This window comes from Adiantum capillus-veneris, chromosome 8, assembly GCF_014529385.1.
Source record: "Adiantum capillus-veneris isolate H3 chromosome 8, ASM1452938v2, whole genome shotgun sequence".
Taxonomy (NCBI): domain Eukaryota; kingdom Viridiplantae; phylum Streptophyta; class Polypodiopsida; order Polypodiales; family Pteridaceae; genus Adiantum; species Adiantum capillus-veneris.
The window spans coordinates 148,019,028-148,091,116 of record NC_140938.1 but is presented as its reverse complement, the minus strand read 5'-3'; the positions used below and the strand labels follow the sequence as shown (position 1 = coordinate 148,091,116).

Genomic DNA, 72,089 nt, shown 5'->3' with positions numbered 1-72,089 from the left:
GGACTTTTTCCATATCTTCTTAAAAAACCCTCAATTAGCTAGTCATTGGGCTAGTTGAGCCAAAAAAATAAAAAAATAAAAAATATAAGTATATTATGGCCCATGCGTATGTAAATATTTCTTTGTATATAGAGCCTAAATAAAAGATTTTTTCATAATTATTTTGGTATTTATTTAAATATTTCTACCTAGGTGTGTGTTATTTATGCTCTGTACATTGCCTCACCATTACCACAATTTTTCTTACCATTTTTCATATTCTTTATTCCATATAGAAATATTTTCATGTAAGCTTCTCTTATTTTTGGTGTAACTCCATCCCAACAAAAAACCAAAAAAACTAGTTTTATTTATATGTATATTTTTTCACTATTGTGATTTTTCCCTTCCTACATCTATTTTGTTTTTTTTCTAAAAGATTAGAACACCAAAAATATTTATCTTTTTATGGTAGCCTCATAATGAGAGAGATTTCTTTTGACCCCTTTATATTTTTTCCACTTATATTATTTATATTTGACATGTACATATTTTTTAGACCCCTCAATATTTGATTTTCTTAGTTGTACTATTCACTTATATCATGATCTCAACAATATCTTCAATTATATACCTACCAAATAAGGTCAAGGGTAGGTGGCATGCATACATGCACTATGGAGGGCTCACTCTTGGAGGTATTCAAAAGAATCATCCAAAGAAGGACCCCACAAGGACCTTGTGCCGTGGAAAAAAACGGTCGGTTTTGCTGAATTTTTAAAGTTCACTTGCTCTCCGAATTTGAAAGGGTGATACAAACAAAAGTTGTAGCTCGTGGGCTAAACTTTTGCCTTAAATTTTTTCATATTTTTTTGAGCTACGAGCTGTGAGCTATGATTTTATTAGTGTACCCCACTTTTCCCATACTATGCAACCACACTCTCTCTTCCACTTTATCATTTTCCTCTTTCACACACACTTCTCCACTCATCACCCCCACCTCTCTCACCACTCCTCTCTGCACCCTACTCACCTTCTCCTCAACCTTGAAGAATAAGAGAAACCATGGTGAACTCATACCTCCCACACACAATTCCATTCCAAAATTGATCACCTAATCTCATTTTTCCTCCTCCAATTTACCCATATCTATCAAAAAAACCACAAAATTCAGCCTCTTCTCTTAAAAGACAGCATCATGGTGGTTGATTACTCAACTTCAATTACCTTGTCTCTCAAGGAAGGTCAAGAGTGGAGAAAAAATGTACCGTCAAAGCTAGTGGACCGTCAACAAGCGTCAAAATTGGCCCTACTCAAGACACTTGGAGCATCAACCTTGTAAGGAATCCACCTTTTCTTACCTCTTAAGATTTTTTCTTCCTTATCCTACATGGATACTCCCATTGTAAATATCCAATTCCATTTGTAAATTAATACTAACTCTACTAACACTAACCCACTATGAAAAGTCCTATCACCTCCATTTCTCTCCTCTCTCTTTCCCTAGCAACTTCTTGATAATTCCAAGCAAAAGAAATTAGATAAATTGCTGAAAATCTAACCCAACCATGGTTAGAGGAGTAACCCTAGCCTTCAAAATTGCTATAGAAGGAGGGTGTAGCTAGCACAAAGGAGCCATAAGCAAGAGCACTATGCTATAGCTTGAGAAGCCAAGCTCAACCTCTCTAGAAGGATCTCTTGCGTGGAATCTCATTTTCTTATGCATGTGCATGTGTTGTAATAGGGGATTAGCAAGGGAACTCTATGCCATTGTAAGAGAGAGAGTGATCATTCAATTGAGAGTAGGAAATCTATCATTTCTCCTACTAGTGTAAGCCCAACATTTGCTAAATCAAGGAGGGTGGATTTGGACTAAGCTTGGATACTTTGTCTCCCTTCCAACGTGAAGTAATGGACAACAATGATGCGTAAGTGTCTTGGTGTTTTTTGTTAAGTTCTTGATAGCTTGTCTCTGGTGTTGTCATCAATCTAGCCATAAATCCCACATACTGTAAGAGGGCGACAGGGTGGAGAGGACTCCCCTGGCCTTAAGATAGTGATTGAGGTGGCTTTTCTTGTGATGTGTTGTGGTGAAATTTACGCAAGCTATGTTGAACAAATACTAATCTCACTTTGATTTGTCATGACAGATTTGTAAGAAGGTATTAATGCAACAAGCACCCCCCCCCCTTTCTCTCTCTTTCTTAAATATATAGTTGTGTTTGCTTGATCATTGCCGATACGTTTCAAAGCAGCCCGATCACTCTCTCTCTCTCTCTCTCTCTCTTTCTCTCTCTCTCTCTCTCTACGCGTCCTAGTTCGCATCCAAAACTAGGTGGTGCCCCAAATTTGTGTAGGGTTAGGTTGCGGGTTTGTGTGTGTGTTTGTTGTCTTTTCAAACCCCAACCCAATTGAGCAGCATGGGAGCCTAGAAGAGTGCTTGGAGGCCACTCTTCTTGTTGCCCGCCCCAGACAGCCTCACTAAGTAGATAATTGAGTAGATTACCTAATGGAGAGAGATAATCTTCACACACAAGAGATTATAGAGTAGAGAGAGAGAGAGAGTACACATGATATACGTGGTTCACCCAATGTGGGCTACGTCCGTGAGAAAGCAGTCACTCAATGGATTTAGTACTTCAAAACAAGAAGTAGGTTACAAAGGGATTATAGCCTTTTGGAGCTCCCACCTTGCTTCACTCTCACCACCTCGCACCTTACTTGTTGCATCAACTTCACACTATGAAATGTGTGTAGAAATGGGCTCTAGGCCAAAAGGGTTTCTCTCTCTCATGAGAGGCAGCCATGTGTAGCCATCCTTGTGTAGAATAAGTCCAAATCGGACCCTCCAATCCGCCCATGTGTGGCCGCCCTTGAGAAAACAAGTCCGCTTTTGAATTCTGCCATCAGCCACCGGCCATTGACTTTTGACCACCGGCCACCGGCAAACTGGCCAACCGATCAGTCGTTTTTTGACCACTTTTCGGCCGCTGTCCGGCCATAATATTCCGGCAAAATGGAATATTCCGGTGAAGCCAATCTTGAGCTTAGGCTCGAGACTGGCCGTTAAAATTTTGGTTTCCGACGAGTGATTTTATTTTCCAGCGAGTTATTTTTCTTCACGCATGATGTTTCTCCTATAATGGGGGTCTTACAAATGTGCATTTTTAACACAAAAAATTACAAGGGTAAATCAGGCTCCATACTTTACATCTTGCACGAGAGAACCTAACTAACCAGGTTGAAGGGCAAGCATTAAGAGTTAAAAACACAGAAGTTGTATGCAAATTCCTTCTTGATGAGGTGATTTGTTCTTATGGTTGTGTGGGAAAGATCACTGCAGACATAAGTGAGCTAGATGCGGAGGAATCAAGGGAGTTCTTTTCTAGATTAGGAATCAAGATTTTTCTTACTACAACTTACAACCTTGAAGGCAATGGAAAGAGTGAAAGAGGGAATCCTCCTATCATCAAAGATTTGTCCAAGGCTTGCCAAGGAAGAGTTGGTGAGTATCCAGAATTGTTTCCATATGCTTTATGGGCTGATATTACAACACAGAGCTCAAAAACTAGCTATATGTCTATGGAACTGATATATGGTCAAAAGCTAGTGATGCCATTGAAGATACAATTCCCACATGGAATATACTACCTTGGCAAGAGGGGCTTATCAAGGAAGATATCCTTGCATTGCGCATAAGAAAATTAGAGAGAAGACCGGGAGACATTGAGGCTGCAAAAGAATGACTCAAAATGGCAAGGATGAAAAACAAGGACTACTTTGATAAGCAACATTGGTTCAGGAGCAAAGTAATTGACAAAGGTGAGTGGGTTTTAGTGTATGATAGTAGCCTTGATAACCAACACAATCATGCGTAAGTTTTCAAAAAGATGGTATGGATCGTATATTGAAAGCATATGCATGAAATGGCTACGTATAGCTTGTCTGAACTAGATGCTACAAAAGTAAATATTCCCATTGCAGGAAAAGGGATCAAAGTGTTTAAGAGACAATGAGAAAGTGATCCAGAAGATATTGGGGAGGAGGAAGAGAGAAACATAGGTGAAGATCAGAGTGAAGATAAAGCGTTTGAACTATCAATGAAGATAAAATCATGGAATATCTACAAGGGAATTGAAACTGTAGAAAATCATATGTGGTACATACCAGAGGATGTGCAGGATTAGAGGGGGTGGGTGTCGTGCTATGACACCTATATAGTGGGAACAAATGCCAGAAAATCTATCTTGCAACTTTCTAGATACATAAGTATATTTCCTATAATGTACATATGTATATCTAAGTATAATAATATGCATTCTATCTCATACTATTATTTATCTCAAGGGTAACATATTCTTACTTTACTGTCAAAAAGTACTATGGAAAAAGAATCAATAGCTCCGCTTCTATAACTTGGGGCATAAAGCATTGGTTCCTTCTTTCTACTATCTCATTATCATCTCTATGGATTTCAAATTCACGTGATGACATGTTTTTTCCTCTAATCACACTGTTGATTAACAAAATTCTCAATTCACAAGTCTTCACATTCACAAAAATTGGCATGGTTACTAGAAGAAGACGGGAGGCTCGATGAGATTTGCCCGCCCGGATATCTTCTCTGCCCGCCGGGCCCCGGCGGGATACCTCAGATACTCGGAGGACTGCGGCCCTGGCGGTCCCGCTTTGTAGAACGGCAAGCTGCCAGGGTATAAATAGGGGCCCCATTCTCCTCACAATTCTATCCTCTGAGTTTTGATTTGCACAGGTGTCCTCACTACTGTATTTATACACTTATGATGTTCTGGATTAGGTCTGCTAATCTGGAACTGTACTTCCCTCGGATGTTGGTCAATTTACATGAAAAGTCTTAATTCCGTCTTTGTTCTGTCAAAAGGTCAAATAATGTCCAAATTCTCTTCTGAAAGAAGTTTTGGAACATCATTGTTTGTCCTCAGTCAAATTTTCTCTTCACTAAGCCTTTGTAAACATCCTACACGTAGGGATGTCTCCTACTCTATTTTGACGGGTTTTTGCACTATAGACTCTCCTTGGTTTGCTAAGTCCATATTTGTTTTTACTTTTTGATTTGGACGCTCATAAGATGGTCAATGGATCAGAAATCTCTTCCAGCAGCCTGATGTTGGTCTGACCAGTCAAATCAACTCCAATTTGGGCCAAAATTGACTAGGAGGCTTACCTTAGGCTATACAACACCCTGCTATGCCTATAGTCAGTTTTTGGCTTCAATTTCATGCATTAGACATTCTACGCGTTGTCGAGAAATTTGCGGTCTTGCGAGGAAAGCACCAGGCTTATGGCTGTGGGAGTTTGTGAGAGAACTCAACAAAAACTATATGAAGGAGTTAAACCATAGAAGTTATGAAGACTAGGGTTTGGAAATAAGTACAATCAAAGAAGCCCACACATTCTCTCTTGCACTCACACGCACAAAGAAAGAACACAAAAGAGAATGTAAAAATAACACAAAGATGAAACCATCAAGGCTATGGTCATATCGTATCATGGGTAATATGAAAGGGTTAATAGATGAGTTAATAGCATTCAATCTTGGCTAACCAAATAGGCTACGAATTGTTCTTTGGAATTGTAGTTTTGTGCTTACCATAATATATATATTTTGTCTAGTGATTGGGATTAATTGTGTGTACAAATCCTCTTGGTTCATAGCAAAATAACTATGCTTACGTCAAAAGAAAAGTTATAGTCTATGAGAGGTAATATGATGGGATCTGGTGATAGAAGTATTTCATTGAGCCTTTCTGGACCAAAGAGAAACACAACACGTTGTTGAAAGTGTATTTTACGGCTAATCCATACGTTAATTCTAATAGATCGTACATAGTGAAAGCGATAGAAATTATCATCATGTGGGTTATTCATCTAGGATAGTATGTGAGAAATGTAGATATGAGAGAAGTGAAGAGATGAGAAGTTTCCCTCCCAAGCCCTATTCTTGCCCGTAGACAATAAGGATACTGCGGGGAGAGATGTACCTGTAGCAAAGAAAACCTAGAATTTGTAGAGAGGATGAATTACTAAGAATGAGAGAGATAGGTTTGGTTAACGAGACGAGATTAGATACATATATATATATATATATATATATATGTTGGATTAGATATGAAAAAGAAAACAACAAGAAATCAAGAAAACATCAATGTAGAACACATCTTACTTGACAAACCCTTCGGCACCATTATTGATGGAGAGAGAAGAAGAGTGGAGAATTCCACTTTGATTGATATGCCAAGTGCAAGACCTTCTTTGATTAGAGTTGATCTTCCAAGGATAGCGTAAGAATGGCTAGTCTTCCTCTAGGGGAAAGTGTAGGCTTGGGCTTATGTTAATGGCTAAGTGCAATTATCTCATCAATGGCTTGAATGCTTGAGTTCCTTTTCAAGGAAGAAGAGGTCCCCTTTTATAGGTGAAGGGAACCCCCAATGGTTTACACAAGAAGAGAGGAGCCAGTGTGAACAGAAATTGGAAAAGTTGGAAATGAGCTATCCCTGCATGATGTGGGCAGACTGGGGTCCAGTATTTTGATCATATCTCCTCAACCGTGCTTGAGTTCCTTTTCAAGGAAGAAGAGGTCCCCTTTTATAGGTGAAGGGAACCCCCAAGGGTTTACACAAGAAGAGAGGAGCCAGTGTGAACAGAAATTGGAAAAGTTGGAAATGAGCTGTCCCTGCATGATGTGGGCAGACTGGGGTCCAGTATTTTGATCATATCTCCTCAACCATGGCTCCAAATAAAAAAGTAAAAATATGGACAGAAAATTCAGCTCATTATCTACGATTTTAATTTAAAAATCATTTTCCAATTCGGATTGGAACCTTGTGTAAAAAAATCATCAAAATAGGGTCCATTTCTGGCAGCAAAAGTCTTCCCGTGGTCCCCTTAGCCTAAACTTTCATTTGATTCCATAGGACCCCTCATGCCATATGAAAGCATGACATTGCTCCTTGACAAATTTTTGTAATCATGCTTGCAATAATGCATTAAAATAAGCGTATCTTTGAAATCATGCCACCTAGTGTCCCACTAGGATTTGATTCCCTCCTAGTAGCTATTTAAAAAGAAATATAAGAAAAATATGAAAAATACATAGAATATATATATATTGGAGTTTACCCTAGATATAGGATCTAGCTAGGGTGTGAGATGATAATGAGATAGTAGAAATAAAGAATCAATGCTTTTTGACCCAAGTTAAAGAGGCGGAGCTATTGATGCTTTTCCGATAGTATTTTCTGATGGTAAAGTAAGAATAGGTTACCCTTGAGAAAAATAATAGGATGAGATAGAAGGCTTATTATTATACTTAAATATGCATATGTACATTATAGGAAAGATAATTATTTATCTAAAAAATTACAAGATAGATCTTGTAGCATGCGTTCCCACTATGTACATGTCACAGCACCACAGCGTAGCATGTCGAATTGCTCAAAATGGCTTCAAATGCAAATCACAGACTCCCCTTAAGGTGCTGATCACTTTGGTATGCTTAAATCAGGGTTTGGAGTGCCAAATCACACAGAACACATACTACACATAGGATGTCTTTTTGACCTGTTTGACGCCAGACTTGAGCCATAGCTTCCCCTTGATGTCAGCAACCCAGTGCTATGCTTAGATTTTGGTTTGGATTTCAAAAGACCCAAATTTTAGCTATTCTAGCCCTTTTCAGTCAAAGATGTTAAAGTCTGCTTAGAACCCAATTTTCTCACCCAATTGAGATAAAACCCTTCTCAGGCACTCACTAAATCATGCAGATCATGCTCATGCAGCCAGCCTATGGTTTTCGTCTTAAAATAATGCCTTGGCACAATTTGGGTAGGATGTCTGGCAATTTCTGTCTATCTGGCCTTATCCTATCAAGATATTATGGTCAAATTTCCACTTTCCAGGTGAAAATAGGGTAAAACCTACCTTCTGAACACACTGGTCAACTCAAAATCTCAAAATTCCCTCCAGATCAGCCTGTAGACATCCTACGCATAGGATTTTGCGTGGCTTAAAATTTATTTTTTTCGTGACAGAAATGCTCCTGATGCCCTGTAGCTCTCTCAGAAACACTCACAGCAAATTTTGAACTTCACTTCATAGTTTTCAAACACTCTTTTACATCTTTTACAACCTTGTGATGAACCTAACATCAAGTATATCATGCATGAAGTGCTCTAGATCATGAATCATGATGTCCTACATACCCTACTCCTACTCATCATGTGAAATGGTGATATTGGTGTTTTGGTTGCTCCTTGGTCTCTCCTGACTCTCAAGCTCTCCTTTCACTGCTTCTACTACTCCAACTCCTACTCATCAACTCAACTAAGGACTAAAAACTATCTAAGTCTACCTAAGTCAAAGGATCTAGGCCGGACACACGCTCCCTAGACTCCCTCTAAGACCTAGAGAGTCCTCCACCCTCTGATCCTATCTAAATGTAAAATGAGACTCTAGCAAGCCATAGAATCCCTATCCTCAAGGACTAGTCTCGGTCACCTACCTAGGGTTTTCGTCCCCGGCAGCGGCGCCAATGTTGGCGGATACGTTGCGACGGACGTCAGCACAACGAGAACTCACCTAACAAGATTTTTCAGCTAATGACAAATCTCGACCCGCAGGCGCGTGGAAGCAAGCATAGGGTGTCAATCTACACTCGACCGACTCTCGACTAATTCCTACATAGGTCTCTACCCAATGTGTAAGCTACAGCCTTCAGGAGTGCATAAGAGGAGGTTTCCTATAACTCTTCCAAGAGCCAAATACCCATCAAACGTTCTCGAGACACCAGAGAGCTTGAAGGAGACCCTACTAACACCAATAAGTCACCCTACTAGTATGTGAGAAATGTAGATATGAGAGAAGTGAAGAGATGAGAAGTTTCCCTCCCAAGCCCTATTCTTGCCCGTAGACAATAAGGATACTGCGGGGAGAGATGTACCTGTAGCAAAGAAAACCTAGAATTTGTAGAGAGGATGAATTACTAAGAATGAGAGAGATAGGTTTGGTTAACGAGACGAGATTAGATACATATATATATATATATATATATGTTGGATTAGATATGAAAAAGAAAACAACAAGAAATCAAGAAAACATCAATGTAGAACACATCTTACTTGACAAACCCTTCGGCACCATTATTGATGGAGAGAGAAGAAGAGTGGAGAATTCCACTTTGATTGATATGCCAAGTGCAAGACCTTCTTTGATTAGAGTTGATCTTCCAAGGATAGCGTAAGAATGGCTAGTCTTCCTCTAGGGGAAAGTGTAGGCTTGGGCTTATGTTAATGGCTAAGTGCAATTATCTCATCAATGGCTTGAATGCTTGAGTTCCTTTTCAAGGAAGAAGAGGTCCCCTTTTATAGGTGAAGGGAACCCCCAATGGTTTACACAAGAAGAGAGGAGCCAGTGTGAACAGAAATTGGAAAAGTTGGAAATGAGCTATCCCTGCATGATGTGGGCAGACTGGGGTCCAGTATTTTGATCATATCTCCTCAACCGTGCTTGAGTTCCTTTTCAAGGAAGAAGAGGTCCCCTTTTATAGGTGAAGGGAACCCCCAAGGGTTTACACAAGAAGAGAGGAGCCAGTGTGAACAGAAATTGGAAAAGTTGGAAATGAGCTGTCCCTGCATGATGTGGGCAGACTGGGGTCCAGTATTTTGATCATATCTCCTCAACCGTGGCTCCAAATAAAAAAGTAAAAATATGGACAGAAAATTCAGCTCATTATCTACGATTTTAATTTAAATATCATTTTCCAGTTCGGATTGGAACCTTGTGTAAAAAAATCATCAAAATAGGGTCCATTTCTGGCAACAAAAGTCTTCCTATGGTCCCCTTAGCCTAGACTTTCATTTGATTCCAAAGGACACCTCATGCCATATGAAAGCATGACATTTCTCCTTGCAAAATTTTTGTAATCATGCTTGCAATAATGCATTAAAATAAGTGTATCTTTGAAATCATGCCACCTAGTGTCCCACTAGGATTTGATTCCCTCCTAGTAGCTATTTAAAAAGAAATATAAGAAAAATATGAAAAATACATAGAATATATATATATTGGAGTTTACCCTAGATATAGGATCTAGCTAGGGTGTGAGATGATAATGAGATAGTAGAAATAAAGAATCAATGCTTTTTGCCCCAAGTTAAAGAGGCGGAGCTATTGATGCTTTTCCGATAGTATTTTCTGATGGTAAAGTAAGAATAGGTTACCCTTGAGAAAAATAATAGGATGAGATAGAAGGCTTATTATTATACTTAAATATGCATATGTACATTATAGGAAAGATAATTATTTATCTAAAAAATTACAAGATAGATCTTGTAGCATGCGTTCCCACTATGTACATGTCACAGCACCACAACGTAGCATGTCGAATTGCTCAAAATGGCTTCAAATGCAAATCACAGACTCCCCTTAAGGTGCTGATCACTTTGGTATGCTTAAATCAGGGTTTGGAGTGCCAAATCACACAGAACACATACTACACATAGGATGTCTTTTTGACCTGTTTGACGCCAGACTTGAGCCATAGCTTCCCCTTGATGTCAGCAACCCAGTGCTATGCTTAGATTTTGGTTTGGATTTCAAAAGACCCAAATTTTAGCTATTCTAGCCCTTTTCAGTCAAAGATGTTAAAGTCTGCTTAGAACCCAATTTTCTCACCCAATTGAGATAAAACCCTTCTCAGGCACTCACTAAATCATGCAGATCATGCTCATGCAGCCAGCCTATGGTTTTCGTCTTAAAATAATGCCTTGGCACAATTTGGGTAGGATGTCTGGCAATTTCTGTCTATCTGGCCTTATCCTATCAAGATATTATGGTCAAATTTCCACTTTCCAGGTGAAAATAGGGTAAAACCTACCTTCTGAACACACTGGTCAACTCAAAATCTCAAAATTCCCTCCAGATCAGCCTGTAGACATCCTACGCATAGGATTTCGCGTGGCTTAAAATTTATTTTTTTCGTGACAGAAATGCTCCTGATGCCCTGTAGCTCTCTCAGAAACACTCACAACAAATTTTGAACTTCACTTCATAGTTTTCAAACACTCTTTTACATCTTTTACAACCTTGTGATGAACCTAACATCAAGTATATCATGCATGAAGTGCTCTAGATCATGAATCATGATGTCCTACATACCCTACTCCTACTCATCATGTGAAATGGTGATATTGGTGTTTTGGTTGCTTCTTGGCCTCTCCTGACTCTCAAGCTCTCCTTTCACTGCTTCTACTACTCCAACTCCTACTCATCAACTCAACTAAGGACTAAAAACTATCTAAGTCTACCTAAGTCAAAGGATCTAGGCCGGACACACGCTCCCTAGACTCCCTCTAAGACCTAGAGAGTCCTCCACCCTCTGATCCTATCTAAATGTAAAATGAGACTCTAGCAAGCCATAGAATCCCTATCCTCAAGGACTAGTCTCGGTCACCTACCTAGGGTTTTCGTCCCCGGCAGCGGCGCCAATGTTGGCGGATACGTTGCGACGGACGTCAGCACAACGAGAACTCACCTAACAAGATTTTTCAGCTAATGACAAATCTCGACCCGCAGGTGCGTGGAAGCAAGCATAGGGTGTCAATCTACACTCGACCGACTCTCGACTAATTCCTACATAGGTCTCTACCCAATGTGTAAGCTACAGCCTTCAGGAGTGCATAAGAGGAGGTTTCCTATAACTCTTCCAAGAGCCAAATACCCATCAAACATTCTCGAGACGCCAGAGAGCTTGAAGGAGACCCTACTAACACCAATAAGTCACTCTTCCTAAGGTCCATGAACCAAAATCCCAACCCTAAACACCTGGTGCAAAATCACGTAGGATGTCTGGTCCAAATTTGCACGTCATTGTTTCTGAAAACTAAAGTGCCGAATGTGTAGCTCTACTCAATGCGAACGCGTAAATATGCTGAAATGCAAAAACGGATAACGTATGCTCACCGAATCATCAGATGAAGCTCGCGGGTCGAGCTCGCAAAATCAGACCGTACGTTAGCAATGTAGGTATTGTCGCGTAGCTCTCATCAGAGGCAACACGCTGCGCTTCTCGGCACTCGGTTTTAGCCACCCGTGCGTGCGTAGAGTCAAGACTCTCACTCTCTCTCGTACACAGTACGCTCACTCACAGACAGAACTTTTAAAAAATGAAAAAGGTTTTTTTCATTAAAGTCAAAAGTGGTATAAATACCTTACAATCTCAAACCCTAATGTTCCAATTTTACCATCTACTCAATCTAAATGTCAAAAATGGGATACAATCTGGAAACTTCTGTAAGCCCCAATATTTACAAAGGTGAAATGTCGGCTTTTCTCAATAAATGAATAATTACAAAAAATAATATTCCGCCGAGCTGTCATTTTCCATAGGGTGTGTCGAGCCGCTAACAAGAGAATTCTTTGATGTCCTTCTTTATCAGCTGGATGTTGAACTTCATTTGTCGCTTTTTTGCCTGTGCAACATAGTGTTGAATTGTTGATTCTCTGTCTAGTTTTAGCCGCTCCAAGTCAATGATTCACTGCTCCACCTTCTTCTTTTGGTCATTCTCATGATAGGCCCTTATAACTCGCAAACTTGCTATCTCTAATTCTATGGGAAGAAGAGACTCTTGTCCATAAACTAGGTGAAAAAGAGTGTACCCCAAACATGTCTTGAAGGATGTCCTATAGGCCCAAAGTGCTGCCTCTAAGTGTTTGTCCCAATCCTTTGGGTGTACATGCACTTGCTTAGTGATAATTTTATAAATCAAGCCATTCATATTTTCCATTAGCCCATTACATTGAGGATAATAAGGAGTATAGTACCTAAGCTTGATCTTTATTTTGTTCTCCTACCAGATCTGCTCAAAATCCAAGCCCTCTATATAATAGGATTTCCAAGGGTGTACCAAACCTGCAACGGATGCACTCAAAGATGAAGCCACCCACATCTTTGGTAGTGATCCTTCTAGTGGAGTGCACCTCTGCCCATGAATACACACATGAGATGATGTATATATAGAGGGTACCTGGGTGCCATATATTGAGTAGCTTCACATATAAGCTCAACATCCCCGCTCAAATAAGGGTCCCTAACTGTTGATGAAAAAACCCTTGGGGGATCAAGGGAAAAACCAATAGCTCTATATACACCCACCGTTATATTATAAAAATCATTGACTATACAAATGTTCATGAGGAGATACATCACGCCTTTTACAATGAATATTCTATAAAGAGCTACATCACTCCTTTTACAATGAATGTTTTATGAGGAGTTACATTATTCCTATCCTATAAAATACAATAATGAATACAAAGGTTCAATAAAGAGGTGTAAAGGCTATCGATTAGCTCGTAATCAGAAGTGTCTCCATGAATCTGCTATGTAGCTTGTCATCACTATCGCATCACCAAACATATCTTCATGTTGTCATCAATATGGCATCACCAAACATGTCTTCATAAATCTTTTATTTTCACCAAGTTTCTCTTCATGAAATCAATTCTTTGATCAATCCTACATAGATCATAGATTCAAAAAACATAGTCATGAAAATTATTGGCATCAATAGTGAAATAATTATGTTCACAATGCACAACATATATATGCACGACAACATATGTGGACATAAAGTAAGAACATAAAAAGTACAAGATGCATGATACGTGATGCAAATGACATGTGTATATACTACATAAAACGATATTTATCAACGTAGTGGTATCAATGAGTATCATCAAAGTATTGACAAAATATCATCATTGTATCAATAAAAATGAATAAATCATCATGGTATCAACGAAAAGCATCATAGAATAATCATTGTATCAACGAAACAACATCATGGTATCATCAAGAATAACCATGGTATCAACGAAACAACATCATGATATCACTGAGAAATAACCATGGTATACGAAAAAACATCATGGTATCACCGAGAATAACCATGGTATCAATGAAACAACATCATGATATCACCAAGAATAATAATTGTATCAACGAAACAACATCATGGCATCATGGAGAGTAACCATGGTATCAACGAAACAACATCATGGTATCACCGAGAATAACCATGGTATCAACTAAACATCATCATGGTATCAACGAAAATCACCATGGAATCAACGAAATATCATCATGGCATCACTGAGAACAACCATGGTGTGAACGAAATATCATCATGGCATCACTGAGAACAACCATGGTGTGAACGAAATATCATCATGGCATCACTGAGAACAACCATGGTGTGAACGAAATATCATCATGACATCACCAGGAATAACTATGGTGTCAACGAAATATCATCATGACATCACCAGGAATAACTATGGTGTCAACGAAATATCATCATGGCATCACCGAGAATAATCATGGTATCAATGAAATATCATCATGGTATCAACGAAAATCACCATGACCAAATTACTAACAAAACATCATCATGGTACCATCAAAATCACTATGGTATCAACGAGAAAATATCAATAAAACGACGCAAACTATATCTCTAGAAGAATAATTATACGAGGATCAATGAAAAAGTATATAATATAACAAAAGATCATGTACCAACAGTAGCTTGATAGAATTTGGACGATCGTCAACGGCTCGACTGAAATGATATGTAACTGGCTTCTGCAGCAAAGTTACGTCAGTAACAAATATATGATTGATGAAGAAAAAATATAATTGAGAAGTTTTCAATTATAAGAAAAATCAAAAGCAAAAAAAAAAAAAGCTTTTCAAACATATTCACAGTCCGAGACGATAACTCAAAATCGGTGCATAATTTAGAGAAACTTTCTTTTGCAAAGTTGTAGACCACATCGATTCCGATGGCTCAAGCGAATAGTTTCACATCGATTTCAGTACCTTCACGTGCTGTTTCTGCAAAATCGTCAATTAGGAGAAAAATCAAAAACAAAAAGCGAAAGTTGCTTTTTAAACATGTATGCAGTCCGCCAACGATAACTCAAAATCGTTGCAAAATTTGGAAAAAATTTCTTCTACAAAGTTGTAGACCATAGCGATTCCGATGCCATCAGTGACAAGTTTCTGCAAAATCGTTTTCAATCAAGAGAAAAATAAAAAACAAAAAGCGAATTTGCTTTTCAGGCATGTACGCAGTCTGCGAAGTCAGAATCGGTGCAAAATTTGAAAAAACTTTCTTCTGCAAAGTTATAGACCACATCGATTCCGGTGCTTCTCGCTGGTAGTTTCTGCAAAATCATTTTTAATTAAGAGAAAAAATAAAAACATAAAATGAAAGTTGCTTTTCAAGTATGTACGCAGTCCGCGAACGATAACTCAAAATCGGGGCAGAATTTGAAAAAGCTGTCTTTTGCAAAGTTGTAGACCACATCAATTCCGTTGCTTTTGGCTAGTAGTTTCTACAAAATTGTTTTCAATTAGCAGAAAAATGAAAAACAAAAAGTGAAAGTTTCTTTTCAGGTATGTACGCAGTCCGCGAACGATAACTCGAAATAGGTGCAGAATTTGAAAAATCTTTGTTAAGTAAAGTTGTAGACCATATTGATTCAGATGCCCTTCGCGGGTAGTTTCTGCAAAATCGTTTTCAATTAGCAAAAAAATCAAAATCAAAAAGAGAAAGTTGCTTTTCAAGTATGTACACAGTCCGCGAACGATAACTCAAAATCGGTGCAGAATTTGAAAAAACTTTCCTCTGCAAAGTTTTAGACCACATCGATTCCAATGCCTTATGAAGGTATGTTTTGCAAAATCATTTTCAATTAGCAGAAAAATCAAAAACAAAAACGTACTGCTCTGATACCATGTTGAGAGAGAAGGAGAGAGCACATAAATAGAATCCCAAAGTGTGAAGCCATATATTGAGTAGCTTCATATATAAGTTCAACACACTCGGCTTACACAACCCAGGCCGAGACAGGGAACACAACTATGGAGTGAGAGGAGAGAGACTACCCATTAACCCACTCCACAGAGAGAGACACACACACACACACCCAAAAAACTCAACTCAAAAGAGGATGATTTTTGATGTCTAGATACAATTGAGCTTGGGCCAACACCAATGGGGCAAATAGCTCACACAATATGGGTAAAATATACCAGATACAATCAGACATCGGAGTAGAAGCTTCGCTCAAAGGAGAAACTTACACAGCTAAAACAATAGAAAAAAGTGAGAAATTTGGTAAAATGGACAGTGCCATCGCGTACGGAATGGCCCAGAAGCCCATTCTACAATGTCAAAGTGCTCAAATCCGACCTCGGATGAGCAGTTTGTAGCCAAAACAGGCTCCAAAAACAACAAAAACATAGTTGCGGTTGTTCCTCCTCTTCTCTTCACATTTTTTTTGGTCTTCTCTCTATTTTTCCAGTTCCCACACTTATCTTTTTTAGTTGTGCACTTTTGGCCTTTTAGTTGATCTCAAACAGACCCCAAACATGCCAAAAACTGGCCTCGCAGTGAATCGTTGTCACCCTGCTCCATCCATCCGCACCCCTGGCACTCAACTTTTTCCAATAATGCATCCTGCCACCACGTGAAGTGGCCCCAAAATATGGTCCTCATGATGATCACAAGAAAACACCCACATTGTGTCTGTACTCATCCACGTGCAAATATTGACCCCATTCGACCTCCTGACGCCACTAGATGCCATCTGACGCACCTACTTACCTCATGTCTTCGGCCCGTGGATAGCTTCCTCGAGAAGTTTCACATGCTAGCAACTCCTCATTATTATAGAAAAAACACACTGGTACTGATGATAGTGAAAATTGATGCACTATGTACACCCTGTCCTACCTGTACACATGTGGGCCCCATGTAACCACCTGGCTTTGGAAAATGGGCAATTCTTTATTTGATGCACCATGCATGGGTATGTACATATACACTTGCTCCAAAAAACTCCTGACATAATTTGCCCATCCCCTAACCTTCTAGATCATTCATGATCAGTAGGAGCAAAAAGAGATATGAGACTCGCCTTGTCACAAGTCTCCTCGTCCCTCACCAACATTGCTTTCTCCATAGAAAACTCATCTTGCTCCACCATCATTAACCTGGCATGATATAATTTGAGATGCAATACCCTTAACTTATGTAGGATTCCGTCAAGGTTAGCCACCTAATATGTACCATTCGAAAAACACTCCACCACCTTGAAAGGGCCTTCCCACTTAATTTGAAACTTCTTTTGGAAGGTGTTGTCCAGCTTACTGTTGTAACGCAAAACCAAGTCATGATTCTTGATACCCTTACTTTTGACCTTTTCATTTATCTTTGCTAAAGACCTATCTTGCATCTGCCCATAATGCTCTAATGCGCACATCCTATCCAGTTGAACCTCTTGTAAGTGCAAGAGCCTCTCTTTGAATGCATCACTAGGCGGCCCAAGAAACTTCTCTAGCATCTTTACTACAGGCAACTCTACTTCCACAGGCAATAATGCTTCCTTTCCATATACCAAATGAAATGGAGTAAACCCTGCACCCGTCTTCACCGAAGTACGGTAAGCCCATAATGCACTAGGCAATTCCAAGTCCCAATTCTTTCCTTGGTGCTCTGTCACTTTTGAAAGAATTTGTATCAACTCACCATTGTATCTTTCATTTAAGCCATTACACTGCGGGTAATAAGGAGTGGTATGATGATGCCTAATCTTCATCTTCGCGCATAAAAAATCTAGCAGTTTAGCTCTAAATCCTGACCCCTTATTCGAAAGTAGCTCTAAGTGGCACCCCAAACTTGCAACATATTTCATCATACACAAATTTTGCCACATCCTTTACGGTGATTTTTTTACTGCTATAGCCTCTGCCCATCTAGAGAGATAGTCTACTGCAGTCAAAATATAGTTTTTTCCCCTGCTTGTGATAGGTAATGGGATGATTGCATCAATCCCCCACTTTTCAAACACATCAAACTCCATAATGGTTTTCCGTAGCTCTGGCTTCAACACTCTCTTCCTAAATGCTTGACACCTATTGCAAGACCTACACCAATGGTGAACATCCTTGTGCAAACTAGGCCATACATACCCTTCTTGCAAGATCTTATGCAAGGTGATTTTTAGAGCAAAATGATTCTCTTCCAACACTCTAAAAAACTCCTCTCGCCAAGGTACACGTCTCAATAGGAGATCATTCCCTTTCATGTATAGGACATTACCAATCAATTTGTACCTGTATGCTCTATGCACAAATCCATACTTCTTAGACTTTTGAATGTCCTCCGGAATGATTCCTATTAGCAAAAACTCCTCTTCTTGAGCCAAACTTTCCCGGCCATGATAAAGAGGTAAAGTGGTCCTCAACACAAATAGCTCCCCAATCATGCTGATGGATGATTTTTGAAAATCAAAACTTATTTTTCCTCTGTTGGAGCCTTGGCGACACTGTTGGAAGCCTCAGCACCGCCTGGTCAACCTCACGACACCTCTACGAGCATGAAACCCCCCCCCCCCCCCTCCCCCCTTCGATTGGCCGACCTTATGACCCTCAGGCTCCCCGCTTATCTATACCCCAGCCGGGCCAGCCGCCCTCGGGTTTAGATACCCCTTCTCTCTTTCCCTGTAGTTATTTCGCCGGCGGGCATCGGATGAAATATTCCCTCTCTCTCTCTCTCTCTCTCTCTCTCTCTCTCTCTCTCTCTCTCTCTCTCTCTCTCTCTCTCTCTCTCTCTCTCTCTCTCATTTTCCCTATATACCTCTCTCTCTCACCCACACCCCCCCCTTACTGCCACCCTCGGCCAGGCGCAAGCCTCGAGCACTCACCCCGACCCCTCCCTCGCTTTCCCTCTCGCGCTCCCTCTGTGCGGAGCCACATGTGAACTCCCGCTCTCTCGTATTCTTATCTCCCTCACACTCTCACACACACCTCCAATCCCCTCTCCCTCTCTCGCGCTCTCTCCCGGCTCCAGCCCGCCTGTCATCTCTCTCTCTCTCTCTCTCTCTCTCTCTCTCTCTCTCTCTCTCTCTCTCTCTCTCTCGGCCTGTACAGGCGCAACACATGGCTTCTCTCTCTCTCTCTCTCTCTCTCTCTCTCTCTCTCTCTCTCTCTCTCTCTCTCTATACACACACCACACACACACACACACACACACACACACACACACACACACACACACACACACACACACACATCCCCCCTCACCCACCCCCCATCTTTGCGTAGTCGCTGGTCGCCAACAAAGAAAATAAAAAAAATATAAAAAACATATATAATATATACATTATATAGATAAACCTCCGTTCCCACCGCATGCTTGCGCACACATGAAAATACACACACCACCCACACATGCGCACCCACATTTACATATATACACACACATCCACCCACATGCACATACGTACACACACGCATATACGCACTACAAATACAAGGAAAAATGAAGGAGTCTACGACTACGACGACCAACAAAAGAAGGAGAACACCCAAAGCATGCGCCGCCAACAGCAAAAAGAGGAAATGCGCCGAAGGCATGCCCGGACCGACCCCGAAAAGAAGTACGCTCCACACCGATGCACCAGCAACACACCATTTGCCGGCAACACGCAACCACTATGCTGTTTCCAGTAATTTATAGGGTATTTTCATCATTTCTTCAAATTTCACCCAAGCCATTGTAAAATTCCCATTTTTGTAAATTTCCTCTCTCTAGGTGATGGTCACAAATGCCCACCTAGAGATTCTCATCTTTTAATAACCTCCCAAAACAAAGCAAGGGTCAACCACACCGGGCCCACCACTTGCTTTGTCTCCCCGATTAAGCTTACCCTAATCACATCGGGATTACCATAATCCAAGTAGCCAACACCTATAAATTGGCACTGAGAGGTCACTATCGGGGGGGGCAGTTCATGAGAAGTTGGCACTTGGTAGAGTGTAGTGGGAAGAGTTGACACTATCACCATCACGGGGAGGGGGCTTGTGTGTTGGTTTTTCTTGGGAATTGCACCATGCAAAGGGAGACACGTCCACCTCTCGACTCCAATGGTCGATGCATACACGTACACACGCTCTTGATAGCAAGCTCCATAATCATTGAGTCGTCTTAGAGAATGCACCAAGTAGTTTGCACCATCTTTTCTCCCTACCTCTCTTCCACCACGGCGTGCCATTTATAAATACTGCAGAAATAATTCTCCCTCACACCCCCGAGGGTTTTCATCATTTGCAAATCTCTCTCTCTCTCTCTCTCTCTCTCTCTCTCTCTCTCTCTCTCTCTCTCTCTCTCTCTCTCTGTCTGTGTAAGTTTGCGGTGTTCATATCATTGTGGTTTGCGTCCTAGCCGCTTAAAGCTAGGTGGTACCCCCTCTTCGCTTTACCGCGACAGGCTCGAGGCGCGCCATTCGGCCCCCGACACTTTAGAGGCCGTCGGGGTTCGGGGTTCGCTTTGCTCCTGTCATTTGGTGCCCCCACTGAGTAGGGCTTTCTAAGACCCTTCAATTTATAATGCTAAAAGTAACGTCCACTGTTAATCATGGACGAATGGCTGAAGTAATTTTCTAACTGGAGGACGGAAGAAGAGGAGACGAAGGAGGCCTTCGCCGCCTTCATTGAAGTACTATTGCCATGCTGCAGCATCGTCAGTATTCAAGAGGTAAATTCTCCATCTCGTGTTGCTCGTTCTAACCATAAATTAAGAGCATCAAGTAGGAGGTCGGTGAAGTGCCATCACTGTTGTCAACCAAGACACACTGACAATGAGTGCCAACAACGAAGGCAGCGGAAGGGCTGAAATCGTCTACATCGACATTCATTGTGAAGAAGTCATTCACATCAAGGAAGGGAAGAAAACAGCGAGGCCCCTTTTCCCTAAAGAAACTGCATTCAAAGTTACAACTCCAAAGTGGCCTAAAGGGGCTGCGCGAGCCAAAGATAAGGAGACTTTAAGCCAGTCTGGAAACACATGACCCCAAAGGGAGAAGCATCTGGACAAGCAAGTGCTTCAAGCTCAGAAAGCCGGGTAGTACCGAGCTTGCCAAAGAGAAAGTCATCCAAAGCTAAGCGGCTGAAGGTCGCCTACCGATTTGCACGACGCATGTGAGTGCTACCAATCCACTTCGACAATCCTGAAGAAGAAGTGGTAAGAAGATTCCCATGTCCTAGGGAAGATGCTCTTGCTGTTTTGGAAAGTGAGTGGAGGATCTTACTCCTCTCCCTGTACAACTTATCCTAAAGAAGCTCTCTACCACGGGTGAAACCCAGTGGGCCGGGGACGAGTTGCAACTGAATGGAGTAGAATTCATGCAACACCCCCTCTATGGAAATTACCTGCAATTGCTATTAGCCAAGAGGCTGGGAGTGGTCAGACGCGTCGCCATCACCCCGTACATGCTGAGCAACAAAGGAAAGGTAGAGCCCATGAAAGGTGACAACCTCTTGTGGATGTGCCGACTCATCAACACTCGCACGGTAAGAGTATAAGTAAGTATTCTACCCTCTGTGCATGATGAAAAACGGGCCGACGGCATTCCCGTTCAGATTCCTACAGCATATGCATGTGAATATCTATGTAGATAGGAAAGTCTTTTAACAAACGAAGATTGTACACCTATTCGGTATGGTGATACTAGGAGAAATTCTCAATTCCCTGAGCCCTATCATTCTCCCCATATTGGATTACCATCATTCCTTTAATGTTTCTATCTGTATCCTGTTTTAACCTATCCACCCACCCCTGTAAAAAGCTGCTATGAGCCGCTACTGTTGTTAATGTTTTTTTTTTTTTTTTAAAGGTTTGTAATTTCCTGAGTCACTACCATGGCAAGTGTTTCCTTCCACACGTTTAGTGGAAAGAAGAGAGAGGATCTCACCACCAACTTTTTTGATGATTTCCACATTGCTTGTGTTGTCTCCAACAAAGATGACGACGCTTCACGACTTAGAATTTTTCCTCTAATAATGAAAGTAGAGACCAAGTTCTGATATAATGCATTGCCTCAGGCTACCAAGAATGCATGGGATGTGTTAAGGGCTGCTTTTGTAAAGAGGTTTGGTGGAAGCACAACCTCGCAGAAGCTATGGTAGCTACTAATGGAATTAAAGCACGGAGGTCTGCTGGACTATGCCACCTATGAGTCCAAATTTGTGGACTTATGGGAGAGATGGGTTGCCTCAATGGAGGAAGGCGAAGGAGCGCCTAATTTCCTAAAGAAGGACCGTTTCATTGTTGGTCTATGGTCGCCGCTTAGAGAGAAGGTGAATGGAAGGTTTCCTGCAACATATGAGTTGGCAGTCGAAGTAGCCCGCCTTAAAGACAAGAAGCTGCGCATGCAAGCAAGAGTAAACGAGTCAGAGGAAACAAGCTCGGCCCGACCAACCCCAATGGCTGCAACAGCCAATCATAGAGTCCAACCGTAGGAGGCATCAAAAGAGCAGCAAGACCTGCTGAGTCGCATCACCACCCAACTAGAGAGTTTATCCGTGAATCTGGTGCACTAGGGCATGCACCTGGCACGAATCCAGAACAAGGAAGAGGACAACGAAGGCAGAACCAAGAGTACCACTGTTACAACTGCGGGGAAGATGGCCATGGAATGTACTACTGCCCACACCCAAGGAGGCAGAATTTCAATAGAGGGGGGAGACAAAATCAGATCTCTCCGCCAAGAGCAAGACCACCACCACCTAGGGAACTAGGACTGATCCCACCGGTCCAAATCCTTTGACCACCTGTACAACAACAACCACCACCCCAGCCTCTCATTCCGCCACTACCCCCACCACCTGTTGTGAACCAAGCGGTGAGTGTTATTATCTTGGAGGCTAAAAGGAAGGCAAAGGTAGAAGAATCAGTTCGAGAGAAGCACAAAGGGAAAGCGATGGTAGAAGAAGTGGATGCTACGGGAGTGAAGAGTGCCAGGAATGAATAAGCATCTCAAAGAGAAGAGAAGATGAAAGGGAAGGCCGAGTCTAGCAAGCAAGCAGCTAAACCGTGATGGAAGATAGACATCGTGGACTTCTCACTAGGTGAGTATGCAAAACCCTATGACTTAGTTCAGGATGTGTTAATGCAGAGCCCGAAGATAACTTGGCCCCAATTACTCCACCTTGCACCAAGGATGAGGAGGCAATGGACAAAAAACGGTAAGTACCAGGAAATCAAGGCCCAGGATAGTTGGGACTATCTCTAGAAGGGATCTAAACGACATCCTACCAACCATGGACACTCACATTAAGGGGCAAAAAATCTCAAACGTCTACATAGATGGTGGCGCGCAAATATGCGTCATGAGTGAAAAGATGATGCACCATCTAGGTCTAGAGGTAAGGACGCCGGCACCCTGCCGAGCGAAGATGGCAAACAATGTAAGAGTGAAATGCGTGGCCATTGTAAATGCGGTCAAAGTAAAAGCATCCAATACAGAAGTGGAGGTAGACATCTTCGTCATGTCACACAAAGGGGAGGACTAAAACATCATTCTTGGGAGGACTTGGCTTATGGCTATGGAAGCTAAACAAGACTGGAGCACCGGGAGGATTCAAATGAAGGACGCTAAAGGGAAGTCCATATTCTACGACATGAGGACTGGAAAGCAGCGCAACATGATCTTGGAGGCTTCAGAAGATGAGTCCACCAGTGACTATTTGTCTACCTCAGGAGAAGAGACGACCCCACCACCGACGGAAGTGACAGTAGCATCGAAGTGATGGGGGTCATTCTTAAAGACCCAAACAGATTGACACAATCTGAAACACCGTTGACAAACCAAGAGGCATCATCAGGAATGCAGTCCTTGGAGGATGCAGGTAAGTTACAAAAAATGCTCTCAAATGAGTTGACCAATGAAGAAAGGAAGGAGTATGTCTCCATGCTAGGTAACTTCACTACTTTGTTCATTGATGGCTATGATAAGATCACAGGAATTACAATAGTGCAACACCACATAAAGCTCAAGGAAGGCAGTAAGCCTATAGTACAAAGGCTCAGAAGACTTGGAGTAATCCAACAAGAGACACTGCTTAAAGAAGTGAGAAGTTTGCTACAAGCAGGTTTCATCTACCTTGTCGAAGACTCAGAATAGGTCTCCCCAATAGTATTCACACAAAAAAAAAAGGTAAGTGGAGAGTATGTGTGGATTATAAACCTCTCAATGCAGCCATGAAGAGGGATCACTTTCCCCTCCCATTCCAGGATGAAATACTCAATGAAGTGGCAGGTCACAAACAATACACAGTGTGCGATGGCTACTCAGGATACTTCCAAATTAGCATTGCGGAAGGAGATCATAAGAAGACAACCTTCCTCACACGTTGGGGATGCTTTGCCTACAGAGTAATGTTGTTTGGCCACATTTCAGCGCTATGTGAATTTTTTTCCAACCCTACTTTGGAACATCGATACGGGTTTTCATAGATGATTTTTGCATCTACAATTCACGAGCCCTTCATTTAAGCAAAGTCTATGATGGCTTAACTAGGCTACAAACCTTGGGTGGCTAGCTCAACGTGGATAAGTGTCACATTGGTGAAAGCAAAGTCGCTCTCCTTGTTCATGTAATTTCAGCAAAAGGGATCGAGACTGACCCTAGCAGGATTCAAGCCCCGGTATCTTTGTCTTCACCCACCACCACTAAGCAACTAGTTTCTTTCCTTCAGAAGGTAAGATACTTAAGTAGGTTCATTCACTTGCTATCTCAAGTGGTCCTTCCTCTACAAACACTCACCCAGAGGGATGTCTTCTCATGGAGTGAAGAGAATGAGCAATAGTTTACTGAGGTAAAGCAAATCCTAGCTAAGCATCCCACTATTTCACCTCCTAAGTGGGATGAGCCATTTTATGTGAACCCTAGCATAGGAAGTGATACACTCGGATCCGTGCTAATGCAAAAGGAGCCCCAAACTTATTTCATGCGTCCTATTTACTTCTCTAGTCGTGTCATGACCCCATCAGAAAAGGGATTTACCAAAGTAGAACACATGGTTCTGGCACTAATGTTTGCTACCACAAAGTTCCGCTCCTACTGCCTAGACCCTTTGTAATCCTGAAAATGGAAGAGGTTTTCCCATATTTAATGCAACACATGGATGTCTCATCTAGGATCTCAAAGTGGTTGATTAGATTACAAGAGTTTGACTACACCATGCAAGTAGAAAACTCCACTAGGGCTAGTTTAGCGGGAATTCTCACTCATCGCCATTATGAGAAGAAGCTGAAGGTCAACATGGAAGGAAAGGAAGAAACACCAATGGTAGAGAGTCCTAGGCTAGAAAGAGCTCACTCTCTTTTCTTTGACGAAGCATACAAGACAGCAATGGATCAGTCTGCAGAGCAGGCATAGTCATTTTCAATGAACAGCAAGAAAGAATGTTCTCCATTGGGCAGTTATTACACTCCCACTCCAACAATGAAGCAGAATATGTAGCTCTAATTATTGGGTTGGAACAATGTATTTCACAAGGAATTCAGCGCCTAATTGTGTTTGGCGATGCTTTGCTTTTGATAGAGTAGATAAATGACACCTGGGTTTGTAAGAATCGGGTTTTACTTGGTCAACTCCGCCAAGTTAAGGACCTTCTAAAGAAGTTTAAAGCAGTGAAACTATTTCATGTCCCCAGAGCAGAAAATCAGGAGGCAGATGCTCTAGCCAAAGAAAGAATACAAGACGTTCCCATAGGAGAAATCAAACTAAATCTACCCCCTCTTCCAAGGTAGTGATGCTATGCCTGATATCGTCAGTTTTTTAGATACATGAGAATGTCCGGAAGGATACACCAAAGGCCAAAAACAGTGGCTGGTAAGGAAGGCTACTAGGTACCGCCTTGTAAACGACCACTTGTATTGTAAGGGCAAGGATCAAATTCTTAGGCGGGTGCCAACTTCCAGTGAGATCACAGAGGTAATTTCAAGTTGCCATGATGGCGTTTGCGGCTGTCATTTTGCTCTAGACATCACCAGTAGGAAAATTCTACAAGCAGGATACTCTTGGCCTAGCTTGAACAGGGATGTACACCATTGGTGTAAAACATGTAAGGCTTGTGAAGTGGCCAGTGATTGCACATTAACCTACGAGCCACAAACTCCTATCATCTCATATTGTCCATTTGAGAAATGGGGAATAGATGCAATCGGTCCTTTACCAAGGGCCCAATCAGGTAAACTGTACATCATAGTGGGTGTAGACTACATGACTCGATGGGTAGAAGCAACAGCCACCACCCGCATTACAGCCCAAGAGGTGGCAAAGTTCATTTTATAGCATATCGTTTTCCGTTTTGGCACTCCTCTTGAGATAATATCAGATAGAGGACCAAGATTCAGAGGTGATTTTGTGGGAGAACTGATGAAGAAGTTAGGCATCACACACCGACATTCCACACCATACTATCCACAATGCAATGGTCTGGTAGACAAGGTAAACGGAATGATTTGCAAAATCATCACAAGCAGGTGAACAACTACACAGGGGACTGGGATAAACATCTCATGGTAGCTCTTTGGGCCTACAGAACAAAGTTCCGAACATCACTAGGTTTCACCCCTTTCCACCTAGTTTATGGGAAGGAGGCAATTCTACCCATTGAGGTACAGATAGCCAGCTTACGAGTTTTGGCTAGCCAGATACATCGTCCGATTGTAAATCTCCGAAACCACATCTTGGATCTGGAGAGACTCCAACTAGATAGGGAAGAAGCAATCAATCACTATGCAACCGAGGCAGAATGACGCCGGCTCACCTTCAATCAAGGGCTTAAAGAAAAGGGACTGGAAAAAGGTATGCTAGTGCTGTGATACGACAACAGATTCGACACCAGGAAGGAAAAGAAATTTTAACCCAGATGGGAAGGGCCCTTCATCATCAAGAAACACTATGATAACGGCAGTTATAAGTTGATGGAAGCGTCAAAAGACTAGGGTCAATGGATGGAGATTGAAAAGGTATTTTCTTAGGCTTGATCCAAAATTCATGCTAGAAATGCTAGAAGAGGGAGAACCCTCTAACTCCATAGCTGAAGAAGCAGAGGAAGGGCTAGAAGCATGAATTCCTCTAGCCAAAGGGAGAGGGATAATGATGGCCGATTTTTGAAAATCAAAGATGAAAAAACTAATTTTTCCTATGCTCGAGCCTTGGCGACATTGTTGGAAGGCTCGGCACCGCCTAGTGAAATTCACGACACCTCTACGGCCATGACCACCCCCCCCCCCCCTTCGATTTTCCGGCCTTATCACCCTCAAGCCCCCCGCTTGTCTATACCCCGGCCGCCGGCCGCCCTCAATTTCAAATATCCCTTCTCTCTTTCCCTGTAGTTATTTCCCCGATAGCCATCGGATAAAATATTCCCTCTCTCTCTCTCTCTCGCTCTCATTTTCCCTACATACCTCTCTCTAATATCCTCTCTCTCTCTCACCCACCCCCCCCCCCCCCTTACCGGCCACCCTCGGCCAGGCGCAAGCCTCGAGCACTCACCCTAACCCCTCCCTCGCTTTCCCTCTCGCGCTCCCTCTATGTCGAGCCGCATGTGAACTCCCGCTCTCCCGTATTCTTATCCTCACACCCACACCTCTCACACTCTTCCCCCCCCCCCCCCCCCCCCCCCCCCCCCCCCTCTCTTCCCCACTCGCTCGCCTCACCCTCCCCTTGGCCTCACTCACCCTCCCCTTGGCCCGCTATCCCCACCCTCTATTCCCCCCCACACTATTTACTTCTCCCCCTCCTCTCATCCTTGAGACACCATGCAAGAAGATAATAAGACACCCCCCATCCTCACACACTCCCCCCCCCCCCACGGTGGGAACCCACCATATGGATTCCCTCTCTCCCTCCTATCCACGCCACCTCATCCCCTTCTCCCTCTCTCTCTTCCGTTTCAGCCCGAAGGTGCAACGCACACCACGGATGCACAACCCCCACCACACACTCACTCACCCTCACCCTCTCCCTCCTTCACACTCTCACACACACCTCCAATCCCCTCTCCCTCTCTCGCGCTCTGTCCCGGCTCCAGCCCACCCGCCATCTCTCTCTTTCTCCCTCTCGGCCTGTACAGGCGTAGCGTACGGACTCTCTCTCTCTCTCTCCCTCCCTCTCTCTCTCTCTCTCTATATATATATATACACACACACACACACACACACACACACCTCACACACACACACCCCACGCATACACACACACACAAACACACACACACCATCCCCCCCCCATCCCCCATCTTCGCGTAGCGGTCTCGCTGGTTGCCAACACAGAAAATAAAAAAAATACTAAAAACATATATAATATATACATTATATAGATAAATCCCCATTCCCACCGCACGCTTGCACACACACGCACCCACATATACATATATACATACACATCCGCCCAGACGCACATACATACACACACGCATATACGCACTACAAATACAAGGAAAAACTAAGGAGTCTACGACTACGACGACCAACAAAAGAAGGAGAACACCCAAAGCATGCACCGCTAACAACAAAAAGAGGAAATGCACCGAGGGCATGCCCCGGCCGACCCCGAAAAGAAGTACGCTCTACACCGACACACCGACAACACACCATTTGTCGGCAACACGCAACCACGATGCCGTTTCCAGTAATTTATAGGGTATTTTTATCATTTCTTCATTTTTCACCCAAGCCATTGTAAAATTCCTATTTTTGTAAATTTCCTCTCTCTAGGTGATGGTCACAAATGCCCACCTAGAAATTCTCATCTTTTAATAACCTCCCAAAACAAAGCAAGGGTCAACCACATCGGGCCCACCACTTGCTTTGTCTCCCCAATTGAGCTTACCCTAATCACACCGGGATTGCCATAATCCAAGAAGCCAGAACCTATAAATTGGCACTGAGAGGTCACTATCGGGGGGGAGGGAGGGGCAGTTCATGAGAAGTCAGCACTTGGTAGAGTGTAGTGTGAAGAGTTGATTCTTTATTTCTACTATCTCATTATCATCTCACACCCTAGCTAGATCCTATATCTAGGGTAAACTCCAATATATATATATATATTCTATGTATTTTCACTACAAGAGGTTGTGTGCTCTTGTGACGCTGTTAGCGACGGAAATACACTGGGTTTTTATAACCCCCTGCGTCGCTAAAACCGTCGCTACGAGAGCGTCGCTATTTGCGTCGCTATATAGAGACGCTCATAGCGACGGTCGTAGCGACGATTATAGCGACGTTTACACAGAAGTCTATAGTGATGCTCATAGCGACGCTACAGAGCCATAAATAGCGAAGGTTAAAGTGACGCCCGAGAGAGAATTTTTTTTGGTGACAGGGCATTGAATGCCCTGCCACCCATCAACCATATTGTACTTGATTCACTTTTTAAAAAAAGTGCAAGGGTAGATAATATACCCAAAATAGTCACCCACAAGAGGCATTGTTTGCAAATTGACAAGCGTAAAATTGACACTTGTACACATCATAGGAAAAATGAATTGATTGGCAAATGTAATAATGACAATTGTACAACATCATAGGCATAAAGAATTGATTGGCAAAATGAACTGCAGTGACAAATGTAATAACATACATGGTTCAAAAAGACGTATAAAATCCGTCTCATGATACATAAGCTATGAGAAACCCTAAACAAATGCTATCTAGCTACGGCTAAACTGACGTCGTCTAGTCAGACGTCTCATCGCGTCCAAGCGGCGTATCTGTCGGATTCTGTAAAAAAAGACAATAAGACAGCTTTCAGTAAGTATAAACATATAATGACATTTATAAAACAATACAAAAAATAGAAAAGAGTAAACCCTAATACTAACCATGCCGCCGCGAGAACTGAGAATGTCCATCAGGGCGTTTAAGCCCTTCCTGCCTGCGTACTCGCGCTCGTACGGTGTGGGATCACGTCCTGTCATCGACCACTGTCAAAACATACAACGAATTCATTATGTTAGAATTAAAAAACTCATAAACCCTAAACTATCGAAGATAAAGAGAAATACAAAAACACTTACAAAATCGGCCTCAAATGATGCCCATCCACCGCTCCCCAAGTGGTGCGAGCTCCCTGCCTCTACTCGCGCTCTGGATGCATCCTTTTGTTGCTTCCACTTGTCGGGATTCTCGCGCGCTGCTTTCTTCGCATTCTTCCAATCTTCTTTGGCCAGCCAATCTGGCCTGTTCCACCCATGCTTGATTGCTTTTTGCACTTCGAAACGCTTGTGTTTGCAATATTCGTGCATTCGAATCTTCATCAGGTCTTCATTGAAGCGATGATCCCGTGTTGGAACGGGAAACTCATCATGAAGTATGCTGATGACTGTTTTATAAATCACTTGGTACTTCACTCCATTTGTTTAGTATGTAGTGTCTAAACAGCTGAGAGCAAAGACCACGCATGCGCGAGATCACCTTCTTGCCGTCATCATCCATGATGATGCCGCCGTTGAAGTCGACGGAGTAAGGCAAGCCCTCTGGCCAGTGACGCGTGAACCTGGGTGTCCCAGCAGGGGTCTCTAGCGAGGTGTCGATGGGGGTACGGACGTCAGGTGTCTTCACCGGCGTCTGGGCCCCGAAGCGAGGAGTGTCAAGTGGGGTGGCCCCTGGCGGAGTAGGTAGAGGTGTGTAGCTGCTAGGAACAGTCAGCCGTGCAAAACCTGGCGTAGATGGCGATGTTGTGGCTGGTGTGGGGGCGGGCAAACAAGGGGAGGGTAAAGAGCCTCGTCGAACACGAGGCGGTGTGGAGGAATCGGTGGCGGAATCCCTACAACAACCGCCATCGCCACCACTAGAGCGCCGGTGTCTAGACGAGTGTGAAGCTCGTCTCGTCGACGCCGAAGCTTCGGAGCGCGCCGAATGCTCCGAAATAGAGAGAGATGCGGATGGAGTAGGAACGCGCAATGATGCGCCAGAGCGATGACGCTCCACGTACCACTGTCTCTGCTACGGTGACAAAGAAGAAAGAAACTCCTCATCATCCATACCTGCATTAAACACACGAATATTTAAACTTAATATTGAATGAATAGAGTAGACAATGACGCAAAGACCATTAAATACAATGACGTAATGACGCGTATAAATACAATGACGCAATGAATTGAGTGATAGAAGAGGCAAGTCGAAAACTCAAAATTTTCAATCAAAAGATGTGAGCGCCATGGAAGGTACTTAGAGAGCCAGAGCTTTTACAACCCGGAGCAAAATTGTTCAAATACAATATTTGTGGCTTTAAGAGATCTCTCTCTCATCCTCGCATAACTCAGCATAACTTTCTATATCTATATAGAGCTCTCCATTTAAACACATATCCTTTGTTTCATTTTGTAGCTCCTCTGCATGCACCCCATATAGAGTAGTAGCATCTTGATGCTCGTCTGGCACCACCGCAGCGGCTTCTGATTGAGCATCTTCTCTGATCTCCTCCATTGATGCCGTTGTGATTGGCACATGGTAGCCTTCATACGTCCTTGCACTACGAGGGGCTACCTCTATGACGTACCACCAGTTTGATGTAGACTTTGTAGGATGAAATATTACCTGCCAGAGCCACATAACTTACATGAGAGCTTTCAAGCACATAACTTGTAAAAGGGGGATGTTAACTATTTACATACTTACTTGTTCACAATGCTCTGGTAGTACGAAAGTGTCTCTTAGGTCAGTCCATTTCTTAGTAGAATCCACCTCAAGAAAACCAGACTCTCCTCTACGCACAGTAGCGTTGCGACCCTCCATGATTATCTTGAACCATTGCACGTCGAACAAGTCGACAAAAAATCCTTTGTAATCGATCCTCAAAATCTCTTGCAGCGTGCCGAAGTAAGTGAGTTCCACCACCACAGGATCTGCATCAGAGGAACGTCGTCGACTAGACTGTTCAAATTTTGCCATGATTCCACAATCTTGAGTAAAACGCTTTTTGTCGATTCGTTCCACCCTAAAATGTCGACCTTTACACCATGCTGCTGTGTATGACTTATACTACAACGAACAAAGATTATGAGTGGCCGTTCAAACGTTTAGAAATAAAGTCACTAGCATGTCGTACATTGCAAACTTACCTTGGTCGCGCAACCCCGAGAGTACTCCCACTCTTCCTCGGTCATTTCGTCACCGCATTGTATTCCCCTCTGAAAAGAATGCAGTCATTAGGACAAGCGTGGATAGAATTGTAATCCATCCCCAAGTTTCGCAAAATCTTTCTTGCTTCATCTCGGGAATCTGGCATCACATTGTCAGCTGGTAGTATGTGCTCTTTAAGCAATCTACACAACATAAAAATACGATACAGTCGTGTAAAAATCTATCAGATCATTATACATTTAGAGTTTTATTAAAGTAAACTAATTGTAATAGATCACCTGAAAAGTGTTGTGACGCTAGTGTCACTCCATCCAAACTTTGCCTGCATGTTGAGAAGAACCAGGAGTGCTTTCAATCTAGACATACGTGCTCCATTATACAATGGCGTATCGGCTTCACTTTTCATATCATCATAGATAAGCCTTTCTGAATCCATGATCGTCTCGATCATTTCATCAATCTCGGGCTCAAACATTGCCTCGTTGGGAATGTGCTCTGCATGATCATCCCCCGAGCTGTCAGAGGCTACATCTTGTGGCCTCACATATGCTGCTTGACCAAAGCGCCTGCGAACAAGTCTATTGTTTTGCAAGATTGCTGCTTGTTGGCCAGCGTCAGAGTCCGACGAGTTATAATTGGCAACAACTCGATCTATAATAGATGGATTGAACTCGCCAAATTCGCGAACGTGCTGCAAAGAAACACGTCTTGTCCGTCGCACAGTATGCTTGCACTGATTACAAGGACATAAGACCCTCGTCGAGAGATAGGTGTTTCGGTTGGAAGGTCCCACATCCTCGTCACTACTCATAATGAGGATAAAAATCTTATAACCTGGACAACAAATTTAATATTCTATTGGCATTCTTTGTCTTATCTCTCTCTCTCTCTCTCTCTCTCTCTCTCTCTCTCTCTCTCTCTCTCTCTCTCTCTCTCTCTCTCTCTTTACCTCACATTCTCTAGTCATGTCCAATCCCCGCACACCTCAGTCTAGAGGTGCACGGAGATCAGAACCACCGGGTTATAATCTCGTCTTTATTGGTCAATACCTATATTTGTGGGCACAAGAAATCTACAGACCCACGTCTACATGATACTGCATGTAGTGGACAAAACCCGTTTGCCTCTTCTCTAGCTATAGCACTTCACAGCATCTTAACATCTTTTCATAGTAGATCTTTTCACTGTTCGTCTAACTCTAAACCCTAAACTGTAAGTAATTCTTGTGTGGACTCGATCTAACGTAAATAAGCGTAAATCTAAATAAACGTAAATCTAACTAAAAATAAACCTAAATCTAATTTAACGTAAGTCTACATCTAACCTAATCTTTAACGTCTTTTGGGATAGTTTCCTACGACGTTAAAACTCTCTTCTTCTTGTGTGTGTGTGTGTGTGTGGGTAAACCTAAATAAACCTAAGTCTAATCTAATATAACATAAATCTAAATCTAACGTAAATTATGTTATATTAAAAAAAAAGAACTAAACTAACAGGGATTATAAGAACCTTAAAACTGATTTAACACATAATTTTTCACATAACTCGGCAAGAGTTGGCATTCTCATCACTAAAGATGTGAGAGTTAACTTCCGGCAGTGACGCTGTCTCATCTCCATCCACATCTGACGACAGCAATTGGCCCTTTAGACCGTTCTTGCTCTTGTTACTAACTTTGAAGTTGCTGTTGAATGACTAGAGGTTGTCTAGATGGTCATTGTGTCGGGGATGTAGTGACTCTTGCCGCCCTGAAGATCCACCTTCTTCCCTATCTTCTGAAGACATTTCACTAGTACTTTTGGATTGACGGAACCCACCATGAGTGAAGGCAGCAATACCGTATATTCCATTGAGGGCTTTCTTCACCCGCTTCATGCGGGCATCGCAGTCTATGGAGACCTAAATCTAATCTAATATAACGTAAATCTAAATCTAGCGTAAATAAACGTAAATCTAATTAAAAATAAACCTAAATCTAATTTAACGTAAGTCTACATCTAACCTAATCTTTAATGTCTTTTAGGATATTTTCCTACGACATTATAAGTCTCTTCTTCTTGTGTGTGTGAGCGTGTGTGGATGTGTGTGCCAATAAAAAGAGATAAATGGTATAACCTTTCTATCACCCATGCCAAGTATGATAGATTGGTTATGCCATTTCCCTCTTGAATAATAGGTCTTGAGTTCAACTCCTCGTTGGCTAGATCTTTATGTCTTTTAATTTTAATTAGTTTCCTACGACGTTAAATTAGTTTCTCTCTCTTTCTCTCTCAATGTGTGTGCGTTTTTTTGGATCGTATGCATGTTTTCTCTCTCTTTTCCTCTCTCAATGTGTGCTTTTTTGTTTATGCATGTTCTCTCTCTCTTTTCCTCTCTCAATGCGTGCGTTTTTTGTTTATGCATGCTCTCTCTCTCTTTTCCTCTCTCAATGGGTGTGTGCATTCTTTGTTTATGTATGTGTTTGTGCATTTTTGTTTATGTTTGTACTCTCTCTCTCTCTCTCTCTCTCTCTCTCTCTCTCTCTCTCAAAAACACTATGTGTGTGTGTGTATGTGTGTGTGTGAGAGAGAGAGAGAGGGAGAGAGAAAGAGGGGAAGGGAACATGAGAGTGAGGAGAGGGAAGGAGCATACCTGGCTCTCCTTTCTCTCCTCGTGTGTGTGTGTGTGTGTGTGTGTGTGTAAAATAAAAAGAGAGAGAGAGGGAGAGCGTTACCTGCTCCTTGCTTGAGGGCGCCGAAAAACTCAGATCTGAGATCTGAGTTTTTGGGCGCGCTCTGTTATTTTTTTAGCCCAGTCGACGTCGCTATGAGCGTCGCAAATTTAAAAAGAAATTTACGACGCTCATAGCGACGCCGGGATTTTTTTTTTGAGCGTCGCTGTGTGAGCGTCGCTAATATGAATAACCTCTTGTAGTGTTTTCATATATTTCTTTATAAATAGCTACTAGGAGGGAATCAAATCATAGTGGGACACTAGGTGGCATTATTTCAAAGATACACTTATTTTAATGCATTATTGTAAGCATGATTATAAAACTTTGTCAAGGATCAATGTCATGCTTTCATATGGCATGAGGTGTCCTTTGGAATCAAATGAAAGTCTAGGCTAAGGGGACCACAGGAAGACTTTTGCTGCCAGAAATGGACCCTATTTTGATGATTTTTTTACACAAGGTTCCAATCCGAATTGGAGAATGATTTTAAAATGAAAATTGTAGCTAATGAGCTGATTTTTTTCCCATATTATTACTTTTCTTTTTGGAGCCACGGTTGAGGAGATATGATGAAAATACTAGACCCCAGTCTGCCCACATCATGCAGGGACAGCTCATTTCCAACTTTTCCAGTTTCTGTTGACACTGGCTCTTCTCTTCTTGTGTAAACCCTTGGGGGGTTCCCTTCACCTATAAAAGGGGTCCTCTTCTTCCTTGAAAGGAACTCAAGCATTCGAGCCATTGATGAGAGGAATTTATGAGGGAGTGAGTAGTAATGCCAAATTGTACTTAGCCATTAACATAAGCCTAAGCCTACACTTTAATTTCTCCTAGAAGAAGACTAGCCATTCTTGCAATAAGCTAACCTTGGAAGATCAACTCTAATCAAAGATGATCTTGCACTTGGCGTATCAATCAAAGTGGAGTTCTCCCCTCTTCTTCGCTCTCCATCAATAATGGTGCCAAAGGGTTTGTCAAGTAAGATGTGTTCTACATTGATGTTTTCTTGATTTCTTGTTGTTTTCTTTTTCATATCTAATCTAATATATATATATATATATATATATATATATATATATATATATATATATATATATATATATAAATATATATATATATATATATATATATATATATATATATATATATATATATATATATCAATATCACATCCTTAACCAAATCTATCTCTCTCACTCTTAGTAATTCATCCTCTCTACAAATTTTAGGTTCTCCTTGCTACAGGTACATCTCTCCCCACGGTATCCTTATTGCCTACGGGCAAGAATAGGGTTTGGGAGGGAAACTTCTCATCTCTTCACTTCTCTCATATCTACATTTCTCACATACTATCCTAGATGAATAATCCACATGATGATAATTTCTATCGCTTTCACTCTGTACGATCTATTAGAATTAACGTATGGATTAGCCGTAAAATACACTTTCAACAACGTATAGTGTTTCTCTTTGGCCCAGAAAGGCTCAATGAAATACTTCTATCATCGGATCCCATCATACTACCTCTCATAGACTATAATTTTTCTTTTGATGTAAGCGTAGTTATCTTGCTATGAACCAAGAGGATTTGTACACACAATTAATCCCAATCACTAGACAAAATATATATATTATGGTAAGCACAAAACTACAATTCCAAAGAACAATTCGTAGCATATTTGGTCAGCCAAGATTGAATTCCATTAACTCATCTATTAACCCTTTCATATTACCCATGATACGACATGACCATAGCCTGATGTTTTCATCTTTGTGTATTTTGACATTCTCTTTTGTGTTCTTTTTTTGTGTGTGTGAGTGCAAGAGAGAAAGAGTGTGTCTTGTTTGATTGCACTTCTTTCAAAACCCTATTCTTCATGGCATCTATGGTTTAACTCCTTCATATAGTTTTTGTTGAGTTCTCGCACAAACTCTCACAGCCATAAGCGCGGTGCTTTCATGGCAAGACCGCAAATTTCTCGACAACGTACACACGCTCTTGATAGCAAGCTCCACAATCATTGAGTCGTCTTAGAGAACGTACCAAGTAGTTTGCACCATCTTTTCTCCCTACCTTTCTACCACCACGGCGTGCCATTTGTAAATACTGCAGAAATAATTCTCCCTCACACCCTCGAGGGTTTTCATCATTTGCAAATCTGTGTGTGTGTGTGTGTGTGTGTGTGTGTGTGTGTGTAAGTTTGCGGTGTTCATATCAACGTGCTTTGTGTCCTAGCCACTTAAAGCTAGGTGGTGCCGCTTGTTTGCTTTATCGTGATAGGCTTGAGGCACGCCATTAGGCCCCCGGCGTTTTAGAGGCCATCGGGGTTCGGGGTTCACTTTGCTCCCGTCAATGCTTTGAGCTGCTTCATGTGACTCTCCATTTAGAGCACGTTCTATGTGTTTGATGCTCCATGCTTCGAACTTTTTAACAGGCCTTTAATTCTGAAACACATTTCCTTCAATGAGGTGTTTTTGCTCTTCCACGCACCCAGCACTTGCTTCACAACTAACAAGGCATCACCTTTTATGCTCAACCTTCTATCCCATGCTTCAAACAAATGTGTAATCTGGCTTCCAACATAGCATATTTAGCCTCATTGTTACTATGTGCATCCAACTTGAACCCTCTCTTACATACTAGCTTCCCCTCTGGATCATAAAGTGCTATACCCCCTGAAGCCGCATCATGGCTCTTTCTGTATGAGCCATCAAAGAACAACACATGTGCATTGCTTATCTGTGGCACTTCTTCAACTACTCTTCTCACCGCCTCTTCCTTAACAATAAGGGGATTCTCCTCGTAGGTCAACAAATCGGCTAGGGTAGCTCTTGTACTGTCTTCCACTAGAAAAGAGAACTCAAATTCTTGCAGCTCAATTACCCATTTCTTGACCACATTTGACATGTTAGTGCCATTAATTAACTTTGGAAAAAAGGCACAACTCGTCAAGAAAACAAAAGGTCGTGGTAGCAAGTAATGAAGAAATCGTCGAGACAAGCAAATATTACACTAGCCATCACTAGCTCTACTTTCGAGAACTTTCTCTCTGCTATCAACTTCACTCGGCTTGCACAATACACTTGCATCATATAATGGCTGCCCTTCCCCTTTTGCAATAGCATGGCTCCAATGGCATCATCCCCTACTGATGGATTTACATAAAACACTTGCTCCCAATCGGGAGCGTGCATGGCTGGCAACCCCCCTAACACTTCTTTCACCTCTTGAAACACTTCTTCACACTTGTCATCCCATTGCAAAGGATCATGCTTTGCCACTTGTTGTAATGGATAAAGGAGCTTCGAAGACAATGGAATAAACCGTGACATGTACTTTACTTTGTGTATAAAGGTTGCCAATTGCTTTTTACTCGTAGGTGATGGAAGAAGAATAATAGACTTAACCTTGTCTGGATCAGCCTCAATGCCATTTTCTGACACCATATGTCCCAATAACTTCACCCTTGGTTGTTCTAAATGACATTTATTTGGATTTAGTTGTCCTCCACATTGATCATATCGAGCCAATACCATCTGTAGCTTCTAATGGTGTTCAGCCCTACTGCTATAGACACAGAAGTCGTCCATAAAAGCTTTAACACAACTACCAATTAATGGTGCCAATACCCAATTTGCTCTCTCTTGATAGAAATATGGCCCATTTGACAACCGAAATGGCAATACCATGTAGCAATAGCATCCCCATGGCGTAATGAAATTTGTCTTAGTTCGGTCTTTAAGAGAAATCTTCAATTGAAAATAGCCTGAAAAACCATCACACACATTGTACCTCTCATTACCTGCCATTGAATCCAAGATCTGATCGATGAATGGGAGAGGGTATGGTTTCTTCTTAGTGGCTGCATTTAAAGGTTTAATCTACACAAATCCTCCACTTTCCATTCTTCTTTAGACTGACTACTACTGGACTCACTCATTCTGTGGTTTCCACTGGGACTATGAACCATGCCTTCAATAACTTGTCCACCTCTTCCTGCAAGGCTTTCATTTGCTCTTGACCCATCCTTCTTAGCCTTTGCAACACTGGCTTAGCACCTTCTTTCAGCTCTATATGCATCTCTTTACCCTTGAACCCTCTGATCTCTTCATATGAAGGTAATGAACAAATCAGGAAAACTAGCCAGCATGTGCAAATATATCTCCTTCTCCATAGCTTAGAGGTATCCACCACTGATCATTTGTGTCATCAATTCCTACTTCTTTGACAATTCAACCTTGGTTTGCATCAGCCCTTCAATCACTTCATAAGGCCCTTCACTTTCATCTTCAACCTCATCTGCAAATGCAACTAAACTAGACTCATGGGTTTCTTTGTCCATCAAAAGAAATGCAACATCAGCATCCTCATCACTCCTGGTAGTACTATCACTGTCCTCATCAGCAGTCTCACTGTGGAATAGTCCTCATCACTAGACTCATCCTCATGTTCATAATGCTCTTCCAATATTTTACTTGTGTACATATTATAAAGCTTATTGGCACCTGTCTTTCCATAGAGGCTAATCGTACCACATCTCCAATCTTGAACAGCTCCCACTGCACGTAACCATGGTCTACCCAATATAATAGGATATGCTCCCAACCCCGCTGGCATCACATGAAAATCAACCACTACCTTTGCATCATATGCTTCCACTTCTAAGCTCTTTACAACACCCAAACATTTTACTTTTTGATGGTTTTCCAATCTAATCTGGAAACCTGACACTCCATTCACTGTAAGACCCATCTTCTCAACGCATGAGTGTGTGATGACACATATTTGGGTTCCACCATCCACATAACCTTGTCCCAAATTTTTTCTTTTGTGCCACACATCTACTATTGGGCAAATGTCTGGTAGCTCATCCATCGCCAACACCTTCACTAAACCTCTCTCTGGCTCTTTCTCCATTGGGTTAACCATCCTCTTCCATTGTCTCTTTAGCTTAGGCACCATCTCCATTGGGTTAACCATCCTCTTCCATTGTCTCTTTAGCTTAGGCACCATCTCTATAAGCTGCCCAAAAGTGACGTTTGCTTTCGTGCTTGTCAAATTCCTCCTTCAAGTCATAGCTTAATTGCCCATCCCCTACTGGAAAATCTGAAACATGAAACTTGCGACGAGCCCTCCTTTTCCTCTTGGCCTTGACATCCTTGCCTTCATGGCTCTTTCCCTTCTTCTTACTAGGACCTGAGGCCCTTCTTCCTTCCTTGTCCTCTGTGGTCCTCTTTCTAATAGGCATCACTAATGTATCCTATAGCTTTGATGCCTTCTCCAAGGTGACTACACTTAACAATTTTGTCTTTCCCATTTCCTCCTAGGTTAATCCACTGGTTCCTTCATCTCCCTTAATTTCGATGCCATAATCATTTGACCTAGTTAGCACCTATCTTGGCAATGGATACATGTCTCCCCCCATCCTTGGTGGCTTATCACATTGCAGGCTGATGTGTCCCAACTCTCCACAATTATAACATGTGGGCGTCTACCTCCAAAACCTACCATTGCTTTGTCCAACACCATTCCTAGGTCTTTCTTCACCTCCTGGATGATTTGCAAACCTCCCTCGACCTCGATTATTTCCCACTTGAGATTCTTCATTAAATCTATTACTTGCCTCATGTCTTGCCTTAGTCCATCATCTTGCACTGCTGTAGTGACCACTGCTGGCATAACCTGAGGAGTAATAGAAACCACTGATTCATCATGAACCCCTAGCATGCGACCTTGTAAAGAGTCCATAGGCTGAAACTCAGACCTCATGGGCAAAGAATCCACCCCTAACTAGCTCATTTTCTTCAGCTTCCACTCTTTGTTCCTTGCTACCTCTAGTGCATCTTCATATGTCCTAGGCTTCCTTAGCTCCACTCTCCAAAGTATGTTCTCCCAACGACCAGCCAATAATCTGTCCTTCTTCATCATGTCAGGCGGGGGTACTTGTGGTGCTAGGTCCTTGCACATCCTCTCCCATGCCAATGAAAACTTATGTATGTACGCATCTACTGGCTCACCTTCCTTTTGCACCAAACCTTGTACTTCTTGCCACACTTTGTCAGGATGTTCTATCTTCAAAAACTCCACTTCCAATCCATGCCTTAGATTGTCCCAACTCAATCTTACAAGTGGATCAGCCAAAATCAACTCCTCTTCAAATGCTTTAAACCAAACTCGTGCATCACTCTTCAATCAAATATGGAGAAGACGTAACATCTCTGCAGGGTTATGAATCTGGTTTTGCTAATACAGGAAACCTCCATCTTTTCCAAAAAGTCTTCCACGTCTTCATTACTTCTTCCATGAAACTCGGGATAAGAGAAATCCATGGCTACCCAAGTTCAATGCTTTGAGAACCCCTTCAAGCACACATGCAAGAACCCAAAACTTTTTACTGACTCAATTCCAGAAACTTCAATGGAGCTTGTCTTTAGAAAAGGACGAACACATGCACATCAAATGAGTTTTCATAGTTAATTATCGGTATTACAACAGGCAAAGGACATTCCAGTATCTCTCTTAATCTTCTTGGCCCGAACATAAAGACTATGCACTGCTAGATGTAAGGTCTCTGACCCCGAACTAAAAGAGCACCATTGTACCATGAAAAGATCATAATGAAAAAAGTTACTATTTTTAGCAATTTTCCAAATTCTGTCAGTGCCATGATGCTTAGAATGTTATAAAGATTCAAAATGTGAATAAAATAATTTTTGTGAAAATTTTCCAAAATTAGTAAGTTTTTGGTCACCCGACCCGTCTAGTTTTGACCGTCTCAAAAATTGCACCTGTACCCCGAATTTGAAAAAAATGCATTTTCGAACACCGGAGGTTGCTAAATATGGCAAGTACTCGGACAGATACACCTTAGTTAGAGCTTAGTATAGCAATTTACGACATTAAATTCCGACTCGTATGGCCTGTTTTAGCCTAAAACCAAAATTGCATAAGGTTGTGCGAGGAGGCACCGGGGTCGAGGCTGTGTGGCAACAGGTTCCAGGCCACTCAGATCTTACTTTAGTAGCTAGGGGGTGCCCTCTCTTCTTTTGGGAGTTGTGGGAGAGTTGTCATGCTTGAGAGTGAGTGTGAGAGTCAGTTGCACTAGCTAACTAGACACTTGGTAGGCATGTAACTAGACTTGCCATGCATAAGTGGAGTAGCTCTCAGATGCAAATAGCAATCAAGGTTTATTTTCAGCATGGATAGGCCTATTTAAGAGTGTGCTCACACACATACACACACCTATGCTCACACACCCACTCAGTACAAACACACACACACTTACACACACACACCTTGCGGAGGTGTTGCCGGCACACATAGTCTTTGGAGAAGAAGCAAAGGAGGGAAGTGTTGCCCAATTCTCATCTTGAGAACTCCATTGGATTAGAATTTCCAGTAGAATTCAGCCCCTAATCACGTTCTTTTCTCCAAGTTGTCAATTAAGTAGTGAGTATAAAATGGCCTCGGTAAAGAGAACCCGCTTCGGTGGTGCCCACGACATGAATGGGACAGGAAAAGCTCCCATGGACGACCAAGTATTGACCATCTCACGGGCCAATGACAAGGAAATGGGGGAGGTAGGTCACATTTTTATTCAATTTGTTTAAATTAACATTGCATACGATAAGTTAGGAAAGAACATATCCTAAAAATGTTGGAGAAATCCGACGGATACCTGTGCATTTGAATTGAAGTGTATATTAAATTATAAGTAGGAAAGAATGGTTGATGGATACACTGTTTGAAATAGGAAAGAATGTCTGCTAGGGAAAATTTAGCTCGGCATGTTCATTTCTATTTCCAATGTTGGTACTAGTCCGAACCCCCTTCTGATCATCACAGGGGGCAGAGTTCCTCGTTAATGGCTCTTAAATCCATGACTACTGGTTAAGCAGTGGATACCTACGTCTGCTGGTTAAGCGATGGGAACCCACGTCTCGGTTTCTATGCAGTGGGAATGTCCATGTCGTGATTTCTATGCGGTGGACATACCTAGTTGTATGGGCAGCTAGGCGACAATGGGAGGAGTAAACTCTCGCTAGAGGGGGGATGTTGTACCTCCAAAACATTGAAATTTTAATGAATAAGTTTTGAGTAAAATTTGGTGGAAAGTGGGGGCTTGGCTCGGGTGGCCAATGCCTATGAGAAGGGTGGTCCTTATTGGTCACGAACTCTCCGTCCCCATAGTACTATAAATTGATGCTAGTATTACTCATTGCCCCAAGAGCGGCGAAGTCTCAAGTGTACGTGCCTCTCAAAGCTATGGGGAAAAAGGCACTCGAGACTTCTCTCCTCTTGGAAGGTAGGTTTTAGGACCGATAATTGATTAGACACGCTTTCCCTGCGAGGTGGAACTAGATCTCGATGCTAGTAGGCTCGAACTCGATTTACTTGGTGATGAGAGATCGTCCGCTAGTTGAACCCCAAACCGCGTTGCTTGTTTCCTTTGTAGATCTATTGGCCATCAGCTTTACCATCAGATCCGTTGTTTGAGACGACAGGGTGGGTATCTGACACCTGGTATCAGAGCTATAGGTTTATGAACTGGAAAATGATTTTGTTTGAAATTTTTAAAAAATAAGGGATAGTAGGATAGCTCGTACTCAAAGCTTGAGAATGATGTTTCCCAGAATAATGGCATTGGGTTGTCTAGCAAATTGTCTCCTGAGTGATGTTAAAGAGTTTTACTCGTTGAGCTTGTTGGGATTCAGTGGGTTCCACATGATGTTTTTTAAAGTCGTTGGTGCGACTAGTACTGCAGGCAGGTAGCCTGTTGATGCACATAAAGTTGTAAGCATGGATCAAAGCTCTCGAGTAAAGTTTTTACCATTATTTATCGGACAATTTTGGATGTATTCAATGGAATTTAAACTAATGGTGGAATGGTTAAATCCTTTGTGATAGCTGTATAGATTAAGTAGGCTGGTTAAGCCCAAAAAGTTAAATTTCTTCTTAAGTATGGAAAAGCCTAGGTTCATTTGAGAAGAGTGCTATAGTAACGAGTTTTATACCATTGGATAGGTACCGTCTATTGTGCTATATACCGCCGTTCAGGAGAAAAATCTTCTCCTTAAGCAAGCTCCGCCTCCAACCTTTAAAGGCGAAGGGGTTAATGTGGAGAGAGATGCGGAAGTATGGATGGAAGCAATGGAAGACTATTTCGAAGCTGCGAAATATCAATCTAAGAACCAAATCATGCTTGCGATGTTCCGCTTGTCTGGCGATTCCAAGATCTGGTGGAAACAACATTGCAGGGACTTGGATATCAAGGGATCTTCCCAGTCATGGGAAGACATCAAGGCTGCGGTGATGGAGCGATACTTACCACCCGCTCACAAAGACTTAAAGATGAATGAGGTTTTCTCACTTCGACATCTGACTTCTTCCATCGAAGAATATTATTCAAAGTTCATCACTCTTCAAAGATATGCTCCTAAGATGACGTTGGAACAACAGGTAGAACGATTCTGCCAAGGACTCATCGACCCCTTGAACAACCAACTAGAAGCTCTCAGGCCAGCAACTCTGCAAGATGCCTTGCTAAAGAGATTCAAGGACTACCCAAGATCAATACTATTTGTCAAAGAGGGCAAGGACAGACAACTGGAGTAACAGACCAATCAACCATGCATACGACCATCGTCCGATAGTAGCTACTACGGCAGCTACCGAGTTTCCCAATATAAGATGCTTTGAGTGCCAAGAGTATGGACATTACAAAATCCGATTTCCAAAAAGGATTTCCCAAAAGTCCGGTACTAACAATGTACCTCTGAACGTCAACGGGCGAGGTCAACCAAACGAAAGAGGAGGCCGAGGAAGAGGAATCATAGGACAAGGAAGCGGAGCTTTCGCTAATGCCGCAGTGAGACAACCAATTGTGGCTGACGAAGCTGATGAGAGAGCATCTCTGTATGCTGCAACTTCTAATCCTAGTGAACAATAATTCAAGCACCAGGATCTCATCAAAGTTCAGCAGAATAAGACGCATAAAGCTAAAGACAATTATATTATCAAAGCATGAGGGATATATGTACCTAATTAGTTAGCATAAAATTTACCCAGATGTATTTTTGAGATGAGAACATCTCAAATTCTTCACGTTGGGGGAGGATGTAAGGTCTCCGACCCCGAGCTAAAAAAGCACCATTGTACCATGAAAAGATCATGATGGAAAAAGTTACTATTTTTAGTAATTTTCCAAATTCTGTCAGTTCCATGATGTTTATAATGTTAAAAAGCTTCAAAATGTGAATTAAAATAATTTTTGTGAAAAATTTCCAAAATTAGTAAGTTTTTGGTCACCCGACCCGTCTAGTTTTGACTGTCTCGAAAAACTGCACCCGTACCCCGAATTTGAAAAAAATGCATTTTCGGACCCTGGAGGCTGCTAAATATGGCAGGTACTTGGATAGATACACCTTAGTTAGAGCTTAGTATAGCAATTACGCATTAAATTCCGACTCGTATGGCCCGTTTTAACCTAAAACCAAAATTTCATAAGGTTGTGTGAGGAGGCACCGGGGCTTGAGGCTGTGTGGGAACAGGTTCCAGGTCACTCAGAGCTTACTTTAGTAGCTAGGGGATGCCCTCTCTTCTTTTGGGAGTTGTTGGAGAGTTTCCATGCTTGAGAGTGAGTGTGAGAGTCAATTACACTAGCTAACTAGACACTTGGTAGGCATGTAACTAGACTTGCCATGCATAAGTGGAGTGGCTCTCAGATGCAAATAGCAAGCAAGGTCAATTTTCAGCATCGAGAGGCCTATTTAAGAGTGTGGTCACACACACACACACACACACACACACACACATACTGATGCTCACACACCCACTCAGTACACACACACACTTATACACACACCTTGGGGAGGTGCTGCCGGCACACATAGTTTTTGGAGAAGAAGCAAATGGAGGGAAGTGCTGCCTGATTCTCATCTTGAGAACTCCATTGGATCAGAATTTCGAGTAGAATTCAGCCCCTAATCAGGTTCTTTTCTCCAAGTTTTCAATTAAGTAGTGAGTATAAAGTGGCATCGGTAAAGAGAACTCGCTTCGGTGGTGCCCACGACTGTGAGGCGGGAACAAGTAACGTGAATGGGAAAGGAAAAGCTCCCATGGATGACTAAGTAATGACCATCTCAGAGGCCAATGACGAGGAAATGGGGGAGGTAGGTCACATTTTTATTCAAGTTGTTTAAATTAACATTGCATACGATAAGTTAGGAAATAACATATCCCTAAACATGTTGGAGACATCCGACAAAAACCTCGGCATTTGAATTGAAGTGTATATTAAATTCTAAGAAGGAAAGAATGGTTGATGGAGATACTGTTTGAAATAGGAAAGAATGTCTGCTAGGGAAAATTTAGCTCGGCATGTTTATTTCTATTTCCAATGTTGATACTAGTTCGGACCCCCTCCTGATCACAGGGGCCAGAGTTCTTGGTTAAGGGCTCTTAAATCCACGACTGCTAGTTAAGTGGTGGGAACCCACGTCTTGCTTTCTATGCGGTGGGAATGTCCATGTCGTGCTTTCTATGCGGTGGACATACCTAGTTGTATGGGCAGCTAGGCGACAACGGGAGGAGTAAACTCTCCCTGGAGGGGGGAAGTTGTACCTCCAGAACATTGAAATTTTAATGAATAAGTTTTGGGTAAAATTCTTACTAGAATTACTGTCTTGGTGCCGCTTTGCAACACTAGTTGAAGGGCTGTATTAAAGAACTTGTGAATCGGAAAAATAAACAAAGAACTTATATGTTGAACAACCATTGTGGTAGTAGTTAGGTAACAAAGGAAGTGTGAGTATGGGGCGAAAAGTGGGGGCTTGGATCGGGTTACCAATGCCTATAAGAAGGGTGGTCCCGATTGGTTGGGAACTCTCCGTCCCCATAGCACTATAAATTGACGCTAGTATTACTCATTGCCCCAAGAGTGGCGAAGTCTCAAGTGTATGTGCCTCTGAAAGCTATTGGGAAAAAGGCACTCGAGACTTCTCTCCTCTTGGAAGGTGGGTTTTAGGACTAATAATTGATTCTCCTACGAGGTGGAACTAGATCTCGATGCTAGTAGGCTCGAACTCGATTCACTTGGTGATGAGAGATCGTCGGCTAGTTGAACCCAAAACCACGTTGTCTGTTTCCGCTGTAGATCTAGTGGCCATCAGGTTTACCATCAGATCCGTCATTTAAGATGATGGGGTGGGGACCTCACACCAGAAAAAAATCTTCCTGGACACATGAACATTTATTTGGATTCTTTGAGTTAAATGAAAAGGAGTGAATTGAGGGCCATTTTGATCATCCATTAAAGTCAACCATGCAACTCCCAAGAAGGCACACCTGTCATATCCTTTGATTTCCCCACTAGTACATAGCCAATGGCGAGGTCACGAAAAGCGTTCTCCAGCCACCTGTATCACTGAAAGGATCTCACATTTGAGAATCCCCTAGCTCAATAAAACCTTACGCTATCGACCCTCTCATGAAGGCTTATGCAAATCTCGTATAGCCAAGTCTCAGAAATGACTATCTTCTAGACCAAGTCTCAGAAATGGCTGGGACTGCCAAATAAAACCAAGTATGGCTCCACAAAGGCGTACAATGGCAGTTTCCACAAGTAACGTACAATACCAGCAGACAATGCGCTCAAACACGTGCCAAATGATGCATACCCACGGCAACTGCAAGTGACTCCCACTGTTAGCGTATCACTCTACTATAGCTACCTGTACGTGTGTGAATCCCCTGTACCTATACATGTACCTGTCCCTGTAACCTGTAACTTGCAACCTGTAATCCTGAATCTCGAAGCTTGAAGCTCGAAGCAAAAGGTACTCGAAGAAGATCCTCCGTGGGGGCACCAAAAGAATGCGAGCGGGATGAAAACACATAGAACGCCTCTATAATGACCCGACACACACTCTTGGGATGATATACACACACACTATGGGACACCACCGGCTTACACAACCCACCTTACCGAAACAGGGAACACACCTATGGAGTGATACGAGAGAGACTACCCATTTACCCACTCCACACAGAGAGACACACACCCAAAAAAATCAGCTCAAAAGAGGAGTTGTCACATCATAAGTGAATTAAAAAAAGAATCTTCGAAAATATGAGGAATCTCATGGCGTGCTATATATCAATAGACAGAGCTTGAAGAGGAAATTCTAATTGTCAAACCTCCGCCAACTTTGGAGTTTATTTGCAAAACATTATCCATGTGCCCATTTTGGTACAGAGAGGTAAATTCAAACACCTTAAAGGGCCTCTTTGTGAGTCCAACTTTCACCTAATGCTTTCCCTCGTTTTGTGAAGTTATTGTGCTTCATTTGCAGTTGTAATTGGTCTTTGATAGACACTCCGCGTAGTAGCATATTGTTGGCTTAGCTTAATCTTCAAGTGAAACTTGCGCTTATCACTAATGGAAGATGTATTAGTAATTATAAGTAATGAAGGAGCAGAAAGTATAATGGAAATAACGTAGCAGCAGAACAAGGTGCATCAGAGAAGAAGAGATAAAGCTCGCGCAAGGTGAGAGAAATAAGAGAGATTGAGTGGAAACAAGTATTTGCCGCCAAGTACCTAGATACGCTTTAGATTGCGTAGATATGCTTTAAATGACCAAAACGGACAAATTTGGAGCCGTTTTGCCGTAAACGACTCTGCTAATTAGTAATGTAACCAATTCCTTACACAGCCCTTTTTGAGTTGTTTTTGTCCCTAATGGTGGAACTTGCATCATTGGAAGGGGAGGATAAGGAGCAGTTTCCTTGCCATTACATCTGTTTCTCTTCGTCTCTTTTTAATTGTTGTGCTTTGGGCAGGTTTTTTTTAAATGCACTTGTTATGTTTGGGGTGGGAGTGAGGGCAGAATTCGAGGAGATATGTACAGATGGTCAGTCACACGATCTGTAGTCTCTAATTTATTCACAGTTCTTGCCTTGTATTGTAAAATCTGGGGAGGTATGTACATATGGTTAGTCACACGATTGGTGGTTATTATCTACACGACCAAGGATATTATGATTGTCTTTAATTTATCTATGGGTTGTTACATTGTATTGTATTGTTGGGAAGGAGGCACTCAATGTAGATAGTAAGCATAGAACACCACATGGTGGTCTAGAGCAACATTCATGACATCAACACAATGAAATGACACAAATAGTTGTAGAAGTGAGAATCCTTTACATGTCACTTTCTCTGTTTGGGGTTCACATTCCCTGCATTCCCCGTGACGATTTGATCATGGCAATACCTGCTGTTTATGTCATGATAGCTCATTTTTTCATCCGAATATTTTTTGGGTTCCTACTTGCTTTTGCAACACTTTTTACGTGAATCTGAAGATGCCTTGGTGGGCTATTGCCCTAAAGTCTCTTTTTTATTATGACTACACTATCTAAAGCTCCTTGTCGCTTAGCTGATGATTGTAAATAAGTCACTGTGTTATGTTTTTTATGGTTGGTTCATTCCAGGACTTGAAGCAGGCAATGGTGACCAGGGAATATGAAGCTTTCCGCAAGAGACAAAAAAGAGCCTGATTAAAGAGAAGAGTAGATGTATGTTTGGTTGTTGAAAGAGAAGGGAATGAAGTAGGCAAAGGATTAGAAGACTTTTAAAAAGGCACAGGGCTTTGCAGAAATCATCGAGAATGAAAAAAGAGCAAAGATAGCGAAAGGGATTGCACAATATGTACTTCAAAGCACAAGTTGAATGGACTTGGACACCAAGAAAGACATCTTCAATCGGATGATTCAGCACCCTTCACTGAAAGATATCAAGAATGACAAAACATCAACACCCTGTTTTCCAGATACCCTAATAAGAAATATTCAAAACACACTTCAAGACTTGAGGAGGCCACAAACTGAAGATGAGATGTTCCTCAAGAGGCCTACCATGATGATGCTTCTAAACTCAAAAAACCCAGAAGAGGCACGAGGCCTTAATGTTAATGTTGTCTCCAAGCTACTTTCTATTCATAGAAGGAACTTGTATGGAGCCAAGTATTGGCTACTCCAACAAACTGAGAAGAACACTTTGTCCTTTGCCACATGTCATCGGAGTGTTCAAAAAAGTCGCATACTTGAAGAGGTAAAGGAGCTAATAGTCAACTTTTGGATGCTTGAGACTCGTGTATCCCCCAACAAAAAAGACATATGTCAAAAGAGAATTGGTCGGAAGGAGTATGTCGAACATCCCATCCATTTATTAGAAGTATCATAGGTATGGAAGAAAGTGTATGCCATGTAGTGGCTTTTTGTATTTGCTAAATACTCTTACCGGGTAGAAGCTTTTTGACTGCACAACCATTTGAATTACTTACATAACTATTGCCAGGTTTTGGTTGACAATTATTGACCAATATCTATCTATTTTGCTGCCAATTATGTGTTTCATGGTTTTTCTTATAGTTATTCTTTCGCAATGGATAGTTAATAGCTGTCAAATTTTGGTTGGTAGCTATCCATGTTTTATACATAACTCTTGCCACACTAATAGCTATCAAATGCAATTTACTTCATAGCCACCCACTAGGTATGTTGTACCATCTTATAACTAGCCAAATATATGTCGTAGTTGTTCACTAAATTGGCCAGTTGATAGCCGTCAAAGTTTGACCGGTAGCGATGTGTTGCTACATAACTTCTACCATGCTATCTGATTGGTATTGATATTGATATCCAATAATGACTAGTTTTGTAATTACCTACTTGTTGATAGTGATAGATACTAATAACCATTCTATACCTAGTGATCACTATTGATAGCTAATAATCAAGTATTTTCTTTAGGATGAGGTATTTCATAGCTAGTCAGAGATATTTGATAGCTATTCATGGCTAGTGATTGCTATTTCATAGCTAGTCTTTTCTATTTGAAATATATTTTATATATAGTAATTGCTATTTGGTAGCTATTGGTAACTCTTTGATAGCTACCAATAACTATTCATAGGTAGAAATTGCTATTTTATAGCCATTTATTGGTATTTGATAGCTAAATAATAGATATTTCATAGCCTATGATTGCCATTTTTTAGATAGTGATCGCTATCAATAGCTAATAATCAAGTATTTTCTTTAGTTAAAACTATTCCATAGCTAGTGATTGTTGTTTGATGGTTGTTCATAGCTAGTGCTTCTTGTGTCATAGCTATAGATATCTATTTGATAAATATCTCATAGCTAGTGTTTGCTACTATTTCATAGCCAAAGCTATTTCATAGCTAGTGATTGCTACACAATAGCTACTAGAACAACTCTTTGATAACTATAATAGCTAATGATAGCTATTTCATAGCTAGTGTTTACTATTTGATAGCTATTTTATAGATAGTAATTGTTGTGCGATAGCTATTGATGTTCATAACTACTATTTGATAGCTATTAATAGCTCTTTGATAGCTCTTTGGTAACTGCTATTTGATAGCTATTGATAGCTAGCTATTGGTAGCTATTCATAGATAGTGCTTATTTTATAGCTATTGATAGCTTTTTGATAGATATCTCATACCTAGTGTTTGCTATTTCATAGCCAAGGCTACTTTATCGCTACTGATCGCTACTCGATAAGATCTTTGATAAGTATAATAGCTTTTCATAGCTAGTGATTTCTATTTCATAGCTAGTGTTTAGTTTATAGTTGGTGATAGCTACCTCTCAACTATTGAAAGCAGTTCTTAGATATTTCATAGCTAGTTATAGCTATTGATTTTGATAACTGCCATTTGATAGCTATTGATAGTGAATGATCAAGTGTTTGCTTTAGGTGAAAGGTAATTTATAGTTAGTGATTGTATACAAAAGCTACTAGTAGTTGTTTGATAGCTTTTGATAGCTTTTTATAGCTAGTGATCTCTACTTTATGGGTATTTGATAGATAATGATAGCTTTTATCTATAGATATTTATAGCTAGTGATCTTTATTTCATAGCTTTTGATAGCTATTAATAGCTACAACTTACTATTGATAGCTATTGATAGCCAATGGGTAGCTTTGACACATGATTTCTTCGTCATTCAAGATTTCTTGTTGTGGAATGGATGCAGGCTGAGCTCTACCAATGTTTCAAGGATGCCAATCCGGATGTAGCAATCCATCTTCGAGCTTTTGAATCAGAGAAGACCTACTTTGTGCGAAAGCTAAAGAATAGGCTGACATGTTTTTGTATTTACCTTGTGAAAATTTCATATTTGAAGGAGGCTGTGAATCATATGCGTAGTCAAGCATTTGGAATGCATGGTGGGTTGTGAAATTGTGCATGTGTTGTGTGCAATGATTCATCACTTGTAGGAACATGTGTTGCTACAAAGTACAGTGTGAAGAGAATTTCAAAGCTTATAGATTCTCTATTGTGTCCCAAGCAAGCTGGATCTACCTACCATGGTCTAAAATCCCACATGGGTCAATGTACAAAATGTGGGGCAGAGAAATTTTTATGTTGTCCACAAGAGTTGCTAAAGGATGCAAGAACCATCAACGTCAAAGTATTTAAGGATGTGGAAACAGGCAAAAGTGAAGGTGGAAAGAAGAAGAAAAGGAAGAAACTTATATGCAAGGAGATGATCACTGCTGATTTGCTACAGGTATTCAAAAAAGATCTCCAGTTTTTCATCAAACATGACTTTGTGTATCGATGGCAACAGAATGAGATCCAGTCGATGCATTGATATTCCATTCAGGTCACCATTTTTGTACACGTTATCTACTATTGTGTTGGACCTGAGATATAAAAGACTTTGCACTTTTTCATTTTTGATGATAAAAATCACGACACTTTGTTTGTCCAACACTGCTTTATGCTACATTGGGAATGGATAAAAGATAAAGGCTTGGATGTTAGACAACAGTGGGTTTGGTCGTATGGGGTAGCATCGCAATTCAAGGTAAAAAGGCCTTGCTATTTTTGTGGTAGATATGCTGCTTTGACAGGGAAAGTGATGGTGTGGAACGTCTTTGGTAGTGGCCACAGGAAAGGAGAACATGATGGGACAGGAGCAGTTGTGAAAAGGGCACTTACACACGAGCAACTAAAGAGAAATGAAGCTATGCTCAAATGTGCAGCTGATGTTCTGCAAGTTCTTCACCAGCAATCTCCTTCAAGAAAAAGTCATTACCGAGGATGAGTTCCAAAAGGTAGATTTATTTTCACCTTGATCTCCCTTCTGAAATCTTTCTTTTTTTTCAAGTTTGTTTTAATTACTCATTATGTCTTGTTTTGCAAGATTGAACTCCTTGACAAAGACAATTTTCTTGGGAAAGCTAAAGGCTCAAGAGGGAAAGAAATAGAGGGCTCTTCTAGAAGGGATGCCTCTTTTCTCATGCACTACATGCCTACATTGGATAGTGCAACCTTCTGTGCTTTTCACATGCAGTATTCTGAAGATCTTGAGTTGCCAATATTTAACCTGAAGATATTTTCATGGTTTTTAGGGTACACTCCCCTTCAAATCAATGCAAACAAGATCATGTTACTTGAGAGAACTGCAGCACTTAGACTATTTGGATATGCTGCAGGATTCAATGCCTCAAGTGCAGGATACTTTCTTTTCTACTCTAGCTATGCAGCAGCAGTAGCTGAGGAGACAAATGTCAACCTTCTTGCGGGCTATAAAAGAAGAAATCTTTTGAGATATAGGGGTGACATGCTTAGAGATATGAAAAAAACTCAAAAACTGATGTAAATTTGACATTTTTTTGCACCAAAAATATCTTTTTTGAATTTGGATCTCCTTAGAAAGATTCAGTTCAAAGTTTCAAAGTGGAGCATTAATCTCCATCTGTGGTTGAGCAACATGGTTATTTGATCTCAACCATTGTAATTTCCTCCTATAGAACTAACTGAATAATTCCTTTAGTGCATTGCTCCTTCTTTGTCCCCCTCCCTTTCTAGTACATTTGAAAGAATAAGTCCTCGCTTGATAGTAGTGAGATTTTTCCATTCCCTGAGTATTCCATGTTGCAAGGGGTCCTTGTTTTGCAAAATATGGTCCATGCAGGTACAGAATATGCTAAAAATAAAAAACAAGTAAATTGAACTCAATAGGATGCAATGTAAAATACTATCCAGATTTTAGAAAGTAATTGAATACTCACCAAGTAATATGTGATGTCTTTTGCTCCCCAAGCATCTGTAATAGCAATTATTAAAAGATTTATTGTCTTTTTAAAGTCATCTTCATAAGTAGCAGAGCTAACTTGTTGTCTCAAAACTTTCAAAAAATTATCGAGCTTCTTCCACACTTTCATGCGTTTGTTGTCTACATCTGGTCTACTTTTGACATTGGTTGTTATTACACAAGGGTCCTTCAAGCAGTTCCACATAGCATCAACTTGTTTGTTGTCATGGTTACTCAAAAATCTCTTGGCTTTTGCTCCACCCATTGAAACATCTTCCAAAACATCACCCGCTCCTTTTGAAAGAGTAGGATCTTTTTTTAGATGCACTTGACCACCATGAAAGCCCATTTGAGAGAGCAAAGCCTCGCATTTTTCTATGCACTCCTCTGCAAGTTTACTTGGCTTAATAGAATATGCATAATCAAGATGGAGTCGAAGCAATTTGTCCAAGATTCTAATCTCTGCATGCATTGTACATATATGTACATTTTTAAAATCTCTTGTTAGAATTGGATCCCATATCATAGAAGACGATGAGTAGTCGATGACGTTTATACTATTTCTCGATGGTGGTTTTTCAACCTCATGTTCTGCAAGCCATCCTTTTGTTCCAGTGCTTTCCATGCAATATAGACATGGATACTTGGTATTGGCACCTCCACATACACCAAACATGCACTTTAATGCTTTTAGGTCGGCACTGAAGTGGCATTCTACAAAAAATTCACCCATGCCATCTACACAGAGTTTTTCGCCTGCATTTTGGTCTTGTATAACAGAAGGGATATCGGTCTGCAAAAAGAGCCATTTCAATGTATTGTGATTTTCTAATGGTATTTGAGCTGCTCCAATCCACCAAAGCTCCATTTCTGATTGAATTTTGTGGTATGGGGAATCAGGCTTACCCTGGCTATAGTCCAATGCTCTATTCATAAGGGATATGGATACTCTTTCCATTTTTTGACATTTCTGAATTTGAGCTTCATCCAATTTCATAACAAATATAAGTTTTCCTTCACAATCTAATTCTTGCATATTATAGTATCTCACCATAGCAGATTGAACATTTTTTATACTCATCCAAATGTTATTAAAAACATTATACTCAAAAGAAGTTTTTTTTTTTGTTTTTCATATGGCATCGTTCCTTCTATATGATAGTACTCTCCAAAATGTTCGGGTATTTCTTCGTTTAACAAAGTCCTAACTTTCCCAACATTGTGAGGCGTAGGATACTCAAAAGCTTTAATCTTTTAATACGTTAAAACCTGAAACCAGGTTTTAGAGATGGCCCTATAACCCCTTCTACTCACCCCCACTGTGTCACAAACTTCTTGCATTTGAGAAGGTTGGACCAGTAAACCCATATCTTTCAGTAAACTTTGAAATACCAATTTCTTCTAAGTTTGATTTTCAAGAAGTTTCAAAGTTTCAGAATATCACTTTTGTTCATTACCTCATTCAAAAATCTCACCCTTTCTTGAACATTGGACATATCAAATCCTAAAAGACTAGTCACATGTTCTCTAGTAATCTATAATCTTTCTTTTCTTTGTCCAAAACCTTCTGGTAAGTTTAGTACATCTCTTATTCGTTTTACTCCTGCTCTTAATCCTATTGGAGTTTCTTTTAAAGTCTGAAGCTCATGATTTTCTTGTTTTAGAGATGCTATTTGGTTTTCAAGTTCTAAAATTCTTGTTGCATTTGAAGACAAAACAGTTTTGAGATATTGAATGTAATGTGTATGATCAATGTGTAAATGAGATAACCTAGAACTATATCCTAGTAAGCCATCAACCCCATCACCAACAAATCTCATCAAATCATGAGATGTGTGAAAATATGGATACCTTTAAGTGCTATGATCCGATGGATACAAGCTCCCATCTGTCCATATATAAATGTGCTTCAATTTCCCTCATTGTGAAGTTATTGTGCTTCATTTGCAGTTGTAACTGGTCTTTGATAGACTCTCCGCGTAGTAGCATATTGTTGGCTTAGCTTAATGATCAAGTGAAACTTGCGGTTATCACTAATGGAAGATGTATTAGTCATTATAAGTAATGAAGGAGTGATTCAAAAGTGGAAACAAGTATTTGCCGCCAAGTGAAGTAAATGAGAACAAATTTCGAGGTGAGCCACAAAGGAATGTGAAGAAAACGATATCTTTTTGAATACTTAGAGATATGTACCTAGATACGCTTTAGATTGCGTAGATGTGCTTTATATGACCAAAACGGACAAATTTGGAGCCGTTTTGACCATAAACGACTGTGCTAATTAGTAATGTAGCCAATTCCTTACACAACCCTTTTTGAGTCGTTTTTGGCCCTAATGGTGGAACTTGCATCTTTGGAAAGGGAGGATAAGGAGTAGGTTCCTTGCCATTACATCTGTTTCTCTCCCTCTCTTTTTAATTGTTGTGCTTTGGGCAGGTTTTTTTTAAACGCACTTATGTTTGGGGTGGGAGTGAGGGTAGAATTCGAGGAGATATGTACATATGGTCAATCACACGATTTGTAGTCTCTAATGTATTCATAGTTCTTGCCTTGTATTGCAAAATCTGGGGAGGTATGTACATATGGTTAGTCACACGATTGGTGGTTATTATCTACACGACCAATGATATTATGATTGTCTTTAACTTATCTACCGGTTGTTACATTGTATTGTATTGCTGGGAAGGAGGCACTCAATATAGATAGTAAGCATAGAACACCACATGCTGGTCTAGAGCAACATTCATGACATCAACACAATGAAATGACACAAATAGTTGTAGAAGTGAGAATCCTTTAGAAGTCAGTTTCTCTGTTTGGGGTTCACATTCCCTGCATTCCCCGTGATGATTTGATCATGGCAATACCTGTTGTTTATGTCATGATAGCCATTATCTCATCCGAACATTTTTTGGGTTCCTACTTGCTTTTTGCAACACTTTTTCCGTGAATCTGAAGATGCCTTGGTGGGCTGTTTCCCTAAAGTCTCTTTTTTATTATGACTGCACTATATAAAGCTCCTTGTAGCTTAGCTGATGATTGTAAATAAGTCACTGTGTTATGTTTTTCATGGTTGGTTCATTCCAGGACTTGAAGCAGGCAATGGTGACCAGGGAATATGAAGCTTTCCGCAAGAGAGAAAAAAGAGCCTGATTGAAGACAAGAGTAGATGTATGTTTGGTTGTTGAAAGAGAAGGGAATGAAGTAGCCAAAGGAATAGAAGACTTAACAAAGGCACAGGGCTGTGCAGAAATCATCGAGAATGAAAAAAGAGCAAAGATAGCTAAAGGGATTTCACGATATGTACTTCAAAGCACAAGTGGAATGGACATGGACACCAAGAAAGACATCTTCAATCGGATGATTCAGCACCCTTCACTGAAAGATATCTAGAATGACAAAGCATCAACACCCTCTTTTGCAGATACCATAATAAGAAATATTCGAAACACACTTCAAGACTTAAAGAGGCCACACACTGAAGATGAGATGTTTCTCAAGAGGCCTACCATGATGATGCTTCTGAACTCAAAAAACCCAGAGGAGGCACAAGGCTTAATGTTAATGTTGTCTCCAAGCTACTTTCTATTCATAGAAGGAACTTGTATGGAGCCAAGAATCCGCTACTCCAACAAACTGAGAAGACCACTTTGTCCTTTGCCACATGTCATCGGAGTGTTCAAAAAAGTCGCATACTTGAAGAGGTAAAGGAGCTAATAGTCAACTTTTGGATGCTTGAGACTCGTGTATCCCCCAACAAAAAAGACATATGTCAAAAGAGAATTGGTCGGAAGGAGTATGTCGAACATCCCATCCATTTATTAGAAGTATCATAGGTATGGAAGAAAGTGTATGCCATGTAGTGGCTTTTTGTATTTGCTAAATACTCTTACCGGGTAGAAGCTTTTTGACTGCACAACCATTTGAATTACTTACATAACTATTGCCAGGTTTTGGTTGACAATTATTGACCAATATCTATCTATTTTGCTGCCAATTATGTGTTTCATGGTTTTTCTTATAGTTATTCTTTCGCAATGGATAGTTAATAGCTGTCAAATTTTGGTTGGTAGCTATCCATGTTTTATACATAACTCTTGCCACACTAATAGCTATCAAATGCAATTTACTTCATAGCCACCCACTAGGTATGTTGTACCATCTTATAACTAGCCAAATATATGTCGTAGTTGTTCACTAAATTGGCCAGTTGATAGCCGTCAAAGTTTGACCGGTAGCGATGTGTTGCTACATAACTTCTACCATGCTATCTGATTGGTATTGATATTGATATCCAATAATGACTAGTTTTGTAATTACCTACTTGTTGATAGTGATAGATACTAATAACCATTCTATACCTAGTGATCACTATTGATAGCTAATAATCAAGTATTTTCTTTAGGATGAGGTATTTCATAGCTAGTCAGAGATATTTGATAGCTATTCATGGCTAGTGATTGCTATTTCATAGCTAGTCTTTTCTATTTGAAATATATTTTATATATAGTAATTGCTATTTGGTAGCTATTGGTAACTCTTTGATAGCTACCAATAACTATTCATAGGTAGAAATTGCTATTTTATAGCCATTTATTGGTATTTGATAGCTAAATAATAGATATTTCATAGCCTATGATTGCCATTTTTTAGATAGTGATCGCTATCAATAGCTAATAATCAAGTATTTTCTTTAGTTAAAACTATTCCATAGCTAGTGATTGTTGTTTGATGGTTGTTCATAGCAAAAGAGAATTGGTCGGAAGGAGTATATCGAACATCCCATCCATTTATTAGAAGTATCATAGGTATGGAAGAAAGTGTATGCCATGTAGGTTTTTGTATTTTCTAAGTTGTCTTACCGGGTAGAAACTTTTCGATTGCATAGCTATTTGAATTACTTACATAACTATTGTCAGGGTTTGGTTGCCAATTATTGACCAATATCTATCTGTTTTGCTACCAATTATGTGTTTCATGGCTTTTTGTTATAGTTATTCTTTGGCAATGGCTAGTTAATAGATGTCAAATTTTGGCTGGTAGTTATCCATGTTTTATAGATAACTCTTGCCACACTAATAGCTATCAAATGCAGTTTACTTCATAGCCACCCATTAGCTATGTTGTACCATCTTATAACGATTCAAATATATGTCATAGTTGTTCACTATATTGGCCAGTTGATAGCCGTCAAAGTTTGACCGGTAGCTATGTGTTGCTTCATAACTTCTACCATGCTAACTGATTGGTATTGATATTGATACCCAATAATGACTATTTTTGTAATTACCTACTGGTTGATAGTGATAGATACTAATAATTGTTCTGTTATTATCAGTTGTGTAATAGCTATTGATCAGGTATTTGCTTTAGGTGAAACTATTTTATAGCTAGTGATTTCTATAAAATATCTCTTGATAGCTTTTTGATAGCAAGTGGTAGCTATTCATGGCTTGTGATTGCTATTTCATAGCCAAAATTTTCTTTTTAATAGGTAATCAATAGAGATTTTATAGCTACTCAATGACATTCTATACCTAGTGATGACTATTGATAGCTAATAATCAAGTATATTCTTTAGTTAAAGCTATTCCATAGCTAGTGATTGTTGTTTGATGGTTGTTCATAGCTAGTGCTTCTTGTGTCATAGCTGTTAAGTATGGAGCCTGATTTACCCTTGTAATTTTCTCTGGTAAAAGCGCACATTTGTAAGTCCCCCATTATGAGGAGAAGCCATCGTGCGTGAAGGAAAATCACTCACTGGAAACCAAAATTTTCACGGACAAGAATCAGCGGCAACTTTAAAGGCCTCGGGGGCGAAGGCCCGCGAGACTTTTTTTTTCATCGGAATATTCTTTTTCGCCAGAATATTATGGCCGGACGGTAGCCGAAAAGTGGTCGAAAAACAATCGGTCGGTTGGCCGGTGGCCGGTAGTCAATGGCCGATGGCCGGTGGTCGGAAGTCAATGGCCGGTGGCCAGTGGTCGGAAGTCAATGGCCGTTGGCCGGTGGCCGGATTCAAAAGCGGACTTGTCTTCTCAAGGGCGGCCACACATGGGCGGATTGGAGGGTCCGATTTGGACTTATTCGAACAAGGGCGGCTACACATGGCTGTCTCTCATAAGAGAGGGCAACCCTTTTGGCCTATAAAAGGAGGCCATTTCTACACACATTTCATAGTGTGAAGTTGATGCAACAAGGTGAGTGTGAGGTCGTGAGAGTGAAGCAAGGCGGGAGCTCCATTAAGGGTATAATCCCTTTGTAAACTACTTCTTGTTTTGAAGTACTAAAGCCATTGAGTGGCTGCTTGCCCGTGGACGTAGCCCACATTGGGTGAACCACGTATATCGTGTGTACTCTCTCTCTCTCTCTCTCTCTCTCTCTCTCTCTCTCTCTCTCTCTCTCTCTCTCTCTCTACTCTATAATCTCGTGTATATAAATCTGTCTCTCTCCATTAAGTAATCTACTCAATTATCTATTTAGCTACGTCTTATTTCCTAACAACTGGTATCAGAGCAAGGTTTGCTCGTAGCTAAATTATCTCAAGGAAAGGATTCCTTGAATTGTGTGGGAGTTATGGCGGAGGAAGGGAAGCTCAAGATTGAGAAGTTCAACGGCAAAAATTACCAACATTGGAAGATGCAGATTGAAGACTATCTCTACCAGAAGGAACTCTATTTGCCGCTAGGCGGTCTTGCGAAGAAGCCCGCAACAATGGCAGATGAAGCATGGATTGTCCTTGATCGAAAGGCACTAGGAACAATCCGGTTAATCTTGGCGTCAACGGTGGCCTTCAATGTTTCGGAGATGAAGACCACGGAGGATTTGATGAAGTCACTTGACGACTTCTACGTGAAACCATCGGCATCCAATAAGGTATTTCTTATGAAGCGCTTGTTCAATCTAAAGATAGAAGAGAATGGTTCAGTTGCAGAACACCTAAATGACTTTAACACAAACATAAGTCAACTTCGATCAGTGAAAATCAATTTCGATGACGAAGTGCGAGATCTCCTTATACTATCATCTCTACCGGATAGTTGGGACAGCCTTGTGATGGTTGTAAGTAATTCTATCTCTGGCACAAATACTCTTAAGTTTGATGATGTTGTGGGTGTTCTCCTAAGCGAGGAAATGCGAAGGAGAAGCACAGGAGAATCATCAAGTGCTGCACTATCCGTGGAAACAAGAGGAAGGCTTAAGGAGAGGTTCAAAAACCAAAAGGGTCGTGATCGCTCAAGGCAGAGCAAGTCACGCACAAAGTCAGTTCTTGAATGTTGGAATTGCGGCAAGAAGGGCCACGTCAAGAAGGATTGCTGGTCCAAGAAGAAGAAGGAGACAGAGTCTCAAGACAACAAGCCAACATCAAAGGCCAATGTGGTAGGTAAAGTAGAGCAAGATGCTCTAATTCTCTCATTAGACAATGTGTCTAATTCCTGGATAGTAGATTCTGGGGCTTCATTCCATGCGACACCACACAAGCAACATTTCCAAGACTACACCAAAGGTAATTTTGGGTATGTATACTTGGGAGATGATGAAGCTTGTGAGATTATCGGCAAAGGTACAGTTTCTGTCAAAACTGCTAACGGAAATGAATGGAAGCTTACAGATGTTAGGCATGTTCCTTCTCTTCGCAAAAATTTGATCTCTACAGGACAATTGGACGATGAAGGTCACAACATTGCATTCGGAAACAAACGGTGGAAGATCTCAAAGGGAGCTTTGGTGGTTGCCAAGGGTGAAAAAGTCGGTACACTTTACTTGTGTACTGTTAGCACGCAACCTTCAGCTTGTGCAGCAACTACAGAAGTTGACAGTGCGGTGTGGCACTATGGACTTGGGCATATGAGTGCCAAAGGAATGAAAATCCTTCAAACAAAGAAGCTTCTACCAGGTTTGAAAGAAGTGGACTTAGAGTTCTGTGAAGATTGTGTTTATGGTAAACAAAAGAGGGTAAAATTTCAAAAATCAGGAAATGAAAGAAAAAATAAAAAACTTGAGTTGGTTCATTCTGATGTTTGGGGTCCTGCAAGTACACCATCACTTGGTGGCTCATGTACTATGTAACATTCATAGACGATGCGACTGGAAAAACATGGGTTTATGTCATGAATAATAAATCCGATGTATTTTCCATATTTCAAAGGTGGAAAGCCTTTGTGGAGAATGAAACAGGTACCAAGGTTAAATGCCTCAGATCCGACAATGGAGGCGAATATTGTAGCCAAGCTTTTGTGCTAGCAATGGCATTCGGAGGCAAAGGACAACCCCAAGGACACCTCAACAAAATGGGATTTTGGAAAGGATGAACAGGACAATCATGGAACGATCACGAAGCATGCAGCTACATGCAGGCCTACCGCTTGAGCTTTGGGCGGAAGCTGTAAGTACGTCTGTGTACTTAATCAATCGGTCACCCTCAACGCCATTGGATGGGGGAGTTCCAGAAGAGGCATGGACAGGTAAACCGGTGAATTATGCATTTCTCAAAGTGTTTGGATGTGAGGCTTTCATGCACATAGATAGAAGCCTAAGATCAAAGTTAGATGCAAAGTCCAAAAAGTGTTTCTTCATTGGCTATGGAGAAGGAGACTTTGGGTATCGCCTATGGAATCCTGAAGATGGCAAAATCTTAAGGAATAGGGATGTAATTTTTAACGAACAAAATATGTACAAAGATTACTTGGAAAGAAAACAAACAAAAGAAACAGGTGATGAGTACATGGAGCTTGAGGACGGTGAAGACTCAAGGACTGCAAACGGTGACAATGTGCAACAACGTCAACCAAATGAGAAGCCTCAACCTATTCCCCGAAGATCTACAAGAGCAAGTAGACCTCCAGAAAGGTTTGTTCCTTCCTTCAACCATCTCTTGATCTCAGATTCTGGAGAGCCGGAATCATATGAAGAAGCTATGCAACATGAATCCAAAGAAGAATGGACGAAGAGCATGCAAGTGGAGATGGACTCACTACATCGCAACCAAACATGGGAGTTGGTTGAGTTGCCTAAAGGTAAGCGGGCACTTCAAAACAAATGGGTGTACAAGCTAAAGGAAGAAGAAGGTGGGAAGAAAAGGTACAAGTCTAGGCTTGTGGTAAAAGGTTTTTCTCAAAAGAAAGGTATTGACTTCAATGAAATATTTTCTCCTGTTGTAAAAATGAACTCAATTAGGCTTGTCTTAAGCCTTGTGGCTGCTCATGATCTAAATCTCGAGCAAATGGATGTAAATACGGCATTCCCTCACGGTGACTTAGAGGAGGAAATCTACATGCTTCAACCAAAGGGGTATGAAGTAAAAGGTAAGGAGAAAATTGTTTGCAGATTAAAGAAGAGCTTGTATGGTTTAAATCAAGCATCAAGACAATGGTACTTGAAGTTTGATCGATGGATGTTGGATCATGGATTTGGATCATGGATTCACAAGATGCAACTCGGATCACTGCGTCTACATGGAGAATTTGGGAGATGGGAAATTCATCATCCTAATGTTGTATGTTGATGACATGTTGAATGCAAGTGCTAACATGCAGGACATCAAAGACCTAATAGACGAGCTGTCCAAATCTTTTTCAATGAAAGATTTAGGTGTTGCAAAGAGGATACTTGGTATGAAAATATCAAGGGACAGGACGAAGAAGACAATAAAGCTATCGCAAGAAGATTACATCAAGAAGGTACTAGAAAGGTTTGCAATGCAAAATGCAAAACCAGTTTCTACACCTTTGGCTGGTCATTTTAAACTAACGAACGATATGTGTCCACAGACACAAGAGGAGATAGCCTATATGTCTAAAGTTCCATATGCTGCAGCGGTAGGTTCTCTAATGTATGCTATGGTCTGGACAAGGCCAGACATTGCACATGGTGTGGGAGTTGTGAGTAGGTTCATGGACAACCCAGGTAAAGAGCATTGGCAAGCTATGAAGTGGATACTGAAGTATCTAAAAGGGACAACAACAAATGCTTTGTATTTTGGAGAAACTGATATTTTTCTAGAAGGGTATGCTGATGCAGATATGGCAGGTGACAAAGATACACTAAGGAGCACTACTGGCTATGTGTTCACGGTTGGAGGCACAGCAGTAAGCTGAGCTTCAAAGATGCAGAAAGTGGTTTCACTTTCTACCACAGAAGCAGAGTATGTAGCAATGACGGAGGCAAGCAAAGAAATTATGTGGCTTCACAGATTCTTAGAAGAGCTTGGATTCAAACAAGACAATTGTGTCTTGTACAGTGATAGCCAAAGCGCTATCCATCATGCGAAGAACTCAGCCTTGCATTCAAGGACAAAGCACATTGAGGTGAGATATCACTTCATACGCACTCTTTTGGAAGAGGGACAACTAAAGCTAGGAAAGGTGCATACAAGTGAAAATCCTGCAGACATGTTTACAAAGGTGGTCAACAAGGAGAAGTTGAGCTTTTGCTCATCTTCAATCGGCATTCAAGGATAAGAAGACAAAATGGAAAGCAGTCACAGTTTTGGTTTGGAGATCAGTCTCCAAGTGGGAGATTGTTAAGTATGGAGCCTGATTTACCCTTGTAATTTTTTGTGGTAAAAGCGCACATTTGTAAGGCCCCCATTATGAGGAGAAGCCATCGTGCATGAAGGAAAATCACTCACCGGAAACCAAAGTTTTCACAGACAAGAATCAGGGGCAACTTGAAAGGCCTTGGGGGCGGAGGCCCGCGAGACTTTTTTTTTCGCCGGAATATTATGGCCGGACGGCAGCCGGAAGTGGTCAGAAAACAACCGGTCGGTTGGCCGGTGGCTGGTAGTCAATGGCCGATGGTCGGTGGTCGGAAGTCAATGGCCGATGGCTGGTGGCCGAATTCAAAAGCGGACTTGTCTTCTCAAGGGCGGCCACACATGGGTGGATTGGAGGGTCGGATTTGGACTTATTCGCACAAGGGCGGCTACACATGGTTGTCTCTCATAAGAGAGGATAACCCTTTTGGCCTATAAAAGGAGGCCATTTCTACACACATTTCATAGTGTGAAGTTGATGCAACAAGGTGAGTGTGAGGTGGTGAGAGTGAAGCAAGGCGGGAGCTCCATTAAGGGTATAATCCCTTTGTAAACTACTTCTTGTTTTGAAGTACTAAAGCCATTGAGTGGCTGCTTTCCCGTGGATGTAGCCCACATTGGGTGAACCACGTATATCGTGTGTACTCTCTCTCTCTCTCTCTCTCTCTACTCTATAATCTCGTGTATATAAATCTGTCTCTCTCCATTAAGTAATCTACTCAATTATCTATTTAGCCATGTCTTATTTCCTAACAATAGCTATTGTTTGCTCCTATTTCATAGCCAAAGCTATTCCATAGCTATTGATTGCTACACAATAGCTACTAGAATAGCTCTTTGATAACTATAATAGCTAATGATAGTTTTTTCATAGCCAGTGTTTACTATTTGATAGCTATTTTATAGATAGTAATTGCTGTGAGATAGCTATTGATGTTCATAACTACTATTTGATAGCTCTTAATAGCTCTTTGGTAACTTCTATTTGATAGCTATTGATAGATTTTTTATAGATATCCCATAACTAGTGTTTGCTATTTCATAGCCAAGGCTACTTTATCTCTACTGATCGCTACTCGATAGCTAATAATAGATCTTTGATAAGTATAATTGCTTTTCATAGCTAGTGTTTAGTGATTGCTATGTGGTTTCTATTGGTAGCTATTTCATAGCTATTGACAGATCTGTAATAGCTGTTTATAGTTGGTGATAGCTACCTCTCAACTATTGATAGCGGTTCTTAGATATTTCATAGCTAGTTATAGCTATTGATTTTGATAACTGGCATTTGATAGCTATTGATAGTAGTGAATGATCAGGTGTTTGCTTTAGGTGAAAGATAATTTATAGTTAGTGATTGTATCCGAAAGCTACTAGTAGTTGTTTGATAGCTTTTGATAGCTATTTATAGCTAGTGATTTCTACTTTATGGGTATTTGATAGATAATGATAGCTTTTCTCTATAGATATTTATAGCTAGTGATATTTATTTCATAGATTTTGATAGATTTTAATAGCTACAGCTTACTATTGATAGCTAATGGGTAGCTTTGACACATGATTTCTTCGTCATTCAAGAATTCTTGTTGTGGAATGCATGCAGGCTGAGCTCTACCAATGTTTCAAGGATGCCAATCCAGCTTCGTGCTTTTGAATCAGAGAAGCCCTACTTTGTACAAAAGCTAAAGAATAGGCTGACATGTTTTTGTATTTACCATGTGAAAATTTCATATTTGAAGGAGGCTCTGAATCATATGCGTAGTCAAGTATTTGGAATGCATGGTGGGCTGTGCAAATGTGCATGTGCTGTGTGCAATGATTCATCACTTGTAGGAACATGTGTTGCTACAAAGTACAGTGTGAAGAGAATTTCAAATCTTATAGATTCTCTATTGTGTCCCAAGCAAGCTCTCTCTACCTACCATGGTCTAAAATCCCACATGGGTCAATGTAAAAAATGTGGGGCAGAGAAATTTGTATGTTGTCCACAGGAGTTGCTAAAGGATGCAAGAACCATCAACGCCAAAGTATTTAAGGATGTGGAAACAGTCAAAAGTGAAGGTGGAAAGAAGAAGAAAAGGAAGAAACTTATATGCAAGGAGATGATCACTGCTGATTTGCTATAGGTATTCAAAAAAGATCTCCAATTTTTCATCAAACATGACTTTGTGTATCGATGGCAGGCTGAACAGTTCAAAGTGTACATCAAGCATTTTCCTACAGATGTTCTTGTATCTGTGGTGGATTTTGTTGCGAATTATTCATTCAAGGAGCAGAATGAGATCCAGTCGATGCATTGATATTCCATTCAAGTCACCATTTTTGTACACATTATCTACTATCGTGTTGGACCTGAGATATAAAAGACTTTGCACTTTTTCATTCTTTATGATAAAAATCACGACACTTTGTTTGTCCAACAGTGCTTTATGCTACATTGGCAATGGATAAAAGATAGAGGCTTGGATGTTAGCCAGCATTCAGTTTGGTCATATGGGGTAGCATCGCAATTCAAGGAAAAAAGGCCTTGCTATTTTGGTGGTAGATATGCTGCTTTGACAGGGAAAGTGATGGTGTGGAACTTCTTTGGAAGTGGCCACAGGAAAGGAAAACATGATGGGGCAAGAGCAGTTGTGAAAAGGGCACTTACACACAAGCAACTAAAGAGAAATGAAGCTACACTCAAATGTGCAGCTAATGTTGTGCAATCTCTTCACTAGCATTTGTCCGATGGGTCCATTTCTCACTACCCTTTCAAGCATAGGCAGGTAGAGCGTGTGTTTTGGGAGGTGAAGCTTGGAGAAGTGTCTGAGAGAAGAGATGGGATTGTGAAGCTATCCCTAATGTACACTCCATACATTCTATTCGGGGCTACTCAAAACAAGATGGCTCCTCCATTGCACACACGCAACTGTCTTGCTATTGTAGTGCATGCATGCACAACCAGTAAAAAAATTGGAGCAACAAAACATGCGTGTCTAGCTGGAGTTTCCACAAAAGCGCTCAAAGTGATGGTGGAAATAGTGATGACGAATTTAATTAGCCTATCTATGAAGGGTAGTATGAAGCATTGAGTGATGCGATTTAGGTAGGTGCTTTACTGTCAATGATGAGGAGGGGAACGAAGAAGGTGTTGACTTTTACTTGATCAAGTGCACAAGCACCAATCTCAAAGCACACAAGGTCGATAGTTGGGGAATTGTGTTTGAAGCAGGGTCGCACATTTTGAAAGGCCTCTATTATAAGCATGTCAACCATTATTGTTACAAGATTTTGGGCAGAAACATAGTCTTCATGTACTCCCATCTTGTCAGGTGTATAAAAATCCCACTGATAGTAGTCCAGGGTGATAGGGGATTGTATACAATCTCGCCGAAGGTCTTTGAATCTGTATACAACAGCGTGCCATGGGAGATGTAATTTTAATCATTTGTTTTTTTGATGAGCAAACAAGTCTTGTCATTCTATCCATATGGTCTACATGTGTTTCTAGTCAGTTATGGAGGGTTAACAGGTACAATTTGTTACCAAATCTATAAGTAATTTGTCCTATTTCTATCAATACAACTCTCATGGCACCAAAACATGGAAATTGAGCAAATACTAAGCAGATGATGTTTATGTACTCGAACTTAAGACCAGAACTTAATAAGCTTCACACAAAAGTAAACAGTGCAATGTCGCATAAAGCCAAATTTTGTACAATATACTCAACATAAGAGTGGAACTTAATAACCTTCTCAGAAAAAAACAGTACATGGTCACTTTGAGCGATGAATTATATTACAAATTTTTGCAATGAGCAAGAACCATAATAAAGTTTGGTGTTATAAATAGGATGACCACAGGGGATTCTCTAAATCTACACAGAAGCTACATCCACTAGTTGTTACAAAAAGCGGGTTTTCCAAACATCAGAGGCAATCCACGGAGGTGGTTTGGGGCGGGCAGCAAGAAGAGTGGCCTCTAAACACCCTTCGAGGCTCCCGTACCGCTCAATTTGGGCTGGGGCAAGCACAACCAAAGACAACAACAACCCACATCCAAAAACCAAATAAGAAAGTGGCACCACCTAGTTGTAGATGCGAACTAGGATGTACGTGATATCTCCTTGTACTCAAACACACAAAGAGAGGGGAATGCAAGATAGCCACACAAACCAAACACAAGAATTCACCACCCCAGAGTGAGGTAAAGAGCACAAATCAACTTGAGCAACTCACTCTTAGCCCTAAAGACTAGATGCACACAAAGCTTGGTGAGAAACTGAGAGACAACAAAAAACATGACCCTGTTGCCAATACACAAATTGTCTTAGGGTCATGGGAGCCCTCTCACCGAGCACCCTCTTACAATTGACTTTTTAGACAAACAATTCAACAAGCCCTCAAACCACCAAGCATGAAATGGCACAACAGACTTCAAGGACAATATACCTTCAACCACCTGATGAGCCAACTTATCAAGTCAATTTGGAGAGAAGGGTCGTAGTTGCTGCATACAATTGCACCCAAAACTATAAATCTTATTTATGCACAAGAGTAGGCTACAAGTGTGATGAAGAGTATGTCATCACTCCACTCCTCTAGATGGCATAACTAACTTCAAGATTCTCCATGCACCTCGTGTAGTGATGGAATAGAACGCTCAAAATGCACACACTTTATACAACTAGGCTTGAAGAGTGTGTGTTATGTGTGGAGAATGGTGTGGTGTAGTGTGATCATGTGATGATTTAGAAGGGAGAGAAGGTCTCTATTTATAAGTTTTAAAAGCCCCGATTAGGATTAGACCTAATCAAGTTCATTTGAAAAAATCAAAGATTATGCATATTTTCATTTTTTAAATGAGGGTGGGTCTCTCTTATACTTTGAGTCACATGGATGTGGTCTCAAGGAAGATATTATTGAGGATGAAAGGAGAGAGGATTGTGTGAATAATTTGGGAGTGCCTACTTTAATAGATAGTAGAGGGTGTATTTTTACAATAAGGTTAGTTGTTAGTGGTTAGTAATAATCATTACAAAACATTTACAAAATCTTTCACCAAATGGTGAGATATATGATGACCAAAGTTAGAGAAGGGATAAGCTTGTAAAGAGAGGTTGAAGCTTTGGAGAAGTTGACATTCACCTCTTTACAGCACTGGTAGAACAAGCGGTCAGCATGGCGAAGTTGCATGTGTCGCGACCAAGCTATGTTATCTTGAAACCTTGGGATAATTCATGATAAAAGCCTTCATTTTCAGAGGTTAACCTTGAATTTTTGCTGATTTTTTGTGGTTCTTTAGAAAGCTGATGACGATATGGTAATATGGACATATATGCAGAGAGAAAGGGGAGCACATAGCAGTGTAGAAATGGAGGATGAAGGCTATGGAGGTGTGAGAGAACTGTCAATTGTGAAGAGGGTGAAATAGAACATGGGAGTTGCAAGTTTGGGTGTGGGAAAGAGAGGGAGGAGTGTGTAAGAGAGAGTAGGTGTGTGGAAGGGTGAGAGAAAATAGGAATATTTTTGGTGTATGAGGTGGCAGTTTTGAAGTCGGCCATAAATTTCATGTAAAATAACCCTTGACTTTTAAATTTATGAAAACATTATGGAAAGTACTTCAACTCATGAGCTACATTTTGTCTTTTGGAAGTATCCTCATATTCGGATCATAAGAGGGTGCCAAAATTTGAGCAAAAAGTTGTCCCTGCAGCACCTCATAAGGCTTGAAGTGGGCCACTATTTGATTCTTTTTCCTTTGTAGTGTTCTAAGAGAGCCCCCCATACATCAACCATGACCTAATATTGCCAAGGAGCTTGCACATATGTATGGTATAGGATAAGTATCGAATATAATATATACTTGTGCGGTAAGAATATAAGCTAGCTAGTCATGAAAAATGGACACATGGGATGCATGGTGGCAAAATATATAAAATAAAAGGAGGAAAATCATGAGGGAAGAGACCCTCAATTATTATCTACTTTGAGTAATTTATGGAATTTATTTGAAGATGAAACCTATGTACTTGTGAATATTTATCTAGGAGGGATGGAAAAAAATATGACGGAGCCGATAAGGTTATTGGTGAATTCGTACGGTGAAGTCACATAAGGGTTTTTCAAGGCTTATGTGAGTAGAGCTTAAGGGATAGAATGATAGTAGAATATGTATAAGGAATGACACGCGATGGAAACTAGCATACTTAGGCCTGATAACGCACACCTAGGAATATATATTTATATAAATACAAAAATTTGAAAAAAAATCCTTTATACTTAGGTCCTTTATTTAATAGAAAATATTTACATGTAAAGAGGACCGTAATATTATAAATTTATTTTTTTGTCTCCTAACCCAATGACTTGCTCAATGATTTAATTAAAAAATGTGATAAAAACCCCAAACGCACGCACACTATTTACAATGAAAAAGCGAGCCTAGTCATTGTGCTAGGGTGTTTTTGTGGGGTGAAGTGGCTTCTTAAAATATTTTATGAGAGGCAAAAAAACGGCTATCATTTAGCCCTCCCCTAGATGATGGTACATTCATGTACCATCAGAAGGCATATCTTCCAATGAGAGTGTTTTCTGATCCTTCGTGACATTTGATGCTTTAATCGAATCTTCATCTTGTAGTACCAAGCTCGAAGACTTACATGGTATTGTAGCTGCTCGATGCTCTTGTAGATCCTCCGGTAGAACTTGACTCAAGTCAGGCTTTAATCGATACCCATTCACCTTCTTGGGGTGCTCCTTGCCATCCAAAATTCATGAGTTGATAGTAGCGTGAATAGTAGGCCTTGTTCACAATGTAGGGACCCTGCCATCTAGTATTGAACTTCACATCAAAGAGATTATCGTACCTTAGCACCAAATCTCCTTCCTTGATCCCTTTGCCTTTCACCTTTTTGTTGAGCTTGTCCTTTATTTGCGTAGCCTTTCTTTTATAGCACTATAAGTTGCCTCCTGTTTCCATTCTAGTTCTGCAAGGGTGAGAAGGCGATCTTCCCATGTTGCTTCTTCTCCTTGTGCCACCTTCCCATGAAGTCTCATTGTTGGAATGTTGATCTCGATGGGTTGCAAAGCTTCTCCACCATAAACTAGGTGAAAGGGTGTGAACTCTGTTGCTTCCTTGTAGGTAGTCCGATAGGCCCACAATGCTCCATCCAAGAAGTCATCCCATAGCTTTGTCTTGTTATTTACCATCTTTCGGATGATTCCTACAATGATGCCATTAGCCTTCTCTACCAAACCATTTGACTAAGGATAGTAGGGCCGATGTAAAATGTGAAGCTCATCAGAAACTTCTGTGAGAAAGCCCTTCCTATATCCTGGACCATTATTAGAAACAATCTCCGAAGGTGTGTCAAATCTACAACAAATGTGAGTGTACACAAACTTGCTAACTGTCCTCTCATTTACTCTTGCCACACTTTGAGCTTCTACCCACCTAGTCATGTAGTCTATGGCCACCAAGATATACAATCTTCCATTTTTAGTCCTAGGCAATGGACCCATAGCATCAATGCCCCATATTTCAAACGGACCATTTGCAATGACTAACTGACGTGGACCATGTAACCGACACTTGTTTCCATTAATCTGACAATTGTGGTAGCTTTTACACCAATGTTGAACATCAATGTGCAAGCTTGGCCAAACATACCCGGCAATCAAAATCC

General features: G+C 41.0%; 1 protein-coding gene, 1 long non-coding RNA gene and 2 pseudogenes across 2 annotated transcripts; 2 read left to right on the top strand and 2 right to left on the bottom strand.

Moving 5' to 3' along the window:
- Positions 1–29,537: 29,537 nt before the first annotated feature.
- LOC147453146 (uncharacterized) lies at positions 29,538–30,068 on the bottom strand. Its single transcript, XR_015189032.1, has 3 exons — positions 29,957–30,068; positions 29,762–29,863; positions 29,538–29,660 (listed from the first exon to the last, which is right to left on the bottom strand). It is a non-coding gene; the product is annotated as an uncharacterized LOC147453146 (long non-coding RNA).
- A 19,406-nt stretch (positions 30,069–49,474) lies between these two features.
- Positions 49,475–50,014, top strand: LOC147453145 (uncharacterized; annotated as a pseudogene).
- Positions 50,015–52,816: 2,802 nt separating this feature from the next.
- LOC147453144 (uncharacterized) lies at positions 52,817–54,751 on the bottom strand. The gene is made up of 2 exons (XM_086519346.1): positions 54,008–54,751; positions 52,817–52,861 (listed from the first exon to the last, which is right to left on the bottom strand). Exons 1-2 carry the CDS (start codon positions 54,749–54,751, stop codon positions 52,817–52,819), a joined length of 789 nt encoding a protein of 262 aa, XP_086375472.1.
- A 2,456-nt stretch (positions 54,752–57,207) lies between these two features.
- Positions 57,208–57,746, top strand: LOC147453143 (uncharacterized; annotated as a pseudogene).
- Positions 57,747–72,089: the final 14,343 nt, after the last annotated feature.

What these genes read in the sequence shown, in the direction of transcription:
- LOC147453144 (XM_086519346.1), bottom strand. Translation starts at nt 54,751, where the DNA reads ATGGAGCTTTGGTGGATTGGAGCAGCTCAAATACCATTAGAAAATCAC. An exon ending in TAGACAACAAACGCATGAAA is followed by an intron (nt 52,862 to 54,007) that starts GTGTGGAAGAAG and finishes TTTTTCTTGAAG; the next exon opens with GAGATTGCTGGTGAAGAACT.